A 72089-nucleotide genomic window follows, 5' to 3' on the forward strand; every position below is an offset into this window, starting at 1 on the left:
ATTATATCAATGTTGTGTATGTGGTCTCTGTATCTCTGTCTCGTTCCACTTCAGCTCCCTAAACACTTCAGTTACATTACAACAGGAACGTAGATGTCGTAGAGGCTAATCTGGGATATTACAACAGGAAGAAGGGCCTACGTAGATGTCGTAGAGGCTAATCTGGGATATTACAACAGTAGGAAGGGATCTACGTAGATGTCGTAGAGGCTAATCTGGGATATTACAACAGTAAGAAGGGCCTGTGTAGATGTCGTAGAGGCTAATCTGGGATATTACAACAGGAAGAATGGATCTATGTAGATGTCGTAGAGGCTAATCTGGGATATTACAACAGGAAGAATGGATCTATGTAGATGTCGTAGAGGCTAATCTGGGATATTACAACAGGAAGAATGGATCTATGTAGATGTCGTAGAGGCTAATCTGGGATATTACAACAGGAAGAAGGGATCTACATAGATGTCGTAGAGGCTAATCTGGGATATTACAACAGGAAGAAGGGATCTACGCAGATGTCGTAGAGGCTAATCTGGGATATTACAACAGTAAGAAGGGCCTGTGTAGATGTCGTAGAGGCTAATCTGGGATATTACAACAGGAAGAAGGGATCTACGTAGATGTCGTAGAGGCTAATCTGGGATATTACAACAGGAAGAAGGGATCTACGTAGATGTTGTAGAGGCTAATCTGGGATATTACAACGGAAGAAGGGCCTATGTAGATGTCGTAGAGGCTAATCTGGGATATTACAACAGTAGGAAGGGCCTACGTAGATGTCGTAGAGGCTAATCTGGGATATTACAACAGTACGAAGGGCCTACGCAGATGTCGTAGAGGCTAATCTGGGATATTACAACAGTAGGAAGGGCCTATGTAGATGTTGTAGAGGCGAATCTGGTATATTACAACAGTAGGAAGGGCCTATGTAGATGTCGTAGAGGCTAATCTGGGATATTACAACAGGAAGAAGGGATCTACGTAGATGTCGTAGAGGCTAATCTGGGATATTACAACAGGAAGAAGGGATCTACGTAGATGTTGTAGAGGCTAATCTGGGATATCACAACAGTAGGAAGGGCCTATGTAGATGTTGTAGAGGCTAATCTGGGATATTACAACAGTAGGAAGGGATCTACGTAGATGTCGTAGAGGCTAATCTGGGATATTACAACAGTAGGAAGGGATCTACGTAGATGTCGTAGAGGCTAATCTGGGATATTACAACAGTAGGAAGGGCCTACGTAGATGTTGTAGAGGCTAATCTGGGATATCACAACAGGAAGAAGGGATCTACGTAGATGTCGTAGAGGCTAATCTGGGATATTACAACAGTAGGAAGGGCCTACGTAGATGTCGTAGAGGCTAATCTGGGATATTACAACAGGAAGAATGGATCTATGTAGATGTCGTAGAGGCTAATCTGGGATATTACAACAGGAAGAAGGGATCTACATAGATGTCGTAGAGGCTAATCTGGGATATCACAACAGCAAGAAGACCATGTAGATTTTGAACAGGCTAATCTGGGAATACCTAAATTCATGGTGTTCTGTCACAATACATAATGCTACACAGTTACCATGGTTCTTATCCATGCTCATAGTATTTTATAGTATATGATAGGGGAAAAGGACTATGATGACATACTAACTCAGAATCATTTAATGCAGCACACCAGCAGCCACCAAGAGAACATCAATGCAGATAGCAGCTAACAAGCAAACACAAGTCTGTCAGGCAGACCTCTGGGCTTTCTGAGCCCCTTCAGCCATCCCACTGGTGTCTATAAGAGATACTCTTTTCTGCATCTTAAATGGAACCCTATTTCCTAAATAGTGCACTACCTTTGGCCACGACTCATAGGTTTCTGGTCAAAAGCAGTGCACTATATAGGGAATAGAGAGTGTCATTTGAGACGCAGCTCTCTCCATCTCACAAGATGAATGTATTCATGACTGAAATCTGTCATTCACACAGCCAGCTAGTGAGGACAAACTATATTGATTCTAGAGTTAAACATCCACTGGCTTTATTTACATTTCAAGAACTATGGAGTAAATTTTTTAAGAACAATGACCCGGACAATTGTGCACCACCCTATGGGACTCCCAATCACAGCCTGTTGTGATAAAGGCTGGATTCCAACCAGGGTGTCTGTAGTGACGCCTCTAGCACTGAGATGCCTTAGACCACTGTGCCACTCCGGGAGTCGAAAGATAGCCTCAGGCAATCTTAGAGTATTGCTGTATCTATTTTAATAACTAATTTTGTCATGAGAACATAGCCAGACAGTAGCTACACATCATCTTGGGGATACTGACTTATGGAAATCTGATTTGATGTAGCCTACATATTGCGCAGCTATACACATGTAAATGAAGGAGGAGAATTATTGGAATGATCATAATTGAGTGATTTACAGCCATGCATAGACTGCCATCTGTAGGACTAAAGAGGGGGAGTTTTAATGTCCAGCATTTTCACCTGTAGTAATCTACCATAACACCAGGTTGCAGTACAACACAGGTCAGATATGGACAGGTCAGGAATCACTGATGTAGCCTGGCTGACAGCAACCCACAGCACTGGGAAAGCTGTGACACACTGGTCTGGAATGGAGGCCATTTGTTAAATGCAATCATCGCTCAGATATTGATCGACGGGTTTGATTGATTCTCTCAAATGTTTTCTTTCCCTCAGGGGTTGAGCCTTGGTGTTTCAAATCAAATATATTTTTGGGGGGGGATTTAAAAAAAATCCAACCGTTGTTATGGAAGCGGGGGCTGTGTTTGGCTGTGCTTGTGGGTGTTTGAGTGAGAATAGACACAGAGAGCCAAGCAGTAAAATCACATCCCCCTTCATTATAGATGCATTGTGCCTACAACGTCAAAGAGCCATTCCTTCCAGACTCTGACGTCAGGAGGATTTGGAGAGTTAAGTGTTAGCCAGACTATCACTGATAGGCTCACAGCCACAGCACAACCCCCCCCCCCCCCATAAATAAATGTAAAGTTGTTAATTGCTGTACATTTTGTCTTATTCAGTATTGCTTATTTTTTGTTTTAGTGTAGCAGTTGTACAAGGTTTACATGTCATTAAAAAAAAGTCAAATTTTAAACTGTCAAATAAAAAATGCAAGAATTGAGTGTGCCTCTTACTTGGTACGTATGTAACGTTATTTATGTTGTACAAATAGCTAAATCGTTTTCAGAGGGTGTGTTCATCATTCACCATTGTTATGTTTGGTCTTTGTACTGCACCAGGAAAAAGAAGTATAGCAGTGCTGTTCACGAATAATTCCACTGCAGGTCGCTCTAGAAAAAATTTAGCTAGATGGGTTTCCTCAGCTCAGTTCATATGACAGCGAGGGTTGTTGTCAACAAGAAAGGTCAAATGCAAAACAACCAAATGCTATGAACGGGAGAAATCGACTATATATCATCAACAAAACAACAATTATTTGCATTTAGCTTTCAACTATATGTTTAGTTACGGAGAGTAACGTTGTACGTTGAACCGCAGATGAATGTATATTTAGTTTACACATCCAAAGTGCTTTTGGATCTGTTGTTAGCTAGTAAGCTAACTCCAGCTAACTAGCTAGCCGGCGATGTATTTGTGATTTGGCTGGCTGGCTAGCTAGCTAGTTAGCTGATTTCCCCCCCAAGTTCTTTTATGGAGATAGCTAGCTTGTGTGTTACACAAGTAGTAGTTAGTTTGTCATTGCCGTGATTGTAGGTTAGCTAACAAGCTAACTAACCAGTGGCGTCTACATTGTTAGCTAGCTAGCTAGCCTCGACGTTTACAGGATGAGCAACGTTAGCAGTCAAAAACGCCAGCATTTTAAAGGAGCCGAAGTGAGCTGCAGTGTCAAATACTTCTTGTTTGGATTTAACATCATATTTTGGGTAAGTAGCTAACATTTTTTATTTCACACCTGCATGTATATAATTTAAAGCAGTGTTTTTCTAGTGCTGCCCAAAAGAGACAAAGGAACTAAACAAGTTAAAACTGCTCGATCGCCTAGCCCTAAAACTATATTCCGATGTTCTTTATCGAACAAATCCTAAAATACTGTACAGTCGGTTAGTCCCATAGATAGTGATCATTTCCTGTTATTGATTTGGTGATCCTAGCTACCTTTCTTGACAGTGATCATCTGCCAGGTGAATGTGTCAGACGTATGCATCCCACCATTATGAGTGATTTGTTGATTGGAAACGGTCAATTTTCCCATTTCCTCTCTAGATATATATATATTTTAAATAAACTGTTGTTTGATGATCCATCTGCTAATATTTGACTCATTGGGCAATATTGTGCGTATTTGTGTGGAGTCTATTGTGTGGTTCCCAGCAGCCCTAACATGTTAGTAATGTGGGACAGCAGAATGCCAACAATAGTAGGTAGTAAATTACACTGTGGGTGTGTGCTCCCCATAGTTCTGATGAATAGCTGTTTGTTGGGTAGGCTTGGGTGTGTGTAGGCCTATTTGTGTTGGTATGCATGGTTGGGCTGTTGAAGTAAGACAACTAGCTAACTGTCTCTGTACTCTACTGCCTTAATGCCTGTCCTATCCTTGACTGTTAACCTCGTACAATAGCCACTCTCACTCTAAGCTAACCTACTCCGCCCATACACACCTCTTAAAGCATGGCTTAGACAGTGAGCTAGTGTAACAGTACACAGTAGCCACTGAGTCCGTGTCAGCAACACTGTCATGGTCACACACACACAAAGAGCTGATAGGATACTAGTCAGGGACAGGGTTATTTCATGTTGTAAGCCTAAGTAGTAATTATAAAACTGGTTGTTTTAGTGCTGATTTGGTGATAGCAGGGAGTTATAGCGCATTTCTTCAGGTAATACCTGTGAACAGTTCTGTTAGATTTAATTATTTGCTTCCACTGTCCCACATCCCTGGCCAGTCAATTTATAAACTTAATCTCCCATAGTAAAAAGTGTCTAGACAATATTTCCCCATGCTATTAGACTAGCATTTGGTTTGCAACATTTGGAGTTTGTCTAAACTTTGCCGTCTGCCTCTCTGACCTGTGGAAAATGTTTAGTTTTTTGTGTGATCTCCACCGTGCAAATATGAACGTGAAGAGGTAGACGGCTTCTCTGATCCAGGCAAATTCATTTATCAGGATCATTATAATAGATATATACAAATAAATGACAATAGAAACCAAGGTAAACAAACAAAAGTGTACATAGTTTGCTGTCATTTGAGCTGCTTGATGTGATTGTGTGTTAGCTTTAGTTGGCTAGCTAGCAAATGAGAAGTAGCTAGCCTGCATTTGCTACATGCCAATGATTTGCTTAGCATAGCAACAATTGCAAATAGAATGGCTAGAAGGAACAAACTGCCGATTTGGCTAGCAACTTCAGAATCTTAGAACTAATGACTGGCTTTTTCCCAGACTATTTTGTATGGTGGAAAGATGAAATAAAACTAATTTACTCAATATAATAAAGTTTGTAATAAAGATTCTCTGGTCTGATTAAATCATGATTAAACTTTTTGGCCTTAATGCCAAGTGTCACGTCTGGAGGAACCAGCCACCATCCCTGCGGTGAAGCATGGTGGTGGCAGCATTATACTGTGGGGATGTTTTTCAGCGGCAGGGACTGGAAGACTAGTCAGGATCGAAGTAAAGATTAACAGAGCAAAGTACAGAGAGATCCTTGATAAAAGCCTGCTCCAGAGTGCTCAGGACCTCAGATTGGGGCGAAGGTTCATCTTCCAACAGGACATCGACCCTACGCACACAGCCAAGACAACGCAGGAGTGGCTTCGGGACAAGTCTCTAAATGTTCTTGAGTGGCCCAGCCAGAGCCCAGATTTGAACCCAATCAAACATCTCTTGAGAGAGATCTGAAAATAGCTGTGCAGCAACACTCCACATCCAACCTGACGGCGCTTGAGAGGATCTGTAGAGATGAATGGAAGAAACCCCCAAATAAAGGTGTGCCAAGCTTGTAGCGTCATACCCAAGAAGACTCAACGGTGTAATCGCTGCCAAAGGTGCTTCAACAAAGTACTGAGTCACATTCCCAGTGGGTCAGAAGTTTACATTCTCAATTAGTATTTGGGTGCGTTGCCTTTAAATTGTTTAACTTGGGTCAAATGTTTCGGGTAGCCTTCCACAAGCTTCCCACAATAAGTTGGGTGAATGTTGGCCCATTCCTCCTGACATAGCTGGTGTAACTGAGTCAGGTTTGTAGGCCTCCTTGCTCACACACTTTTTCACTTCTGCCCACCAATTTTCTATAGGATTAAGGTCAGGGCTTTGTGATGGCCACTCCAATACCTTGACTTTGTTGTCATGAAGCCAATTTGCCACAACTTTGGAAGTATGCTTGGGGTCATTGTCCATTTGGAAGACCCGTTTGTGACCAAGCTTTAACTTCCTGACTGATGTCTTGAGATTTTGCTTCACTATATCCACATAATTTTCCAACCTCATGATGCCATCTATTTTGTGAAGTGCACCAGTCCCTCCTGCAGCAAAGCACCCCCACAGCATGATGCTGCCACCCCCGTGCTTCACAGTTAGGATGATGTTCTTCGGTTTGCAAGCCTCCCCTTTTTTCCTCCAAACATAATGATGGTCATTATGGCCAAACAGCTTTATTTTTGTTTCATCAGACCGGAAGACATTTCTCCAAAATGTACGATCTTTGTCCCCATGTGCAGTTGCAAACCGTTGTCTGGCTTTTTTATGGCGGTTTTGGAGCAGTGACTTCTTCCTTGCTGAGCGGCCTTTCAGGTTATGTCAATATAGGACTCGTTTTACTGTGGATATAGATACTTTTGTACCTGTTTCCTCCAGCATCTTCTCAAGGTCCTTTGCTGTTGTTCTGGGATTGACTTACACTTTTCGCACCAAAGTACGTTCATCTCTCGGAGACAGAACGTGTCTTCTTCCTGAGTGGTATGACGACTGCGTGGTCCCATGGTGTTTATACCTGCGTACTATTGTTTGTACAGATGAATGTGATACCTTCAGGTGTTTAGAAATTGCTCTCAAGGATGAACCAGACTTATGGAGGTCTACAATTTGTTTTCTGAGGTCTTGGCTGATTTCTTTTGAGTTTCCCATGACGTCAAGTAAAGAGGCACTGAGTTTGAAGGTCGGCCTTGAAATACATCCACAGGTACACCTCCAATTGACTCAAATGATGTCAATTAGCCTATCAGAAGCTTCTAAAGCCATGACATAATTTTCTGTAATTTTCCAAGCTGTTTAAAAGGCACAGTCCACTTAGTGTATGTAAACTTCTGACCCACTGGAATTGTGATACAGTTAATTATAAGTAAAATATTCTGTCTGTAAACAATTGTTGGAAAAATGACTTGTGTCATTCACAAAGTAGTTGTACTAACCGACTTGCCAAAACTATAGTTTGTTAACAAGAAATGTGTGGAGTGGTTGAAAAACGACTTTTAATTGTTTGGACGGCTCATAATAATGTCTAGAACGAAACAAATGGAATGGCGTCAAATACATGGAAACCATGTTAAAAAAATCAATACATGTATTTGATACCATTCCACTAATTCCTCTCCAGCCTTTACCACGAGCCCGTCCTCCCTAATTAAGGTGCCACCAACCTCCTGTGACACAAACACACTACATACGCTCACACACATGCATCTTGATGACACACACACTACATACGCTCACACACATGCATCTTAATGACACACACACTCACACATAGACAGTCTTTCATACTCTGCACATACGCTGCTGCTACTCTGTTTATTATCTATACTGATTGCCTAGTCACTTTTACTCCTACCCAGATGTACCCCTGAACATTGCCTAGGTAGTGGTACTCCTTGTATACAACCATGTTACTACCTGGTACCCCTGCATATTGACTAGGTACTGGTACTTCCTGTATATAGCCATGTTATTACCCGGTAATACCTGGTAACCCTGCTTATTGACTAGGTACTGGTACTTCCTGTATATAGCCATGCTACTACCTGGTACCACTGCATATTGACTAGGTTCTGGTACTTCCTGTTTATAGCCATGTTATTACCTGGTACTCCCTGTATATAACCATGTTATTACCTGGTACTCCCTGTATATAGCCATGTTATTACCTGGTACTCCCTGTATATAACCATGTTTTTACCTGGTACCTCCTCTATATAGCCATGTTATTACCTGGTACTTCCTGTATATAGCCATGTTATTACCTGGTACTCCCTGTATATAGCCATGTTATTACCAGGTACTCCCTGTATATAACCATGTTATTACCTGGTACTCCCTGTATATAGCCATGTTATTACCTGGTACTCCCTGTATATAGCCATGTTATTACCTGGTACTCCCTGTATATAGCCATGTTATTACCTGGTACTCCCTGTATATAGCCATGTTATTACCTGGTACTCCCTGTATATAACCATGTTTTTACCTGGTACTCCCTGTATATAGCCATGTTATTACCTGGTACTCCCTGTATATAGCCATGTTATTACCTGGTACCTCCTGTATATAGCCATGTTATTACCTGGTACTCCCTGTATATAACCATGTTTTTACCTGGTACTCCCTGTATATAGCCATGTTATTACCTGGTACTCCCTGTATACAGCCATGTTATTACCTGGTACTCCCTGTATATAACCATGTTATTACCTGGTACTCCCTGTATATAGCCATGTTATTACCTGGTACTCCCTGTATATAGCCATGTTATTACCTGGTACTCCCTGTATATAGCCATGTTATTACCTGGTACTCCCTGTATATAGCCATGTTATTACCTGGTACTCCCTGTATATAGCCATGTTATTACCTGGTACTCCCTGTATATAGCCATGTTATTACCTGGTACTCCCTGTATATAACCATGTTATTACCTGGTACTCCCTGTATATAGCCATGTTATTACCTGGTACTCCCTGTATATAACCATGTTTTTACCTGGTACTCCATCAAGAATATGGGCAACATTTTATTATTGACAATGAAATAGGTGAGAATGTTGTTCCCTTGTTATGTAATTGCTACATTTACTACTATCAATTTAGCGTAAAAAATAAAGCGTTTTCTCCAGATTGTAATTTGGGTCCCGAGGATAAACCAGTTAAGAACCACTAATCTAGCTTGTAAACATAATTAGCTGACTCTGTCTCTTATCCACGTCGTAATTAATCACGTTTTTCACTCCAGAACCTTACAGGGTTGTAACTAACAGAGTTTCTGAGCAGCCTGGATGCCATCATCTGTATGAACCTTATGGTCTCCACTGTAACATACAACTCTGTTAATATCAGGTCTCCACTGTAACATACAACTCTGTTAATATCAGGTCTCCACTGTAACATACAACTCTGTTAATATCAGGTCTCCACTGTAACATACAACTCTGTTAATATCAGGTCTCCACTGTAACATTATACAACTCTGTTAATATCAGGTCTCTACTATAACATTATACAACTCTGTTAATATCAGGTCTCCACTATAACATTATACAACTCTGTTAATATCAGGTCTCCACTGTAACATACAACTCTGTTAATATCAGGTCTCCACTGTAACATTATACAACTCTGTTAATATCAGGTCTCCACTATAACATTATACAACTCTGTTAATATCAGGTCTCCACTGTAACATACAACTCTGTTAATATCAGGTCTCCACTATAACATTATACAACTCTGTTAATATCAGGTCTCCACTGTAACATTATACAACTCTGTTAATATCAGGTCTCCACTGTAACATACAACTCTGTTAATATCAGGTCTCCACTGTAACATACAACTCTGTTAATATCAGGTCTCCACTGTAACATTATACAACTCTGTTAATATCAGGTCTCTACTATAACATTATACAACTCTGTTAATATCAGGTCTCCACTATAACATTATACAACTCTGTTAATATCAGGTCTCCACTATAACATTATACAACTCTGTTAATATCAGGTCTCCACTATAACATTATACAACTCTGTTAATATCAGGTCTCCACTGTAACATTATACAACTCTGTTAATATCAGGTCTCCACTGTAACATTATACAACTCTGTTAATATCAGGTCTCCACTATAACATTATACAACTCTGTTAATATCAGGTCTCCACTGTAACATACAACTCTGTTAATATCAGGTCTCCACTATAACATTATACAACTCTGTTAATATCAGGTCTCCACTATAACATTATACAACTCTGTTAATATCAGGTCTCCACTGTAACATTATACAACTCTGTTAATATCAGGTCTCCACTATAACATTATACAACTCTGTTAATATCAGGTCTCCACTGTAACATACAACTCTGTTAATATCAGGTCTCCACTATAACATTATACAACTCTGTTAATATCAGGTCTCCACTGTAACATTATACAGCTCTGTTAATATCAGGTCTCTACTATAACATTATACAACTCTGTTAATATCAGGTCTCCACTGTAACATTATACAACTCTGTTAATATCAGGTCTCCACTATAACATTATACAACTCTGTTAATATCAGGTCTCCACTGTAACATTATACAACTCTGTTAATATCAGGTCTCCACTATAACATTATACAACTCTGTTAATATCAGGTCTCCACTGTAACATTATACAACTCTGTTAATATCAGGTCTCCACTGTAACATTATACAACTCTGTTAATATCAGGTCTCCACTGTAGCATACAACTCTGTTAATATCAGGTCTCCACTATAACATTATACAACTCTGTTAATATCAGGTCTCCACTGTAACATTATACAACTCTGTTAATATCAGGTCTCCACTATAACAGTATACAACTCTGTTAATATCTTAATATAGTCTAGTCCCTGAGAAAGACAGTTGTGTGGTTTGTTGCACCCCAGATAACACATCCTCTCGTCTGATAGGACATACGTTGATTACACAGTATGAGATGTGGTGAATTGGGAATGTTTGAATCTTTTTTTTGTGTGTCATATCATCAGCAGAGTATGTAACCAATGAATATGGTTGGCTTTGATAGGTCATTCATTCATCTGTTGATGAAAGTGTCTAGTATGTAGGCCCTTCCCTAGTTTATTTAAAGCGCTGAGCATGGGACTGGCTGTGTAGCCGTGGGGTTAAGGTTGGGTAAACTGAGGCTAACACACATTCACACTCTGAGGCTAAGGTTAGCAGGATCACATGGATTAAGGAGAGCTTCTCCCCCAACTGTCTATAATCCTACTGTCCGCATGGAGAAAGGATGGAATCCCTAGCCGCAGTGTGATTATGATACATACACCCAAACATGAGAGAGATGGAGGGAGAGAGAGATGGAGGGAGAGAGAGATGGAGGGAGAGAGAGATGGAGGGAGAGAGAGATGGAGGGAGAGAGAGATGGAGGGAGAGAGAGATGGAGGGAGATGAGGAGGGAGATGAGGAGGGAGAGAGAGAGAGAGAGAGAGAGAGATGTAGAAAGGGAGGTAGAGAGGGAGGTAGAGAGGGAGGTAGAGAGGGAGGTAGAGAGGGAGGTAGAGAGGGAGGTAGAGAGGGAGCGATGTAGAGAGGGAGCGATGTAGAGAGCGAGGTAGAGAGGGAGCGATGTAGAGAGCGAGGTAGAGAGGGAGCGATGTAGAGAGCGAGGTAGAGAGGGAGCGATGTAGAGAGCGAGGTAGAGAGGGAGCGATGTAGAGAGCGAGGTAGAGAGGGAGGTAGAGAGGGAGCGATGTAGAGAGCGAGGTAGAGAGCGAGGTAGAGAGCGAGGTAGAGAGCGAGGTAGAGAGCGAGGTAGAGAGCGAGGTAGAGAGCGAGGTAGAGAGCGAGGTAGAAAGGGAGGTAGAGAGCGATGTAGAAAGGGAGGTAGAGAGAGAGCGATGTAGAGAGAGAGCGATGTAGAGAGAGAGCGATGTAGAGAGAGAGCGATGTAGAGAGAGAGCGATGTAGAGAGAGAGGGAGGTAGAGAGAGAGCGATGTAGAAAGGGAGGTAGAGAGAGAGCGATGTAGAAAGGGAGGGAGAGAGAGAGCGAGGTAGAGAGCGAGGTAGAGAGCGAGGTAGAGAGCGAGGTAGAGAGCGAGGTAGAGAGCGAGGTAGAGAGCGAGGTAGAGAGCGAGGTAGAAAGGGAGGTAGAGAGCGATGTAGAAAGGGAGGTAGAGAGAGAGCGATGTAGAGAGAGAGCGATGTAGAGAGAGAGCGATGTAGAGAGAGAGCGATGTAGAGAGAGAGCGATGTAGAGAGAGAGGGAGGTAGAGAGAGAGCGATGTAGAAAGGGAGGTAGAGAGAGAGCGATGTAGAAAGGGAGGGAGAGAGAGAGCGATGTAGAAAGGGAGGGAGAGAGAGAGCGATGTAGAAAGGGAGGGAGAGAGAGAGCGATGTAGAAAGGGAGGGAGAGAGCGATGTAGAAAGGGAGGGAGAGAGCGATGTAGAAAGGGAGGTAGAGAGCGATGTAGAGAGCGATGTAGAGAGAGATGTAGAGAGCGATGTAGAGAGAGATGTAGAAAGGGAGGTAGAGAGAGATGTAGAAAGGGAGGTAGAGAGCGATGTAGAAAGGGAGTTAGAGAGGTAGAGAGAGAGGTAGAAAGCGATGTAGAAAGGGAGGTAGAGAGAGAGCGATGTAGAAAGGGAGGTAGAGAGAGAGCGATGTAGAAAGGGAGGTAGAGAGAGAGCGATGTAGAAAGGGAGGTAGAGAGCGATGTAGAAAGGGAGGTAGAGAGCGATGTAGAAAGGGAGGTAGAGAGCGATGTAGAGAGCGATGTAGAGAGCGATGTAGAGAGAGATGTAGAGAGAGAGAGATGTAGAGAGAGAGAGATGTAGAGAGAGAGAGATGTAGAGAGAGAGAGATGTAGATAGAGAGAGAGAGATGTAGATAGAGAGAGAGAGATGTAGATAGAGAGAGAGAGATGTAGATAGAGAGAGAGAGATGTAGAGAGAGAGAGATGTAGATAGAGAGAGAGAGATGTAGAGAGAGAGAGATGTAGAGAGAGAGAGATGTAGAGAGAGAGAGATGTAGAGAGAGAGAGATGTAGAGAGAGAGAGATGTAGAGAGAGAGAGAGATGTAGAGAGAGAGAGAGATGTAGAGAGAGAGCGATGTAGAAAGGGAGGTAGAGAGCGATGTAGAAAGGGAGGTAGAGAGCGATGTAGAGAGCGATGTAGAGAGAGAGGTAGAGAGCGATGTAGAGAGCGATGTAGAGAGAGAGGTAGAGAGAGATGTAGAGAGAGAGGTAGAGAGAGAGCGATGTAGAAAGGGAGGTAGAGAGAGAGCGATGTAGAAAGGGAGGTAGAGAGAGAGCGATGTAGAAAGGGAGGTAGAGAGCGATGTAGAGAGAGAGGTAGAGAGCGATGTAGAGAGAGAGGTAGAGAGCGATCTAGAGAGAGAGGTAGAGAGAGAGGTAGAGAGAGATGTAGAGAGAGAGGTAGAGAGAGAGAGATGTAGAGAGAGAGGTAGAGAGAGAGCGATGTAGAAAGGGAGGTAGAGAGAGAGCGATGTAGAAATGGAGGTAGAGAGAGAGCGATGTAGAAAGGGAGGTAGAGAGAGATGTAGAAAGGGAGGTAGAGAGCGATGTAGAAAGGGAGGGAGAGAGAGAGCATTTGAGTGAGCGTTTCTATCTCGCTAATCCCACTGGATTAGTTTGATGGGACTACACTAACCTCTGATCTCCAACTAATACTTTACCTGGACTCACTCTGGTGTCCTCCCCAGTCACAGCCAGGTCCCAGGGCCACCCTGACCTTCAATATAGGCCCAACAGAAAGGACTGGAAAATAGCTTACCTTTTTAAATGATCAATATATACAATAGACAATCATCCTAATTATTTCAAATAAAATAGGGGTCATCGCTGCCTGCTCACTTTACAGATGAAACCTAATTTAATCTAGTCCATTATTTAGTAAATGTTTACAACAATGATGTATTGTTCAGTGTTGTGTTTTTAGAGTTGGCTCATACTTCCTTCATACTGCAAACAGAGACATAGAAATGGTATCCACGAGTTCATCTGACTCTATATAACGTGCCACTTTCCCAAATGATCCCTTTAAAACAGTTTGTCTGAACAACCTCTCGCTCGCTCTGTCTCGCACTCTCTCTCTCTCTCGCTCTCGTTAATGTCACCTCTCCCAGCTCTTACTGGCACCTACCCATGAGCACCCTCTCTTTCCATTCAATGTAACCAGCATCCTCACCCACTGGGCACCGACACCGGACGTCCATGGACGTTGACAGACCGGACTGGAACAAATCTGAACCTATTGTAGACGTACAGTACCAGTCAAAAGTGTGGACACACCTACTCATTCCAGGGTTTTTCTTTGTTTTTACTATTTTCTACATTGTAGAATAATACTGAAGACATCAAAACTATGAAATAACACATATGGAATCATGTAGTAACCAAAAATGTTTTCACTTGAGATTCTTCAAAGTAGCCACCCTTTGCCTAGATGACAGCTTTGTACACTCTTGGCATTCTCTCAACTGGAATGGTTGGTCTCCCCGCTCACCCAGTATCTCTCCTGGAGGATGGTTGGCCTCCCCGCTCACCCAGTATCTCTCCTGGAGGATGGTTGGCCACCCTGCACACCCAGTATCTCTCCTGGAGCATGGTTGACCTCCCTGCTCACCCAGTATCTCTCCTGGAGGATGGTTGGCCACCCTGCACACCCAGTATCTCTCCTGGAGGATGGTTGGCCTCCCCGCTCACCCAGTATCTCTCCTGGAGGATGGTTGGCCACCCTGCACACCCAGTATCTCTCCTGGAGGATGGTTGGCCTCCCCGCTCACCCAGTATCTCTCCTGGAGGATGGTTGGCCTCCCCGCTCACCCAGTATCTCTCCTGGAGGATGGTTGGCCACCCTGCACACCCAGTATCTCTCCTGGAGCATGGTTGACCTCCCTGCTCACCCAGTATCTCTCCTGGAGGATGGTTGGCCACCCTGCACACCCAGTATCTCTCCTGGAGGATGGTTGGCCTCCCCGCTCACCCAGTATCTCTCCTGGAGGATGGTTGGCCACCCTGCACACCCAGTATCTCTCCTGGAGGATGGTTGGCCTCCCCGCTCACCCAGTATCTCTCCTGGAGGATGGTTGGCCTCCCCGCTCACCCAGTATATCTCCTGGGGGATGGTTGGCCTCCCTGCTGACCCAGTATTTACATTTACATTTAAAGTTCAATACAGTATCTCTCCTGGAGGATGGTTGGCCACCCTGCTCACCCAGTATCTCTCTTGGAGGATGGTTGACCTCCCTGCTCACCCAGTATCTCTCCTGGAGGATGGTTGGCCTCCCCGCTCACCCAGTATCTCTCCTGGAGGATGGTTGACCTCCCTGCTCACCCAGTATCTCTCCTGGAGGATGGTTGACCTCCCTGCTCACCCAGTATCTCTCCTGGAGGATGGTTGGCCTCCCCGCTCACCCAGTATCTCTCCTGGAGGATGGTTGGCCTCCCCGCTCACCCAGTATCTCTCCTGGAGGATGGTCGGCCTCCCCGCTCACCCTGTATCTCTCCTCAAGGATGGTTGGCCTCCCTGCTCACCCAGTATCTCTCCTGGAGGATGGTTGGCCTCCCTGCTCACCCAGTATCTCTCCTGGAGGATGGTTGGTCTCCCTGCTCACCCAGTATCTCTCCTGGAGGATGGTTGGCCTCCCTGCTCACCCAGTATCTCTCCTGGAGGATGGTTGGCCTCCCTGCTCACCCAGTATCTCTCCTGGAGGATGGTTGGCCAACCCTCACCCAGTATCTCTCCTGGAGAATGTTTGGCCTCCCTGCTCACCCAGTATCTCTCCTGGAGGATGGTTGGACATCCTGCACACCCAGTATATCTCCTGGAGGGTGGTTGGCCACCCTGCTCACCCAGTATATCTCCTGGAGGATGGTTGGCCATCCTGCACACCCAGTATATCTCCTGGACTCTCCTGGAGGATGGTTGGCCATCCTGCACCATGACAACCAAATGCTTAATATGTTTTTTTAAATAATTCCTCGTTCAGTGAACCAGGATGAAATGGCTGAGGTGGGCGAGATGACCAACTGAGATGTTTATCTATATGAAAATATTCCGTGTTCAGGGGACATCTTGACAGCATTAGAGTTACTTATCTATTAGGCTATTTTTTTTTTAAATATATTTTTTATTTCCCCTTTATTTAACCACGTAGGCCAGTTTAGAACAAGTTCTCATTTACAACTGTGACCTGGCCAAGATAAAGCATCTATTCTTAGAATATAATTGTTTTTACTCTGTCAGAATTACATGGCCAGTACTGAATAGAGGAGAATCCTGGCCAATTGTGAGCGCTTCAGAGATTGTTTTACAACCGGTGTATGCAGCATTGGTTTCATCAACTGAACACCTGAGTGAACTGCTTCTCAGGCAATTGAACTATACTCTACTGAACTCTACTGTACTGTATTGTACTCTACTGTACTGTATTGAACTCTACTCTACTGTACTGTATTGAACTGTACCCTACTGTATTGAGCTGTACTCTACTGTACTGAACTATACTCTACTGTATTGAACTCTACTCTACTGAACTATACTCTACTGTATTGAACTCTACTCTACTGTACTGAACTATACTCTACTGTATTGAACTCTACTCTACTGTACTGTATTGAACTCTACTCTACTCTACTGTACTGAACTATACTCTACTGTACTGAACTATACTCTACTGTACTGAACTATACTCTACTGTACTGAACTATACTCTACTGTACTGAACTATACTCTACTGTACTGAACTATACTCTACTCTACTGTATTGAACTCTACTCTACTCTACTGTATTGAACTCTACTCTACTGTACTGAACTATACTCTACTGTATTGAACTCTACTCTACTGTATTGAACTCTACTCTACTGTACTGAACTATACTCTACTGTATTGAACTCTACTCTACTGTACTGAACTATACTCTACTGTATTGAACTCTACTCTACTGTACTGTATTGAACTCTACTCTACTGTACTGAACTATACTCTACTGTACTGAACTATACTCTACTGTACTGAACTATACTCTACTGTACTGAACTATACTCTACTGTACTGAACTCTACTCTACTCTACTGTATTGAACTCTACTCTACTGTACTGAACTATACTCTACTGTACTGAACTCTACTCTACTGTATTGAACTCTACTCTACTGTACTGAACTATACTCTACTGTATTGAACTCTACTGTACTGAACTCTACTCTACTGTATTGAACTCTACTCTACTGTATTGAACTCTACTCTACTCTACTGTACTGAACTCTACTCTACTGTACTGAACTATACTCTACTGTATTGAACTCTACTCTACTGTACTGAACTATACTCTACTGTATTGAACTCTACTCTAATGTATTGAACTCTACTCTACAGTACTGAACTATACTCTACTGTATTGAACTCTACTCTACAGTACTGAACTATACTCTACTGTACTGAACTATACTCTACTGTATTGAACTCTACTCTACTGTACTGTTCTTTGAATAAACCTATTTTTCTCCCCCTGATTTTCTTTGGGGTCTGTGTTACTGAAGACACCCCTTCAAATTAGTGTATTTGTCTATTTCAGCCACACCCGTTGCTGACAAGTGTATAAAATCGAGCACACAGCCATGCCATCTCCATAGACAAACATTTGCAGTAGAGTGGCTTTACTAAATAGCTCAGTAACTTTCAACATTGCATCATCATAGGATGCCACCTTTCCAACAAGTCAGTTCATAACATTTCTGCCCTGTTAGACCTGCCCCGGTCAACTGTAAGTGCTGTTATTGTGAAGTGCAAACATTTAGGAGCAACAACGGCTCAGCCGCGAAGTGGTAGGCCACATAACCTAACATAACAGGACCGCTGAAGCGTGTAGCGCGTAAAAATAGTCTGTCCTCGGTTGCAACACTCACTACAGAGTTCCAAACTGCCTCTGGAAGCAACGTCAGCACAAACTGTTTGTCTGGAGCTTCATGAAATGGGTTTCCATGGCTGAGCAGCCGCATACAAGCCTAAGATCACCATGCGCAATGCCAAGTGTCGGCTAGAGTGGTGTAAAACTCGCCGCCATTGGACTATGGAGTGATGAATCACGCCTCAACATCTGACAATCCGACGGACGAATTTGAGTTTGGCAGATTCCAGGAGAACGTTACCTGCCGAACATACACTGACATTCTAGACTGCTTTGTGGCAACTGTTTGTGCAAGGCCCTTTCCTGTTTCAGCATAATAATGCCTCCGTGCACAAAGCGAGGTCCGTACAGAAATGTTTTTGTGGAAGAACTTGACTGGCCTGCACAGAGCCCTGGCCTCAACCCCATCGAACACCTTTGGGATGAATTGGAAAGCCGACTGCGAAGGCCGGCCTAATCGCCCAACATCAGTGTCTGACCTCACTAATGCTCTTGTGGCTGAATGGAAGCAAGTCCCCACAGCAATGTTCCAGCATCTAGTGGAAAGCCTTCCCAGATGAGTGAAGGCTGTTATAGCAGCAAAGTGGGGCCATTAATAACTCCATATTAATGGCCATGATTTTGTAATGAAATGTTTGACGAGCAGTTGTCCACATACTCTTGCTAATGTAGTGTATGTGTGTACAGTCAGTTTACTTTGATGGAATACGCCTAGTGTTTGTATGTCATGTGACCTTCTGTTTGTGTGTTTTATTCCACAGTTACTGGGAGCAGCCTTCCTGGGCATAGGACTGTGGGCATGGGCCGAGAAGGTATGAAACATTTATTATTCAAATATTTTCGTGACGTTTTTTTCTGGTATTCGGATAGTCCGAATTCTAAACAAAAGAACTATGAAAAATAGCGAACATGCTGCTTTTCTCTGGTTTGGCTAACAGTAAAAGAGAAGTCAGATTTTTTTTCAGAATATTTCTGGTGAATATTTTGCATTGATCTGTGTCAGGTATTGTTGAAACTCTCTTATGTGAGCACCTGTAAATGCTATTTGCATTGGGGGAATAGCATGCTGATGTCAGGGTAGCCTGGAGGGATAAATACATACTGTGTCAGGGTAGCCTGGAGGGATAATTACATACTGATGTCAGGGTAGCCTGGATGTCAGGGTAGCCTGGAGGGATACATACATACTGATGTCAGGGTAGCCTGGATGTCAGGGTAGCCTGGAGGGATACATACATACTGATGTCAGGGTAGCCTGGAGGGATAAATACATACTGATGTCAGGGTAGCCTGGAGGGATAAATACATACTGTGTCAGGGTAGCCTGGATGTCAGGGTAGCTTGGAGGGATAAATACATACTGATGTCAGGGTAGCCTGGAGGGATAAATACATGCTGATGTCAGGGTAGCCTGGATGTCAGGGTAGCCTGGATGTCAGGGTAGCCTGGAGGGATAAATACATACTGATGTCAGGGTAGCCTGGAGGGATAAATACATACTGATGTCAGGGTAGCCTGGAGGGATAAATACATACTGATGTCAGGGTAGCCTGGAGGGATTAATACATACTGATGTCAGGGTAGCCTGGAGGGATAAATACATACTGATGGCAGGGTAGCCTGGAGGGATAAATACATACTGATGTCAGGTAGCCTGGAGGGATAAATACATACTGATGTCAGGGTAGCCTGGAGGGATAAATACATGCTGATGTCAGGGTAGCCTGGAGGGATTAATACATACTGCGTCAGGGTAGCCTGGAGGGATAAATACATACTGTGTCAGGGTAGCCTGGATGTCAGGGTAGCCTGGAGGGATAAATACATACTGAAGTCAGGGTAGCCTGGATGTCAGGGTAGCCTGGAGGGATACATACATACTGATGTCAGGGTAGTCTGGAGGGATAAATACATACTGTGTCAGGGTAGCCTGGAGGGATAAATACATACTGAAGTCAGGGTAGCCTGGAGGAATAAAGACATACTGTGTCAGGGTAGTCTGGAGGGATAAATACATACTGCGTCAGGGTAGCCTGGAGGGATAAATACATACTGATGTCAGGGTAGCCTGGAGGGATACATACATACTGATGTCAGGGTAGCCTGGAGGGATAAATACATACTGATGTCAGGGTAGCCTGGAGGGATAAATACATACTGTGTCAGGGTAGCCTGGAGGGATAAATACATACTGTGTCAGGGTAGCCTGGATGTCAGGGTAGCCTGGAGGGATTAATACATACTGATGTCAGGGTAGCCTGGAGGGATACATACATACTGTGTCAGGGTAGCCTGGAGGGATAAATACATACTGTGTCAGGGTAGCCTGGGTGTCATGGTAGCCTGGAGGGATAAATACATACTGATGTCAGGGTAGCCTGGAGGGATAAATACATACTGATGTCAGGGTAGCCTGGAGGGATAAATACATACTGATGTCAGGGTAGCCTGGAGGGATAAATACATACTGATGTCAGGGTAGCCTGGATGTCAGGGTAGCCTGGAGGGATACATACATACTGATGTCAGGGTAGCCTGGAGGGATACATACATACTGTGTCAGGGTAGCCTGGAGGGATAAATACATACTGTGTCAGGTTAGCCTGGGTGTCATGGTAGCCTGGAGGGATAAATACATACTGATGTCAGGGTAGCCTGGAGGGATAAATACATACTGATGTCAGGGTAGCCTGGAGGGATAAATACATACTGATGTCAGGGTAGCCTGGAGGGATAAATACATACTGATGTCAGGGTAGCCTGGAGGGATAAATACATACTGATGTCAGGGTAGACTGGAGGGATAAATACATACTGATGTCAGGGTAGCCTGGATGTCAGGGTAGCCTGGAGGGATACATACATACTGTGTCAGGGTAGCCTGGAGGGATACATACATACTATGTCAGGGTAGCCTGGATGTCAGGGTAGCCTGGAGGGATAAATACATGCTGATGTCAGGGTAGCCTGGATGTCAGGGTAGCCTGGAGGGATAAATACATACTGATGTCAGGGTAGCCTGGAGGGATAAATACATACTGATGTCAGGGTAGCCTGGAGGGATAAATACATACTGATGTCAGGGTAGCCTGGAGGGATAAATACATACTGATGTCAGGGTAGCCTGGAGGGATAAATACATACTGATGTCAGGGTAGCCTGGAGGGATAAATACATACTGATGTCAGGGTAGCCTGGAGGGATAAATACATACTGATGTCAGGGTAGCCTGGAGGGATAAATACATACTGATGTCAGGGTAGCCTGGAGGGATACATACATACTGATGTCAGGGTAGCCTGGAGGGATAAATACATACTGATGTCAGGGTAGCCTGGAGGGATAAATACATACTGATGGCAGGGTAGCCTGGAGGGATAAATACATACTGAAGTCAGGGTAGCCTGGATGTCAGGGTAGCCTGGAGGGATAAATACATACTGATGGCAGGGTAGCCTGGAGGGATAAATACATACTGCGTCAGGGTAGCCTGGAGGGATAAATACATACTGATGTCAGGGTAGCCTGGAGGGATAAATACATACTGATGTCAGGGTAGCCTGGAGGGATAAATACATACTGCGTCAGGGTAGCCTGGAGGGATAAATACATACTGATGTCAGGGTAGCCTGGATGTCAGGGTAGCCTGGAGGGATACATACATACTGATGTCAGGGTAGCCTGGAGGGATAAATACATACTGATGTCAGGGTAGCCTGGAGGGATAAATACATACTGATGTCAGGGTAGCCTGGAGGGATAAATACATACTGATGTCAGGGTAGCCTGGAGGGATAAATACATACTGATGTCAGGGTAGCCTGGATGTCAGGGTAGCCTGGAGGGATACATACATACTGTGTCAGGGTAGCCTGGAGGGATACATACATACTATGTCAGGGTAGCCTGGATGTCAGGGTAGCCTGGAGGGATAAATACATGATGATGTCAGGGTAGCCTGGATGTCAGGGTAGCCTGGAGGGATAAATACATACTGATGTCAGGGTAGCCTGGAGGGATAAATACATACTGATGTCAGGGTAGCCTGGAGGGATAAATACATACTGATGTCAGGGTAGCCTGGAGGGATAAATACATACTGATGTCAGGGTAGCCTGGAGGGATAAATACATACTGATGTCAGGGTAGCCTGGAGGGATACATACATACTGATGTCAGGGTAGCCTGGAGGGATAAATACATACTGATGTCAGGGTAGCCTGGAGGGATAATTACATACTGATGTCAGGGTAGCCTGGAGGGATAATTACATACTGATGTCAGGGTAGCCTGGAGGGATAAATACATACTGATGTCAGGGTAGCCTGGAGGGATAATTACATACTGATGTCAGGGTAGCCTGGAGGGATAAATACATACTGATGTCAGGGTAGCCTGGAGGGATAAATACATACTGATGTCAGGGTAGCCTGGAGGGATAAATACATACTGATGTCAGGGTAGCCTGGAGGGATACATACATACTGATGTCAGGGTAGCCTGGAGGGATAAATACATACTGAAGTCAGGGTAGCCTGGATGTCAGGGTAGCCTGGATGTCAGGGTAGCCTGGAGGGATAAATACATGATGATGTCAGGGTAGCCTGGATGTCAGGGTAGCCTGGAGGGATAAATACATACTGATGTCAGGGTAGCCTGGAGGGATAAATACATACTGATGTCAGGGTAGCCTGGAGGGATAATTACATACTGATGTCAGGGTAGCCTGGAGGGATAAATACATACTGATGTCAGGGTAGCCTGGAGGGATAAATACATACTGATGTCAGGGTAGCCTGGAGGGATAAATACATACTGATGTCAGGGTAGCCTGGAGGGATAAATACATACTGATGTCAGGGTAGCCTGGAGGGATAAATACATACTGCGTCAGGGTAGCCTGGAGGGATAAATACATACTGATGTCAGGGTAGCCTGGATGTCAGGGTAGCCTGGAGGGATACATACATACTGATGTCAGGGTAGCCTGGAGGGATAAATACATACTGCGTCAGGGTAGCCTGGAGGGATAAATACATACTGATGTCAGGGTAGCCTGGATGTCAGGGTAGCCTGGAGGGATAAATACATACTGATGTCAGGGTAGCCTGGAGGGATAAATACATACTGATGTCAGGGTAGCCTGGAGGGATAAATACATACTGATGTCAGGGTAGCCTGGAGGGATAAATACATACTGATGTCAGGGTAGCCTGGAGGGATAAATACATACTGATGTCAGGGTAGCCTGGAGGGATAAATACATACTGATGTCAGGGTAGCCTGGAGGGATACATACATACTGATGTCAGGGTAGCCTGGAGGGATAAATACATACTGAAGTCAGGGTAGCCTGGATGTCAGGGTAGCCTGGATGTCAGGGTAGCCTGGAGGGATAAATACATGATGATGTCAGGGTAGCCTGGATGTCAGGGTAGCCTGGAGGGATAAATACATACTGATGTCAGGGTAGCCTGGAGGGATAAATACATACTGATGTCAGGGTAGCCTGGAGGGATAAATACATACTGATGTCAGGGTAGCCTGGAGGGATAAATACATACTGATGTCAGGGTAGCCTGGAGGGATAAATACATACTGATGTCAGGGTAGCCTGGAGGGATACATACATACTGATGTCAGGGTAGCCTGGAGGGATAAATACATACTGATGTCAGGGTAGCCTGGAGGGATAATTACATACTGATGTCAGGGTAGCCTGGAGGGATAATTACATACTGATGTCAGGGTAGCCTGGAGGGATAAATACATACTGATGTCAGGGTAGCCTGGAGGGATAATTACATACTGATGTCAGGGTAGCCTGGAGGGATAAATACATACTGATGTCAGGGTAGCCTGGAGGGATAAATACATACTGATGTCAGGGTAGCCTGGAGGGATACATACATACTGATGTCAGGGTAGCCTGGAGGGATAAATAGGCAGCAGTAGCTCAAGACTTGAGCCCAGCACTGTGACTCTCTTCTCCCTCTCTCTTCACCCCCCTCTCTCTTCACCCCCCTCTTTCTACACCCCCATCTCTTCACCCCCCTCTCTCTACACCCCCCCTCTCTCTTCTCCCTCTCTCTACACCCCCCCTCTCTCTACACCCCCCTCTCTCTATACCCCCCCTCTCTCTACACCCCCCCTCTCTCTACACCCCCCCTCTCTCTACACCCCCCTCTCTCTATACCCCCCCTCTCTCTACACCCCCTCTCTCTTCTTTTTATTTTTTATTTATTTCACCTTTATTTAACCAGGTAGGCCAGTTGAGAACAAGTTCTCATTTACAATTGCGACCTGGCCAAGATAAAGCATAGCAATTCGACACATACAACAACACAGAGTTACACATGGAATAAACAAACATACAGTCAATAATACAGTAGAAAAATAAGTCTATATACAATATGAGCAAATGAGGTGAGATAAGGGAGGTGAAGGCAAAAAAAAGGTCTTGGTGGCGAAGTAAATACAATATAGCAAGTAAAACACTGGAATGGTAGATTTGCAGTGGAAGAATGTGCAAAGTAGAAATAGAAATAATGGGGTGCAAAGGAACAAAATAAATAAATAAATACAATAGGGGAAGAGGTAGTTGTTTGGGCTAAATTATAGATGGGCTATGTACAGGTGCAGTAATCTGTGAGCTGCTCTGCCAGCTGGTGCTTAAAGCTAGTGAGGGAGATAAGTGTGTCCAGCTTCAGAGATGTTTGCAGTTCGTTCCAGTCATTGGCAGCAGAGAACTGGAAGGAAAGGCGGCCAAACGAGGAATTGGCTTTGGGGGTGACCAGAGAGATATACCTGCTGGAGATTAAAACAGAACATTTCCAATATGTTCAAACGTTCGTAGATGACCAGCAGGGTCAAATAATAATAATTGCAGCGGTTGTAGAGGGTGCAACAGGTCAGCACCTCAGGAGTAAATGTCAGTTGGCTTTTCATAGCCGATCATTCAGGGTTAGAGACAGCAGGTGCGGTAGAGAGAGAGAGTCGAAACAGCAGGTCCGGGACAAGGTAGCATGTCCGGTGAACAGGTCATGGTTCCATAGCCGCAGGCAGAACAGTTGAAACTGGAGCAGCAGCACTACCAGGTGGACTGGGGACAGCAAGGAGTCGTCAGGCCAGGTAGTCCTGAGGCATGGTCCTAGGGCTCAGGTCCCCCAAAAAAGAGCAAGAGAGAATGAGAAAGAGAGGGAGCATACTTAAATTCCCACAAGACACCGGATAAGACAGGAGAAATACTCCAGAAATAACCGACTGACCCTTGCCCTGTGACACAAACTATTGCAGCATAAATTCAGGGGAAAGGGAAAGGATGTCTTCAGGGGTGAATGTGAATTGGGCTGCTAGAGACTGAGTGAGAGAGGAAGTCACCTGAAGTTGACCAGTACCCAGCCACAGGGGGAGGCAGGGTGCTAGAGACTGAGTGAGAGAGGAAGTCACCTGAAGTTGACCAGTACCCAGCCACAGGGGGATGCAGGGTGCTAGAGGGGGAGGCAGGGTGCTAGAGACTGAGTGAGAGAGGAAGTCACCTGAAGTTGACCAGTACCCAGCCACAGGGGGAGGCAGGGTACTAGAGGGGGAGGCAGGGTACTAGAGGGGGAGGCAGGGTACTAGAGGGGGAGGCAGGGTACTAGAGGGGGAGGCAGGGTACTAGAGGGGGAGGCAGGGTGCTAGAGGGGGAGGCAGGGTGTTAGAGGGGGAGGCAGGGTGTTAGAGGGGGAGGCAGGGTGTTAGAGGGGGAAGTGTTAGAGGGGGAAGTGTTAGAGGGGGAAGTGTTAGAGGGGGAAGTGTTAGAGGGGGAAGTGTTAGAGGGGGAAGTGTTAGAGGGGGAAGTGTTAGAGGGGGAAGTGTTAGAGGGGGAGGCAGGGTACTAGAGGGGGAGGCAGGGTACTAGAGGGGGAGGCAGGGTACTAGAGGGGGAGGCAGGGTGCTAGAGGGGGAGGCAGGGTGCTAGAGGGGGAGGCAGGGTGTTAGAGGGGGAGGCAGGGCGTTAGAGGGGGAGGCAGGGCGTTAGAGGGGGAGGCAGGGCGTTAGAGGGGGAGGCAGGGCGTTAGAGGGGGAGGCAGGGCGTTAGAGGGGGAGGCAGGGCGTTAGAGGGGGAGGCAGGGCGTTAGAGGGGGAGGCAGGGCGTTAGAGGGGGAGGCAGGGCGTTAGAGGGGGAGGCAGGGCGTTAGAGGGGGAGGCAGGGCGTTAGAGGGGGAGGCAGGGCGTTAGAGGGGGGAGGCAGGGCACTAGAGGGGGGAGGCAGGGCACTAGAGGGGGAGGCAGGGTACTAGAGGGGGAGGCAGGGTACTAGAGGGGGAGGCAGGGCGTTAGAGGGGGAAGTGTTAGAGGGGGAAGTGTTAGAGGGGGAAGTGTTAGAGGGGGAAGTGTTAGAGGGGGAGGCAGGGTACTAGAGGGGGAGGCAGGGTACTAGAGGGGGAGGCAGGGTACTAGAGGGGGAGGCAGGGTACTAGAGGGGGAAGTGTTAGAGGGGGAAGTGTTAGAGGGGGAAGTGTTAGAGGGGGAAGTGTTAGAGGGGGAGGCAGGGTACTAGAGGGGGAGGCAGGGTACTAGAGGGGGAGGCAGGGTACTAGAGGGGGAGGCAGGGTACTAGAGGGGGAGGCAGGGTACAGGAGGGGGAGGCAGGGTACAGGAGGGGGAGGCAGGGCGCTGGAGGGGGAGGCAGGGCGCTGGAGGGGGAGGCAGGGCGCTGGAGGGGGAGGCAGGGCGCTGGAGGGGGAGGCAGGGCGCTGGAGGGGGAGGCAGGGCGCTGGAGGGGGAGGCAGGGCGTTGGAGGGGGAGGCAGGGCGCTGGAGGGGGAGGTGTTGGAGGGGGAAGTGTTGGAGGGGGAAGTGTTGGAGGCAGGGTGTTGGAGGGGGAGGCAGGGTGTTGGAGGGGGAGGCAGGGTGCTGGAGGGGGAGGTAGGGTGCTGGAGGGGGAGGCAGGGTGTTAGAGGGGGAGGCAGGGTGTTAGAGGGGGAGGCAGGGTGAGGGCTGTCTGTCTGTGTTTATTGTCCTGGAAGGGAAAGGCAGTGGAATGCCTGGCGTCTCTCTGACAGTAAGGTCTGTTGTTGTGTTGGCTTTTTATATCATGCCAAAGATGACGTTGCACAACACTGCTTTCTTACAGAACTATCACCGCCATTTCTTACTTTTTACTTTCGGGGTCTTACGCTTTCAGTGGTCAAAAAACACCTCTATATATATGTAATGACCCCGTGGTCCTCCTGTCCTCCAGGGTGTCCTGTCCAACATGGTGTCCAACATGGCGTCCATAACAGACCTGGGAGGTTAGCGTGCTGTCTGTCTATACATCTGTAATAACACCTTGGTCCTCCTGTCCTCCAGGGGGTGCTGTCCAACATGGTGTCCATAACAGACCTGGGAGGTTAGCGTGCTGTCTGTCTATACATCTGTAATAACACCTTGGTCCTCCTGTCCTCCAGGGGGTGCTGTCCAACATGGCGTCCATAACAGACCTGGGAGGCTTCGACCCCGTGTGGCTGTTCATCGTAGTGGGAGGAGTCATGTTCATCCTGGGATTCGCTGGCTGCATCGGAGCACTACGGGAAAACACCTCGTTGCTCAAATTTGTGAGTTTGAATTAAATATGTTTCATTCCTGCTTAGAGTTCAACTCTTTCTTTCTCACGTAGTTGTACTTAGTTGAATGTCTCTGTGGGGTGGTAAGACTGTGTGCCTTGGACGATAACATATTGGACCTCGTATGGTTCATTTCTACCTTCTGCTCTGCTATCCACACCTTTTGGGTTTGCAGTTTAGTAATTCACACCTTTTAGGTCTTCATTTAGGTATTATTTAGAGGAGGGAAGAGGAGAGGGAGGGAGGGACATGCTAGTTTGATTCACAAAAATAACTCTGTCTTCGTTTAATCTGAAAGTTGAGGTCATTCATAGCAGTTGGCTACTTACCGTAAATGAACACCTAGGTTTTGGTATTGATCTAGATGGGAAATCATAAACCACTCGTTTTATAAAAGCCTGAAATATCCATTATTGAGTACACAAAACTAAGCATGTTCTCTAAATATCTGGGGGAGGGGAACTATGACATAATTCGAAGAAGTTACGTCACGTTCAACTTTGACAATGGAGTCTGAGTGACAGAGACAAACTGGGCCTCATAGCCAGCTGGCTATTACCTCCACTACTCTGTCCGTTAGCTCCTGGCTGGCCAGCCTACAGAGGAGAGAGAGCTCCTGGCTGACCAGCCTACAGAGGAGAGAGCTCCTACAGAAGAGGGGAAAGGGGAGTGATGGCTCCTGGCTGGCCAGCCTACAGAAGAGGGGAAAGGGAAGTGATGGCTCCTGGCTGGCCAGCCTACAGAGGAGAGAGCTCCTACAGAAGAGGGGAAAGGGGAGTGATGGCTCCTGGCTGGCCAGCCTACAGAGGAGAGAGCTCCTACAGAAGAGGGGAAAGGGGAGTGATGGCTCCTGGCTGGCCAGCCTACAGAAGAGGGGAAAGGGAAGTGATGGCTCCTGGCTGGCCAGCCTACAGAGGAGAGAGCTCCTACAGAAGAGGGGAAAGGGGAGTGATGGCTCCTGGCTGGCCAGCCTACAGAGGAGAGAGCTCCTACAGAAGAGGGGAAAGGGGAGTGATGGCTCCTGGCTGGCCAGCCTACAGAAGAGGGGAAAGGGGAGTGATGGCTCCTGGCTGGCCAGCCTACAGAAGAGGGGAAAGGGAAGTGATGGCTCCTGGCTGGCCAGCCTACAGAGGAGAGAGCTCCTACAGAAGAGGGGAAAGGGAAGTGATGGCTCCTGGCTGGCCAGCCTACAGAGGAGAGAGCTCCTACAGAAGAGGGGAAAGGGGAGTGATGGCTCCTGGCTGGCCAGCCTACAGAAGAGGGGAAAGGGAAGTGATGGCTCCTGGCTGGCCAGCCTACAGAAGAGGAGAAAGGGAAGTGATGGCTCCTGGCTGGCCAGCCTACAGAAGAGGGGAAAGGGAAGTGATGGCTCCTGGCTGGCCAGCCTACAGAAGAGGGGAAAGGGAAGTGATGGCTCCTGGCTGGCCAGCCTGCAGAAGAGGGGAAAGGGAAGTGATGGCTCCTGGCTGGCCAGCCTACAGAAGAGGGGAAAGGGAAGTGATGGCTCCTGGCTGGCCAGCCTACAGAAGAGGGGAAAGGGAAGTGATGGCTCCTGGCTGGCCAGCCTACAGAAGAGGGGAAAGGGAAGTGATGGCTCCTGGCTGGATCTACAGTACTACAGAGCTGATGTGGCTTTTTGGTCTGTGAGAGACTTTATGACCCTCTATGCATTAACGTAACCTGCTGTTTCCTCAACTTTTACAGTAAGTGGATGAAACACAAGTGGCCTGGGGCATCTCAACACTGCTTCCAGTCAGTCAGGCCTGGGGCATCTCAACACTGCTTCCAGTCAGTCAGGCCTGGGGCATCTCAACACTGCTTCCAGTCAGTCAGGCCTGGGGCATCTCAACACTGCTTCCAGTCAGTCAGGCCTGGGGCATCTCAATGCTGCTTCCAGTCAGTCAGGCCTGGGGCATCTCAACACTGCTTCCAGTCAGTCAGGCCTGGGGCATCTCAACACTGCTTCCAGTCAGTCAGTCAGTCAGGCCTGGGGCATCTCAATGCTGCTTCCAGTCAGTCAGTCAGTCAGGCCTGGGGCATCTCAACACTGCTTCCAGTCAGTCAGGCCTGGGGCATCTCAACACTGCTTCCAGTCAGTCAGGCCTGGGGCATCTCAACACTGCTTCCAGTCAGTCAGGCCTGGGGCATCTCAACACTGCTTCCAGTCAGTCAGGCCTGGGGCATCTCAATGCTGCTTCCAGTCAGTCAGGCCTGGGGCATCTCAACACTGCTTCCAGTCAGTCAGGCCTGGGGCATCTCAACGCTGCTTCCAGTCAGCCAGTCAGTCAGTCAGTCAGGCCTGGAGTATCTCAACACTGCTCCCAGCCAGTCAGTCAGTCAGTCAGTCAGTCAGACCTGGGGCATCTCAACGCTGCTTCCAGTCAGTCAGTCAGTCAGGCCTGGGGCTTCTCAACACTGCTTCCAACCAGTCAGCCAGCCAGTCAGTCAGTCAGGCCTGGGGCATCTCAACACTGCTTCCAGCCAGCCAGTCAGTCAGTCAGGCCTGGGGCATCTCAACACTGCTTCCAGCCAGTCAGCCAGTCAGTCAGGCCTGGGGCTTCTCAATGCTGCTTCCAGTCAGCCAGTCAGTCAGTCAGTCAGTCAGGCCTGGGGCATCTCAACGCTGCTTCCAGTCAGTCAGTCAGCCAGGCCTGGGGCATCTCAACGCTGCTTCCAGTCAGTCAGTCAGTCAGTCCTGGGGCATCTCAACACTGCTTCCAGTCAGTCAGTCAGGCCTGGGGCTTCTCAACGCTGCTTCCAGTCAGCCAGTCAGTCAGTCAGTCAGGCCTGGAGTATCTCAACACTGCTCCCAGCCAGTCAGTCGGCCCTTGGGTCAGCCAGTCAGTCAGTCTACAAATGTACCTATTTCCGGGAGAACATAGCTAATACAGTATTATAGATGTGCTGTTTAAGTTTACAGACATAGCCAGAACAGCACTGTAGAGGTGAAATGTATGTATGTTATATTTTATCACCTGTTCTAATGTTCTCTCTCTATATTCTAGTTCTGTTTTTCTGGGTCTGATCTTCTTCTTGGAGCTGACAGCAGGCATCCTGTTCTAATGTTCTCTCTCTGTGTTCCAGTTCTCTGTGTTCCTGGGTCTGATCTTCTTCTTGGAGCTGACAGCAGGCATCCTGTTCTGATGTTCTCTCTCTGTGTTCTAGTTCTCAGTGTTCCTGGGTCTGATCTTCTTCTTGGAGCTGACAGCAGGCATCCTGTTCTGATGTTCTCTCTCTGTGTTCCAGTTCTCAGTGTTCCTGGGTCTGATCTTCTTCTTGGAGCTGACAGCAGGCATCCTGTTCTGATGTTCTCTCTCTGTGTTCCAGTTCTCAGTGTTCCTGGGCCTGATCTTCTTCTTGGAGCTGACAGCAGGCATCCTGGCCTTTGTGTTTAAAGACTGGATCAAAGACCAGCTCAACTTCTTCATCAACACCAACGTCAAGGCTTACCGCGACGACATCGACCTGCAGAACCTCATAGACTTCACACAGGGATATGTCAGTAGTACTAGATGTTATATAGTGAACACAGGGATATGTCAGTAGTACTAGATGTTATAGAGTCAACACAGGGATATGTCAGTAGTACTAGATGTTATAGACTTCACACAGGGATATGCCAGTAGTACTAGATGTTATATAGTGAACACAGGGATATGCCAGTAGTACTAGATGTTATAGAGTCAACACAGGGATATGTCAGTAGTACTAGATGTTATAGAGTCAACACAGGGATATGTCAGTAGTACTAGATGTTATATAGTCAACACAGGGATATGTCAGTAGTACTAGATGTTATATAGTCAACACAGGGATATGTCAGTAGTACTAGATGTTATATAGTCAACACAGGGATATGTCAGTAGTACTAGATGTTATAGAGTCAACACAGGGATATGCGAGTAGTACTAGATGTTATAGAGTCAACACAGGAATATGTCAGTAGTACTAGATGTTATATAGTGAACACAGGGATATGTCAGTAGTACTAGATGTTATAGAGTCAACACAGGGATATGTCAGTAGTACTAGATGTTATAGAGTCAACACAGGGATATGTCAGTAGTACTAGATGTTATAGAGTCAACACAGGGATATGTCAGTAGTACTAGATGTTATAGAGTCAACACAGGGATATGCCAGTAGTACTAGATGTTATAGAGTCAACACAGGGATATGTGATAGGAAAAGTGATAGGTGAAACCCAGTCAATTAAACAATTGGATCAGTGGGTGTCCGTTGTGTGGTGATGTCTTTAATGGGACAGCGGCCGTCTAATCTATTCTGCCATTTATCTTTTTGCGTATATTTTTTGATAACTGTATTGTACAGGAAACATGTCAAATCAAACTGTATTTGTCACCTGCGCCGAATACAACAAGTGTAGACCTTACTGTAAAACGCCGAATACAACAAGTGTAGACCTTACTGTAAAACGCTGAATACAACAAGTGTAGACCTTACTGTAAAACGCTGAATACAACAAATGTAGACCTTACTGTGAAACTCTGAATACAACAAGTGTAGACCTTACTGTAAAACGCAGAATACAACAAGTGTAGACCTTACTGTAAAACGCTGAATACAACAAGTGTAGACCTTACTGTAAAACGCTGAATACAACAAGTGTAGACCTTACTGTGAAACGCCGAATACAACAAGTGTAGACCTTACTGTAAAACGCCGAATACAACAAGTGTAGACCTTACTGTAAAACGCTGAATACAACAAGTGTAGACCTTACTGTAAAACGCTGAATAAAACAAGTGTAGACCTTACTGTGAAACGCCGAATACAACAAGTGTAGACCTTACTGTAAAACGCCGATTACAACAAGTGTAGACCTTACTGTGAAACGCCGAATACAACAAGTGTAGACCTTACTGTAAAACGCTGAATACAACAAGTGTAGACCTTACTGTGAAACGCCGAATACAACAAGTGTAGACCTTACTGTGAAACGCCGAATACAACAAGTGTAGACCTTACTGTAAAACGCTGAATACAACAAGTGTAGACCTTACTGTGAAACGCTTACTTACAAGCCCTTAACCAACAGTGCAGTTCAAGAAGAGTTAAAAAAAGATTTATTAAAGTAAAAAAAATTGGTCTACACAATAATTAGGCTACGTATATGCAGGGGGTATCTGTAACGAGTCAGTGTGTGGGGGGGGTTAGTTGAGATAATTTGTACATGTAGGTGGGGGTGAAGTGACTATGCATGAATAATAAACCAGATGGGGGGGGGGGGGGGGGGGGGGGGGGGGGGGGTTCAGTCAATGTAAATAGTCCGGAGGTCATTTGAATAATTGTTCAGCAGTCTTATTGGCTTGGGGGTTGAAGCTGTCTTGCACCTTTTAGCTGGACTGTACAGGAAACAAAAAAATATATATATTTTTAACTAGGCAAGTCAGTTAAGAACAAATTCTTATTTGCAATGACGGCCTTCCCCGGCCAAACCCGGACGATGCTGGGCCAATTGTGCGCCGCCCTATGGGACTCCCAATCACAGCCGGATGTGATACAGCCTGGATTTGAACCAGCTGCTGCGGTGACGCGTCTTGCACTGAGATGCAGTGTCTTAGACCACTGCGCTACTCGGGAGCCCAACATGTCTCGTACCTTTAACTGTACTGTACAGGCGACATGTCTCGTACCTTTAACTGTACTGTACAGGCAACATGTCTCGTACCTTTAACTGTACTGTACAGGCAACATGTCTCGTACCTTTAACTGTACTGTACAGGCAACATGTCTCGTACCTTTAACTGTACTGTACAGGCAACATGTCTCGTACCTTTAACTGTACTGTACAGGCGACATGTCTCGTACTTTTAACTGTACTGTACAGGCGACATGTCTCGTACCTTTAACTGTACTGTACAGGCAACATGTCTCGTACTTTTTTTATTTTTTTTATTTAAATTTTATCCCCTTTTCACCCCAATTTTCGTGGTATCCAATTGCTAGTAATTACTATCTTGTCTCATCGCTACAACTCCCGTACGGGCTCGGGAGAGACGAAGGTCGAAAGCTATGCATCCTCCGAAGCACAACCCAACCAAGCCGCACTGCTTCTTAACACAGCACGCCTCCAACCCGGAAGCCAGCCGCACCAATGTGTCGGAGGAAACACCATGCACCTGGCCCCCCTTGGTTAGCGCGCACTGCGCCCAGCCCGCCACAGGAGTCGCTAGAGCGCGATGAGAAAAGGAAATCCCTACCGGCCAAACCCTCCCTAACCCGGACGGCGCTGGCCCAATTGCGCGTCGCCCCACGGACCTCCCGGTCGCGGCCGGCTGCGACAGAGCCTGGGGGCGAACCCAGAGACTCTGGTGGCGCAGTTAGCACTGCGATGCAGTGCCCTAGACCACTGCGCCACCCGGGAGGCATGTCTCGTACTTTTAACTGTACTGTACAGGCAACATGTCTCGTACTTTTAACTGTACTGTACAGGCAACATGTCTCGTACCTTTAACTGTACTGTACAGGCAACGTGTCTCGTACCTTTAAATGTACTGTACAGGCAACATGTCTTTAACTGTACTGTACTGGCAGCTAGTGCCTTAACCCTGATTGGATAACTGGACAAATTCTGAAGCCAACCACAGCCAGCCTCTTTATCATAGCAGACTTGGTTGTAGTAAGACTTTATAAAGGCTCAAAGATGCTTATAACATGTAATAAAGCCTTATACCTGTGTGTGTGTGTGTGTGTGTGTTCTAGTGGTCGTGCTGTGGAGCCCACGGTCCTAATGACTGGAACCTGAATATCTACTTCAACTGCACGGAGTTTAACCCCAGTAGAGAGCGCTGTGGCGTCCCCTTCTCCTGCTGCGTCAAAGACCCTGCCGTAAGATACCTTACTGGGCTATAGAACTGCACAAACCTCAGACTTAATTCAGTTTAACACATGAACATATTCTACAGACCCTAATGGAAGACCCACATTCTTCTATTCTCATAATAGTTTTGCTTTCATTCGTTTCAGGAAGACGTCCTTAACACACAGTGTGGCTACGACGTCAGACTTCAAGGGGTTGGTATTTCTCTTGTGTATTTCCAATCAGACACAATCAGTCTTTAAAACCGTGCTGGCCGTTATCCAGAGAGAGAGAGAGAGAGAGAGGCGGCGGACATTTCAACCTTTCCTCTGAACATCTAGCCAGGCATGGTAGTTAGGGGTTAAGTAGCTAGCTAGCGTTCAGGCTCCTCTCCTCTGTCCTCTCTTCCTAGCTAGCTAGCGTTCAGGCTCCTCTCCTCTGTCCTCTCTTCCTAGCTAGCTAGTGTTCAGGCTCCTCTCCTCTGTCGTCCTCTCTTCCTAGCTAGCTAACGTTCAGGCTCCTCTCCTCTGTACTCCTCTCTTCCTAGCTAGCTAGCGTTCAGGCTCCTCTCCTCTGTCCTCTCTTCCTAGCTAGCTAACGTTCAGGCTCCTCTCCTCTGTCCTCCTCTCTTCCTAGCTAGCTAGCTAGCGTTCAGGCTCCTCTCCTCTGTCCTCTCTTCCTAGCTAGCTAGTGTTCAGGCTCCTCTACTCTGTCCTCCTCTCTTCCTAGCTAGCTAGTGTTCAGGCGCCTCTCCTCTGTCCTCCTCTCTTCCTAGCTAGCTAACGTTCAGGCTCCTCTCCTCTGTCCTCCTCTCTTCCTAGCTAGCTAGCGTTCAGGCTCCTCTCCTCTGTCCTCCTCTCTTCCTAGCTAGCTAGCGTTCAGGCTCCTCTCCTCTGTCCTCCTCTCTTCCTAGCTAGCTAGCTAGCGTTCAGGCTCCTCTCCTCTGCCCTCCTCTCTTCCTAGCTAGCTAGCTAGCGTTCAGGCTCCTCTCCTCTGTCCTCCTCTATTCCTAGCTAGCTAGCGTTCAGGCTCCTCTCCTCTGTCCTCCTCTATTCCTAGCTAGCTAGCGTTCAGGCTCCTCTCCTCTGTCCTCCTCTCCTCCTAGCTAGCTAGCGTTCAGGCTCCTCTCCTCTGTCCTCTCTTCCTAGCTAGCTAGTGTTCAGGCTCCTCTACTCTGTCCTCCTCTCTTCCTAGCTAGCTAGTGTTCAGGCGCCTCTCCTCTGTCCTCCTCTCTTCCTAGCTAGCTAGCGTTCAGGCTCCTCTCCTCTGTCCTCCTCTATTCCTAGCTAGCTAGCTAGCGTTCAGGCTCCTCTTCTCTGTCCTCCTCTATTCCTAGCTAGCTAGCGTTCAGGCTCCTCTCCTCTGTCCTCCTCTCCTCCTAGCTAGCTAGCGTTCAGGCTCCTCTCCTCTGTCCTCATCTCTTCCTAGCTAGCTAGCGTTCAGGCTCCTCTGCTCTGTACTCCTCTCTTCCTAGCTAGCTAGCGTTCAGGCTCCTCTCCTCCTCTCTTCCTAGCTAGCTAGCGTTCAGGCTCCTCTCCTGTCCTCCTCTCTTCCTAGCTAGCTAGCGTTCAGGCTCCTCTCCTCCTCTCTTCCTAGCTAGCTAGCGTTCAGGCTCCTCTCCTCTGTCCTCCTCTCTTCCCAGCTAGCTAGCGTTCAGGCTCCTCTCCTCTGTCCTCATCTCTTCCCAGCTAGCTAGCGTTCAGGCTCCTCTCCTCTGTCCTCCTCTCTTCCCAGCTAGCTAGCGTTCAGGCTCCTCTCCTCTGTCCTCCTCTCTTCCTAGCTAGCTAGCGTTCAGGCTCCTCTCCTCTGTCCTCCTCTCTTCCTAGCTAGCTAGCGTTCAGGCTCCTCTCCTCTGTCCTCCTCTCTTCCTTAATAACAGTGTGTTTCTCTAACAGTGCTGATTAGACTCCAGTTATAGCCCTGGGAAGCCTCACAGCACTACGCTCTCCTGGGATGCCTCACAGCACTACGCTCTCCTGGGAAGCCTCACAGCACTACGCTCTATAATTGGGGATTCAGTGGGTTATGCCTCCCTAGTGTGTGTGGGTGTGTGGGGGTGTGGGTAGGGTTGGGTGTGTGCACTCATACAGCTCTCAACCAGAGCACTGTTGCTATGCGTACTGTTGCTATGTGGACTGTTGCTATACGTACTGTTGCTATGCGTACTGTTATGTAGCGAATCCCCTCCCCATTTGATAGTTTTCCAAGGTTTGTAGGCTTTGCTGTGAAAATCTATTGAAACAAGCTGTGAGCTGTACTTTGTTTGTGGAGTGTTTCGGGGAGGGGGAGCAAGAGAATAGCAGAGATCAAGAAAGTAAACACAAACTGAAATGGAATTTGCTCTTGGGTAAGTTCACTTTCACCATCGGAAACATTTCATTGGACGCCCAGGAATTCCTTTACCTCCCATTGGTGGAGAGTTGGTTTCCAGGTTTTAGCTTTGGAACACACACACACACAGCTTCATCCACAGTGTAAACACACAAACACACAGCTTCATCCACAGTGTAAACACACACACACAGCTTCATCCACAGTGTAAACACACACACACACAGCTTCATCCACAGTGTAAACACACACACACACACAGCTTCATCCACAGTGTAAACACACACACACACACACAGCTTCATCCACAGTGTAAACACACACACACACACACAGCTTCATCCACAGTGTAAACACACACACACACACAGCTTCATCCACAGTGTAAACACACACACACACACAGCTTCATCCACAGTGTAAACACACACACACAGCTTCATCCACAGTGTAAACACACACACACAGCTTCATCCACAGTGTAAACACACACACACACAGCTTCATCCACAGTGTAAACACACACAGCTTCATCCACAGTGTAAACACACACAGCTTCATCCACAGTGTAAACCCACACAGCTTCATCCACAGTGTAAACACACACAGCTTCATCCACAGTGTAAACACACACACAGCTTCATCCACAGTGTAAACACACACACACCCCGCTTCATCCACAGTGTAAACACACACACACACAGCTTCATCCACAGTGTAAACACACACACACACACACACACACACACACACACAGCTTCATCCACAGTGTAAACACACACAGCTTCATCCACAGTGTAAACACACACAGCTTCATCCACAGTGTAAACACACACAGCTTCATCCACAGTGTAAACACACACACACAGCTTCATCCACAGTGTAAACACAGACACACAGCTTCATCCACAGTGTAAACACACACACACACACACACAACTTCATCCACAGTGTAAACACACACACACAGCTTCATCCACAGCGTAAACACACACACACACACAGCTTCATCCACAGTGTAAACACACACACACACACACACACAGCTTCATCCACAGTGTAAACACACACACACACACACACACAGCTTCATCCACAGTGTGAACACACACACACACAGCTTCATCCACAGTGTAAACACACACACACAGCTTCATCCACAGTGTAAACACACACACACAGCTTCATCCACAGTGTAAACACACACACACACAGCTTCATCCACAGTGTAAACACACACACACACAGCTTCATCCACAGTGTAAACACACACACACACACAGCTTCATCCACAGTGTAAACACACACACACACACAGCTTCATCCACAGTGTAAACACACACACACACACAGCATCATCCACAGTGTAAACACACACACACACACACAGCTTCATCCACAGTGTAAACACACACACACACACAGCTTCATCCACAGTGTAAACACACACACACACACAGCTTCATCCACAGTGTAAACACACACACACACACAGCTTCATCCACAGTGTAAACACACACACACACAGCTTCATCCACAGTGTAAACACACACACACACAGCTTCATCCACAGTGTAAACACACACACACACAGCTTCATCCACAGTGTAAACACACACACACAGCTTCATCCACAGTGTAAACACACACACACAGCTTCATCCACAGTGTAAACACACACACACAGCTTCATCCACAGTGTAAACACACACACACAGCTTCATCCACAGTGTAAACACACACAGCTTCATCCACAGTGTAAACACACACAGCTTCATCCACAGTGTAAACACACACACACACAGCTTCATCCACAGTGTAAACACACACACACACAGCTTCATCCACAGTGTAAACACACACACACACAGCTTCATCCACAGTGTAAACACACACACACACACAGCTTCATCCACAGTGTAAACACACACACACAGCTTCATCCACAGTGTAAACACACACACACAGCTTCATCCACAGTGTAAACACACACACACAGCTTCATCCACAGTGTAAACACACACACACAGCTTCATCCACAGTGTAAACACACACAGCTTCATCCACAGTGTAAACACACACAGCTTCATCCACAGTTTAAACACACACAGCTTCATCCACAGTGTAAACACACACACACAGCTTCATCCACAGTGTAAACACACACACACAGCTTCATCCACAGTGTAAACACACACACACAGCTTCATCCACAGTGTAAACACAGACACACAGCTTCATCCACAGCGTAAACACACACACACACACACAGCTTCATCCACAGTGTAAACACACACACACACACACACACAGCTTCATCCACAGTGTAAACACACACACACACACAGCTTCATCCACAGTGTAAACACACACACACACACACAGCTTCATCCACAGTGTAAACACACACACACACACAGCTTCATCCACAGTGTAAACACACACACACACACAGCTTCATCCACAGTGTAAACACACACACACACACAGCTTCATCCACAGTGTAAACACACACACACACACAGCTTCATCCACAGTGTAAACACACACACACACACAGCTTCATCCACAGTGTAAACACACACACACACACAGCTTCATCCACAGTGTAAACACACACACACAGCTTCATCCACAGTGTAAACACACACACACAGCTTCATCCACAGTGTAAACACACACACACAGCTTCATCCACAGTGTAAACACACACACACAGCTTCATCCACAGTGTAAACACACACACACAGCTTCATCCACAGTGTAAACACACACACACAGCTTCATCCACAGTGTAAACACACACACACAGCTTCATCCACAGTGTAAACACACACACACAGCTTCATCCACAGTGTAAACACACACACACAGCTTCATCCACAGTGTAAACACACACACACAGCTTCATCCACAGTGTAAACACACACACACAGCTTCATCCACAGTGTAAACACACACACACAGCTTCATCCACAGTGTAAACACACACACACAGCTTCATCCACAGTGTAAACACACACACACACAGCTTCATCCACGGTGTAAACACACACACACACACAGCTTCATCCACGGTGTAAACAAACACACACACACAGCTTCATCCACGGTGTAAACACACACACACACACAGCTTCATCCACGGTGTAAACACACACACACACACAGCTTCATCCACAGTGTAAACACACACACACACACAGCTTCATCCACAGTGTAAACACACACACACACACAGCTTCATCCACAGTGTAAACACACACACACACACAGCTTCATCCACAGTGTAAACACACACACACACACAGCTTCATCCACAGTGTAAACACACACACACACACAGCTTCATCCACAGTGTAAACACACACACACACACAGCTTCATCCACAGTGTAAACACACACACACACAGCTTCATCCACAGTGTAAACACACACACACACACACAGCTTCATCCACAGTGTAAACACACACACACACACACAGCTTCATCCACAGTGTAAACACACACACACACACAGCTTCATCCACAGTGTAAACACACACACACACACAGCTTCATCCACAGTGTAAACACACACACACACACAGCTTCATCCACAGTGTAAACACACACACACACAGCTTCATCCACAGTGTAAACACACACACACACACAGCTTCATCCACAGTGTAAACACACACACACACACAGCTTCATCCACAGTGTAAACACACACACACACACAGCTTCATCCACAGTGTAAACACACACACACACACAGCTTCATCCACAGTGTAAACACACACACACACACACACACACACAGCTTCATCCACAGTGTAAACACACACACACACACACACACACACACACACAGCTTCATCCACAGCGTAAACACACACACACACAGCTTCATCCACAGCGTAAACACACACACACACAGCTTCATCCACAGCGTAAACACACACACACACAGCTTCATCCACAGCGTAAACACACACACACACAGCTTCATCCACAGCGTAAACACACACACACACAGCTTCATCCACAGCGTAAACACACACACACACAGCTTCATCCACAGCGCAAACACACACACACAGCTTCATCCACAGCGTAAACACACACACACACAGCTTCATCCACAGCGTAAACACACACACACACAGCTTCATCCACAGTGTAAACACACACACACACAGCTTCATCCACAGTGTAAACACACACACACAGCTTCATCCACAGTGTAAACACACACACACAGCTTCATCCACAGTTTAAACACACACACACAGCTTCATCCACAGTGTAAACACACACACACAGCTTCATCCACAGTGTAAACACACACACACAGCTTCATCCAGTGTAAACACACACACACAGCTTCATCCAGTGTAAACACAGACACACAGCTTCATCCACAGTAAACACACACACACAGCTTCATCCACAGTAAACACACACACACAGCTTCATCCACAGTGTACACACACACACAGCTTCATCCACGGTGTACACACACACACACACACACACACACACACACACACACACACACAGCTTCATCCACAGTGTACACACACACACAGCTTCATCCACAGTGTACACACACACACAGCTTCATCCACAGTGTACACACACACACACACACAGCTTCATCCACAGTGTACACACACACACACACACACACACACACACACACACACACACACACACACACTAACACACACACACACACACACACATACACACACACACTTACACACACACACACACACAGAGCTTCATCCACAGTGTACACACACACACACACACACACAGAGCTTCATCCACAGTGCACACACACTAGTGCTGTCCCCGACCAACCAAAATCACGGTCGACCGAGAGTCGTCTGTTCTTTCTCCGTATATAGTCACAGCCATCTGATGCTTTAAGCGAACTGTTTGATGAAACAATTTAGACACACACATATGACTAGAGGGAGTCTGACCTCAATTGATTTGTACCAGGCCGGGCTCAGACTTGCTGCGCGTTGTTACAAAAATGACAGCGAGTGACTGTGACTAGCGGTATGGAAGTATGAAGGTAGTTTTGTGCCTGACCATAATATTTTTTTATACTTAAAATAGTTCCTTAGATAATTTAGCTATTTGCATTAGAATCTAAGTTAGTCTCTCGATTTAAACTGTCAACATGTCCTCCTCTTTCCAACTGTCGTTTGATGTTCCGCAAGCTAAACCGCGAGATGTTCCAGCAGCTAAACCGCTAGATGTTCCAGAGGCTAAACCGCGAGATGTTCCGGAAGCTAAAACGCTAGATGTTCCAGCAGCTAAACCGCTAGATGTTCCAGCAGCTAAACCGCTAGATGTTCCGGAGGCTAAACCGCTAGATGTTCCAGCAGCTAAACCGCTAGATGTTCCGGAGGCTAAACCGCTAGATGTTCCAGCAGCTAAACCGCTAGATGTTCCGGAAGCTAAACCGCTAGATGTTCCAGAGGCTAAACCGCTAGATGTTCCAGCAACTAAACCGCTAGATGTTCCAGCAGCTAAACCGCTAGATGTTCCAGCAGCTAAACCGCTAGATGTTCCGGAAGCTAAACCGCGAGATGTTCCGGAAGCTAAAACGCTAGATGTTCCAGCAGCTAAACCGCTAGATGTTCCGGAAGCTAAACCGCTAGATGTTCCGGAAGCTAAACCGCTAGATGTTCCGGAGGCTAAACCGCTAGATGTTCCGGAAGCTAAACCGCTAGATGTTCCGGAAGCTAAACCGCTAGATGTTCCGGAAGCTAAACCGCGAGATGTTCCGGAAGCTAAACCGCTAGATGTTCCAGAGGCTAAACCGCTAAATGTTCCAGCAGCTAAACCGCTAGATGTTCCAGAGGCTAAACCGCTAGATGTTCCAGAGGCTAAACCGCTAAATGTTCCAGAGGCTAAACCGCTAGATGTTCCAGCAGCTAAACCGCTAGATGTTCCAGAGGCTAAACCGCTAGATGTTCCAGAGGCTAAACCGCTAGATGTTCTAGCAGCACACACACAGACTGGAACTTTTGCAGGGGTTGTGGTGTGTGAGAGTTCGCTGATTCTCTTTATAGGCCCATTTGTCCATTCACAAGGTTTCCTAAAGTAGGCTGTCTGGACTCTCTCTAATAAGAATCATATGTTCATGTCATGATTTAATCTGGTTAAAAGGCCTGTTTTCAGTATCTTTTGGCTACAGTACTTCTCTCATTACGGCGTAAAAGCCAAAGGACAAGGACAAATTAGGCATATATCTTTACTCTGTTATGCGCTAATATTATGTCTGTAGAAAAATGCGATAGATCCTCTCCAACCTGGCATTTCTTAATTTGTTATAACCTGAGTAATAATAATGAAATGTCATGATAAAAACAAAGTGTAACAGCTTGTTTCAAATAGGTTTTATTAAGAAGCATATCCATGTAAACAAGTGTATTAACAGAATTGTAGCGTCCCCTTTTTGTTTTACACTGGGCTTTATAGGCCTAAGACAACAGTAACATACATTTATTTATTACACATTTTTTTACCCCCTTTTCTCCCCAATTTTCATCGTATCCAATCGGTAGTAGTTACTATCTTGTCTCATCGCTACAACTCCCGTACGGACTCTGGAGAGGCGAAGGTCGAGAGCCATGCGTCCTCCGAAACACAACCCAACCAAGCCGCACTGCTTCTTGACACAGCGCACATCCAACCCGGAAGCCAGCCGCACCAACGTGTCGGAGGAAGCGCCGTACACCTGGTCAACGGTGTCAGCGTGCACTGCGCCCAGCCCGCCACAGGAGTCGCTAGTGCGCGATGAGACAAGGATATCCCTGCCGGCCAAACCCTCCCTAACCCGGACGACGCTGGGCCAATTGTGCGTCGCCCCATGAGCCTCCCGCTCACGGCCGGCTGCGGCAGAGCCTGGGCTCGAACCCAGAAGCTTAGACCACTGCGCCACCCGGGGACAACAGTAACATACATTTAAACAAAATTGACACGTTTTTATTTAACCTTTTATTCAACTAAGCAAGTCAGTTAAGAACAAATTCTTATTTACAATGACGGCCTACCCCCTTGTTCAGGGGTAAAACGACAGAGTTTTACCTTGTCAGCTCGGGGATTCGATCCAGTAACCTTTTAGTTACTGGCCAAACGCTCTAACCACTAGGCTACCTGCCGCCCCATACCAAAAATACATGAAAAGGGAAGGAAAAGGAGAAACCAGTAACCAAATGGCACCCTATTCCCTTTTATAGTGCACTTCTTTCAACTAGGTCCCATAGGAAACAGGGTGCCAATTGGGAGACATCTGGTATTTGTTATCCTTCGTGTTCTATGAGTCGTAGTCAATGGCCAGTGGTCTTGTTTGGTTTGGCTTGGTTTGGTTTGGTTTGGCTTGGTTTGGTTTGGTCTGGTTTGGCTTGGTTTGTTCTGGTTTGGTCTGGTCTGGTTTGGCTTGGTTTGGTCTGGTTTGGCTTGGTTTGGTCTGGTCTGGTCTGGTTTGGCTTGGTTTGGTCTGGTTTGGCTAACTCAAAGTTAAAAAGGTTTTTCTCCAAACTGGTGGTTGGAGAAAACACTGTATTTAAAACATGTATCCAATTCCCCCTCCCAGGAGTTGGACCAGCAGAAGTACATCTACACAAAGGGCTGCGTGGGCCAGTTTGAGAGGTGGCTTCAGGACAACCTGATCATTGTAGCCGGGGTCTTTGTGGGCGTCGCACTTTTACAGGTAAGGAGGACTTCCAGAGACATTTATTTAACACATGTATATTTAAAGAGTCAGCTTTTGTGTGAATCAGATAAATAATGTCTGCATTTGAAGTCACCATCATGGCTGGAAGTCAGGGTTTCCGTTAGCCGCCATTTACCGACTTTTGGCCCCAAAAAATGATATGAAAAGCAGATGAATAAAACTGTTGCCGGCCAAAATGACCCGACAAAAGAAATCCCCAAAGAATGCTTTTTATTATTTGATGGAAATGCCAGTCGATGGAAATACATTTGACCATCATGTTTATTAGTCTATAGGTTAATATGCATAATTTATTGGAATTGGCCTGTGTGTATTTTTGTTATCTTGTATCTTATTTGTTGACTTGTCCTTTTACTGGGTGAGTTTGCTGATTCTCTCTATAGGTCAATACAGTGCATTCAGAAAGTACCCTTGACTTTTTCCACATTTTGTTACGTTACAGCTTTATTCTAAAATGGATTAAATAAAACATTGTCCTCATCGATCTACACATAATACCTCGTAATGACAAAGCGAAAGCAGGTTTTTGTGCTCTGACATGCACTGTCAACTTTGGGACCTTATGTAGACAGGTGTGTGCCTTTCCAAATCATGTCCAATCAATTGAATTTACCGCAGGAGGACTCCAATCAAGTTGTAGAAACATCTCAAGGATGATAAATTTTGAGTCTCATAGCGAAGGGTCTGAATACTTAAATGAGGTAAATAATGTAAATAAGGTATTTTTAATCAATTTGCAAAAACTTCTAGCCTATTTTCCATTATGGAGTATTGTGATGTCATTGGAGTATTGTAATGTCATTGTGGAGTATTATGATGTCATTATGGAGTATTGTGATGTCATTATGGAGTATTGTGTATAGCTTGATGAGGGGGAAAAAACAATTGAATAATTTTTAGAATAAGGGTGTAAAGTGAAGGGGTCTGAATACTTTCCGAATGTACAAGTACAGTACCAGTCAAAAGTTTGGACACACCTACTCATTCCAGGATTTTTATTTATATTTTCTACATTGTAGAATAATAGTAAAGACATCAAAACAATGAAATAACACATATGGAATCATGTAGTAACCAAAATAAGTGTTAAACAAATCAAAATATATTTTATATTTGAGATTCTTCATAGTAGCCACCCTTTGCCTTGATGACAGCGTTGCACACTCGTGCTGACCAATAGGGAGACGTCTATGAGCTTGTGATTTGAAACAATCCACAGCAACAACAAAAAATAAACTATCATGATCCTCGATTTATTTTTGTGGACAGAAGTGTTGTGAATGATTTAGTTTCTTTCTGTATAGACAGTAGTAATGATGTCATTCCATTTATCTTCCCTATTAGATCCACCGCTCTGCCATTTTCTCATGTTCTATTGGTTTTCATACCAACTTTCTTTCGTTGTCCAGAAGCCAAAGGCACAATCCTGGTCATATTAACAACCCGTCCTAGTTGTTGCCTGGTAACAACCCGTCCTAGTTGTTGCCTGGTAACAACCCAACCTAGTTGTTGCCTGGTAACAACCCAACCTAGTTGTTGCCTGGTAACAACCCAACCTAGTTGTTGCCTGGTAACAACCCAACCTAGTTGTTGCCTGGTAACAACCCAACCTAGTTGTTGCCTGGTAGCAACCCAACCTAGTTGTTGCCTGGTAACAACCCAACCTAGTTGTTGCCTGGTAACAACCCAACCTAGTTGTTGCCCGGTAACAACCCGTCTTAATTGTTGCCCGGTAACAACCCGTCTTAATTGTTGCCCGGTAACAACCCGTCTTAGTTGTTGCCCGGTAACAACCCGTCTTAGTTGTTGCCCGGTAACAACCCGTCCTAGTTGTTGCCCGGTAACAACCCGTCCTAGTTGTTGCCCGGTAACAACCCGTCCTAGTTGTTGCCCGGTAACAACCCGACCTAGTTGCTGCCCGGTAACAACCCGTCCTAGTTGTTGCCCGGTAACAACCCGTCCTAGTTGTTGCCCGGTAACAACCCGTCCAATTACCATAATCGAAATGTGATTTTTCTGGCATTGTGGTTGGACGCCCTAATGGGTTATGCACCCAATGCATATGGGTCCGGTAAATTTCTCAAATGGCCGTTAAATGAAATTCTTCGTCATGTTGTCCTGCACCACATTTTCCTAACGGAAACCCTGCTTGGAGTTTAGACTGTTTAGACTGCCATCTGCTGGCGGGAATCATGATTACATCCTTTTCCTCGTGTGTCATTCAAAATCAGAGAACCGATGCTTCAGATGTCAGTTAGCTTTATGTCAGAGTCTAGCAGAGAGGAAATGTTTAGTTAGCTAACCTGTGATGTCATTTCCCGTTTAGATATTTGGGATCTGCCTGGCTCAGAACCTGGTGAGTGACGTCAAGGCCGTGAAGGCCAACTGGTGACCCTAGGACCCTGAGGGGGGAGGGAGTACTCTGACCTTTGACCCCCAACATCCAGCTCACCTCCCACTGAACCACTAAGAGATGAAAACACAAAGAGCTGTTTACCTCTGGACCTGCCAGGCTGAGAGATGAAAACACAAAGAGCTGTTTACCTCTGGACCTGTCAGGCTGAGAGGTGAAAACACAAAGAGCTGTTTACCTCTGGACCTGCCAGGCTGAGAGATGAAAACACAAAGAGCTGTTTACCTCTGGACCTGCCAGGCTGAGAGATGAAAACACAAAGAGCTGTTTACCTCTGGACCTGCCAGGCTGAGAGATGAAAACACAAAGAGCTGTTTACCTCTGGACCTGCCAGGCTGAGAGGTGAAAACACAAAGAGCTGTTTACCTCTGGACCTGCCAGGCTGAGAGATGAAAACACAAAGAGCTGTTTACCTCTGGACCTGCCAGGCTGAGAGATGAAAACACAAAGAGCTGTTTACCTCTGGACCTGCCAGGCTCGGGAGCTACAACACAAAACATTGTTTACTGTCCCAAACACACACACACACACACACACACACACACACACACACACACACACGCACACACTGTTTATTAGCACGCTGGCCTGGGGACTTACACACACACAGAAGTACACATGGACACACAGAGGACTCGTGTGGATGTCTAGCTCAACTGATCTGACTTGAGAAACTGGACTCTTTGTTGTTTACCCTTTGATTCCACCGGGTGTATTTACCTGCTCCGGGAAGATGCACCCATTGGCTGGTGGAGATGAATAGAAAGACTAAATAAACAGATAGAGGACCTGGGGTGAAAGCTGAGAAGAGGAGAGATACAACTCTCTTCTTTTTATTCAGTCACGTATCAGTCTATTTCACCTGTTGTCACCTCAACCCTCCTACCACTATGATTTCAGAACAGCTCTTCAGAAAAGGCCTTCCAGAGCTGCTTGTTAGATACCTACTAATCCCACGTGTACAGCCTTTCTGTTTCCTGTACAGTATAGAGTGGGCTGCCGACTGACCTACTGGCTGCCTGACAGGATGGTATTGCTCCCGTTATACTATGACATTAAGCTCTCTTCGTGTTATGGTAAAATTCATCAAATTCACAAGAGGGCAAGTCTGGAGTTAGCAAGGCCTTGCTACGGATGTGTGTCTTTAACCAGCTGTTTTTGAACTGTATGTTCTAACATAAATATACACTTTTTTTTCTTCTGTCTGTCGATGTTTTGAGTTTAATCAAACAGACAGACATATGGAGAGAGGATTTTTCTCTCCCAGAATCCCTGAAGCACAGGGGATAGTAGGCCTTTTTACTTGATCTGACCTTTAACCTTATACTAACGTTAAATCTACGTTGTACCGACGTCGGTTTGATGTGTTTATTCTGTCTCTCTTCTGGTCTCCCACCACTAGCTTTTGGAAGCTTGAATTACATGACACACAAGCTGTTATTCTGATCTGTTTTATGGATTTGTACTTTTCTCCTTTCTTGTTTTTTTTTTCTCCTAGTGTTTGTTGTGTGTTTCTGTCTGTCTGTCTTAGTTGGACTGGTTTTTAACTTGTTTGTATAGAATAACAAATACTTGTTTAATATCTTCATATATAAATAGTATAAACAGATTTTCTCAATATAACATGAATGCTGCTGTATCATTGTAACTTCTTTAGAGGATTGATATTAGTAAGTAGACTTTCCGGTACATTTCCCATGTTTCCCAGAAATCCTGGTTGTAGGATTCCGTATTTCCCTGTTTATTCCTTCATGATTTCTGGGAACTCTTCCACAGCCAGGATGTCTGGAAATCTGGGAATTCTGGGGAAAAGTGAACAAAATGTTTCAACTCTATTGGTCTGTTATTTGTAACCAGGTCTAAAGCTTACATGGTGAAATGGAAATGCCATATATTACCTATTCTGATCTTTATTATAACAGATAAAGTGGTGGTCGTGCCATATTAGTGTTTGTTTACTTGCGTATTACCTTGTCAATACAGAGTTTACACTTTCAGCATACCAGTACATTTTAAGCACATTATCAGATTTGTAGCAGTAGATTGAATTGAATTGTCTTTATTGGGATTTGGGGATTTTACTTTTTTTTTGTTTGGCATGAAGACATTCCCCTGCAGCTTCTGTCTGGCCGCCCCAAAATGTCAGCTCTTTTACACAGTTATTGCTCCACTTAAGGTCCCTTTAGATATACCTTACCACTGTCTCGGTCTTCCTGCGGTGTGTACAAGGCCTATGTGTCGGAGCTGCAGTGTTACTCCTCCTGGGGGAATCCTTCCTGGTTGGGCTGCTGTTGTCATAACAACTTCTAGCTGTATTATCATTTACTTCCTGTTTGTCAGAGGACTCTATGTCCCACTCTTTAATGCTGTAGTTCAGCACTATGGGCTCCGGGTGTTTGTAACGACCGCTTTACTGTCGTTCGTCAAGTAGCCTTGAACGATGGTTTGCCTGAATATGAGAGATACCACTTAGTGTCAGGCCAGGTTTTTATGCAAAAAAAATAATAATAAAAAAAATAAAAGATTATTCTGACGTTAGAACAGGATATTTGTTTTGAAGGTCCAATTCAGCTGTTTTTATCTCTTGTCAAATAAGTTCTGGGTATCAATTAAATACCTTACTGTGATTTGTTTTTCATTAAAATTGTAAAAAAAAAAATATATATATATATTATATATATATTTAAAAAAAATGCTTCTTAGCAAAGAGCAATTTCTCAAGCAAGAATTTTGCTAGGACTGTCTGGGAATGGTCTGAGTGGGGAGGGGGAAACCGAAAACTAGCTGTTTATTGGCAGAGAGGTTTGGAACTCCTTCTTATTGGTCACCAGGCAGGCCAAAACGCCATCCCACCAAAACAGGCTCTTTTACTGCACTGGGCCTTTCATTTCATTTGAAATTATGCTTTTTTGGGGGGGGGGGGTTTAACAGCCATAGGTTGCTGAATTAGTTTTGTTTTGCTTTGTCATTTTGATCATGATGGCCTTGCCACATGATACCTTGTGATGTTTCATATTTTCTCCTAGGTTTGTGTCCCAAAATCACACTATTCAATATTACAGTTTGCCTGACCACTCCTCCTGAATTGAATTCGGCTGTTCTATCGATGGCTCCATACAACAGTCTGAACCTGCACCAGTCGTTTGTACTGATGTCAACATTTCTGTGATTTATTATTCGTGTAGGCCAACTCTGGTCCAACCCATCGATTTCTTGGACCAATCAGAATGGTTTGAAGTTAAGAAGTCGTCGGGGAGGAAGCAAATCCAGACTCTTGGTGGAGAAGAAACCTTAGTGGGCCTGGCATCTGTCCGGAGCCATGTGTAGCCTCTAGTCAAAAATAGTGCACTATATAGGGATTAGGGTGCTATTTCGGACACCCCCTTCTCTCCCTAAGATAGATGACATCATTCCAGAGGGGGGGGGAAGAGCCTCCTGCATATCATGAATGTATACCTATGGATGAATCTCAATTGTATTTCCTTCCATACTCTCCTTGCCTCCTTCTCCAGTCAGAAACACATTGAAGGAGGGGTTCCAAGGGGAAGATTGAGATTCACCCTGTCTGTTACCATCTGTTACTAAGATCTGTTCCAATGCATTTCACCCTACCATGTCATCACTACCCTTTAGCAGTGCAATGAAAACACATCTGATGTGAAAATAAGAAATGTGAAAAAAAATACAACTAAGATCTGTTATGTTACATCATTAAAAACTTTAGCATTATTTTGTACATGAAATCAAATAGTTACATTCCATTTTCAGGTGTTTGGTTTACTTCCTGTTTTACTTCCTGTGTACTTCCTGTGTATGTGCATTGTCATCTCAGAAAAAAAGGAATCTGCAGAATATATATATATTTTTTTACATTGACACATCGCTTCATTAGTGATTGGCTAGATTTCAAAGCACATCTGTACTGTAGGTCTACCCAAGTTCCTGCTGTCAGCTACAATCTTCTTCTCATCGATAATACTGATCTATTATAGAGACACGACGTTGTCTCCGTGTTTTAGGTTCACATCATACATGTGCTTTTTATCAATGATTTCTAATACATACTGGTGTCTGGTGTTTCACAGAACATGACTGAAGTATTTCTCTGTTTTATCAAATCAAAAGTATGTCTGTGGTTACTTACTGTTGTCATTAACTAACCTGTTTTGGTGGGGTATAAACAATAAAAAAAGTTTATTTGAATTTTTTATCTCAAAGCCTTTAAGATATTTTCTTTGCGTTCCCCACATAGCTTGTACATTTCCAGAGTCTACCTAATTTTTTTTTAGAGAGGTGTCCTTTAAAAAGCTAGTGGTTGGATTTGTTCCGTCGCCTGTCAGAGAGACGCTGAGAGGTGTAGAGAATCTCGACTGTTAACACCTATAAGAGCGTGGTGACAGGAAGTTGACAGTAGGTCCATACGTGACAACATACAGGTGTTTTTATAGGGTTATTTGTACTATCTGAGGAAGTGGCAGAGGTTTCTACTCTGATGACGAGCTACACTACAGAACGGTGATTTAAGGTTTGTTGGTCAAAATGTTTGTTCCTGATCTTGAAAGGGTGTTGTGTAATTTTCACCACCGCAGTACCATGCCTGTCACAGCCGTTCCCTTTTTAAGACGATTCCAAATGATTATTTCTCTTATTATTTTGAAAATGTAACATTCATGGTTTTTTTTTTTGTTGAGAGAAATTTTGAAAATGTTATTTCTCTCAATTTCTTGAATTCCATTTTTGTTATTAATACAGCTGGAATGTAAAAAAAAAAAAAAAGCATAAATAAAAAAATGATATTAGCCCTTACATACCTCTAAAATTGATTCATTTTGTTATTTTAAATGTTTTGATTGTCATTACGTTAACGTCTTAAAGAATAGTATTGCAAAGAAATGCTGAAAAACGAGTTAGATGCCTTTTTGATTGGGGGACATGGTCTGTTACACACTGTACATTGTGTTACAAATATACTCATTTTTCAGATTAAATAAAAAGGATTCATGAAAAACATCAGGCCTCCAATTGCTAGTTTGGATGCGTCAACAAAATGATGTCTGTCTGTATGCATGTACAGTATGTCTGTCTGTCTGTCTCTGTTTATTGGTTTGAAGAGAGAAAGGCTAGGTGGTCTTGACCAGACTGTTGGTTTATTTGAAATGAAATGTCATAGCTGTGCCACTAGAGGGCGACACTCATAAACAATAGCTCTACTCATCTGATTGTCATACTGTATGTGTCATGTCTCTTGAGTTGGAGTGCAGATCTAGGACCATGTCCTCCCTTCCCCGGTCATGTAATCTGGTCAGGTGAAACTGTTCCTGAATCAGGATGTGGAGGCTGATGTTAAGGGTTTTATAAAGGTGAAACTGTTTCTGAATCAGGATGTGGAGGCTGATGTTAGTAAAGGGTTTTATAAAGGTGAAACTGTTCCTGAATGAGGATGTGGAGGCTGATGTTAGTAAAGGGTTTTATAAAGGTGAAACTGTTCCTGAATCAGGATGTGGAGGCTGATGTAAGTAAAGGGTTTTATAAAGGTGAAACTGTTCCTGAATCAGGATGTGGAGGCTGATGTAAGTAAAGGGTTTTATAAAGGTGAAACTGTTCCTGAATCAGGATGTGGAGGCTGATGTTAAGGGTTTTATAAAGGTGAAACTGTTCCTGAATCAGGATGTGGAGGCTGATGTTAAGGGTTTTATAAAGGTGAAACTGTGAAAGATGATACTTGCAGACTTTGTTTCTGTACTGGTGAAATGACCAGGTTGATGGATTAAATGCTGTGACAGGATGTGTTTAGCTGTTACCAAATAGGACCTCCAAAGACTACCAAACAGGACCTCCAAAGACTACCAAACAGGACCTCCAAAGACTACCAAACAGGACCTCCAAAGACTACCAAACAGGACCTCCAAAGACTACCAAACAGGACCTCCAAAGACTACCAAACAGGACCTCCAAAGACTACCAAACAGGACCTCCAAAGACTACCAAACAGGACCTCCAAAGACTACCAAACAGGACCTCTAAAGACTACCAAACAGGACCTCCAAAGAATACCAAACAGGACCTCCAAAGACTACCAAACAGGACCTCCAAAGACTACCAAACAGGACCCCCAAAGACTACCAAACAGGACCTCAAAAGACTACCAAACAGGACCTCCAAAGACTACCAAACAGGACCTCCAAAGACTACCAAACAGGACCTCCAAAGACTACCAAACAGGACCTCCAAAGACTACCAAATAGGACCTCCAAAGACTACCAAATAGTACCTCCAAAGACTACCAAATAGGATCTCCAAAGACTACCAAACAGTACCTGTGGGGTGGTTGTCTTTGGAGGTTACATTGTGTTTTGCACACATCCAACAGAAAAGCCTCTATAGGGAAGAGTCCGATCACGGTTTGTTTCTAAGGGGCCTTTAAATTAAACCAAGGCAGAAATATAAACAATGTTTTTGACAGACACAGTCTTTATTTGGTCACGTAGGTTTGTTTGTGTGAAAATGCTTTATTAAAGAGGGACTTTGAGTTTGAGGTTAAAGAAAAAAAACTTCAGAGATAACCGTCTTTTCAATCATATATTCAAAGCAAATAAAATTGTATTTCTCACATACGCCGAATACAACCAATCATGCCAAATCTTTTCAGTCTCCTGAGGTGGAATAGGTGTTGTTTCGTGCCCTCTTCACAACTGTCTTGGTGTGTTTGGACCATGTTAGTTTGTTGGTGATGTGGACACCAAGGAACTTGAAGCTCTCAACCTGCTCCACTACAGCCCCGTCGATGAGAATGGGGACGTGCTCGGTCCACCTTTATCTGTAGTCTATAATCATCTCCTTTGTCTTGGTTACGTTGAGGGAGAGGTTGTTGTCCTTGCACCACACGGTCAGGTCTCTGACCTCCTCCCTATAGGCTGTCTCATCGTTGCCAGTGATCAGGCCTACCACTGTTGTGTCATTGACAAACTTAATCATGGTGTTGGAGTCGTGCCTGGACGTGCAGTCATGAGTGAACAGGGAGTACAGGAGGGGACTGAGCACTCACCTCTTAGGGGCCCCTGTGTTGAGGATCTGCTTGGCGGATGTGTTGTTACCTACCCTTACCACCTGGGGGTGGTCCGTCAGGAAGTCCAGGAACCAGTTGCAGAGGGAGGTGTTTAGTCCCAGGATCCTCAGCTTAGTGATGAGCAACACTATGGTGTTGAACACTGAGCTGTAGTCAATGAATAGCATTCTCACATAGGAGTTCCAGGTGTGAAAGGGCAGTGTGGAGTGCATTAGAGATTGCGTCATCTGTGGATCTGTTGATGCAGTATGCAAATTGGAGTGGGTCTAGGGGTTCTGGGATATTGGTGTTGATGTGAGCCATGACCAGCCTTTCAAAGCACTTCATGGCTACAGACGTGAGTGCTACGGGTCGGTAGTCATTTAGCCAGGTTACCTTAGTGTTCTTGGGCACAGGGACTATGGTGGTCTGCTTGAAACATGTTAGTATTACAGACTCAGACAGGGAGAGGTTGAAAATGTCAGTGAAGACACTTGTCAGCGCATTAAGAGCAAAATAAAATGGCAGCCATCCTCTCCATTGCAGATCTGAACCCGAGTGAACACCATTTGGAAGTGTGACAAACGAGGAAATTAAAGAAAAGTTGATATGTTTTAGATGTATTTGAGTAGATGAATGTTATTGTTTGTTGCTAGGTGTAACAGGGTTAGTTATGCTTCCACATGCCAATTCAGAAATATGTATTCATATTGTTAACTGTGAGACAGTCTCTTTAATCTTTTCCAATAATCTTACAGGTACCAGAAATATAATTCGCAATTTCCTTTCCGCAAGCGTGGCCAATGGCATTCATTCACGTCATGTAAATAAACAAAGCAATGGAAATGCATATTTCTGCAGAGGGCAAGTGGAATCATAACCAACCCTGTTACATCGATACCCCTGTTTGATATGCCTCTCTTTAACTAACACATCCACAGTATTATTACGGTTTATGTACAAGATGTCCTGCCCTTTGACTAAAGTATACAGGCGGGAGGCACTGCAACAATTATCTTACATCAACAATTATCTTACATCAACAATTATCTTACATCAACATGAGATAATTTCATAATTGGAACGACCAGATTGATATTATTCACGAGATACACTTTCATTTCCTGTAGGCCAACCAGTCCAGAACAGATCATTTCCTGTAGGCCAACCAGTCCAGAACAGAGCATTTCCTATAGGCCACATATGTCAGAGTCAAGGCCCGCGGGCCACATCCGGCCCGCGAGAAGGTTTTTTACGGCCCCTGGGATGATCTTGATTTATTATTAGAACCGGCCCGCAGACCGCAGCAAGCCGGCAGCCCGCAGATCTTTTACACGCACCAATACTACATTTCCCACAATGCAACGGTGACGCACCGAGCAGTAGGCTGCTTCATTTCAATATTTATTGGCACAGCAGTCGTCAGCATCACAGTAAAATTAACTTTCAGATACCCATCAAAAATGGCAAAACGGAAGGTGGACACTGAGAACCGGGGGTTTCAAACAAGGTGGGAGTCGGAGTATATGTTCACGGAGGTAGCTGGAAAACATGTGTGTCTTCTGTGTGGAGAAAGTGTGGCGGTACTGAAAGAGTATAATCTGAGACGACATTATGAAACGAAACACGCGGACAAAAACAAGAATATGGACATGGAACAAAGGCTACAAAAGGCAGAGGAATTAAAACGAGGCCTCAAATCTCGACAGGCTCTGTTCAAAAAAGCCAAATCACAAGGCCAGGCTGCTGTCAAGGCCAGTTTTATTTTGGCAGAAGAGATCGCTAAATCAGCCCGGCCATTTACGGAGGGGGATTTCATCAAAAACTGCATGATTAAAGTTTGTGACGAAGTTTGCCCAGAAAAAAGGCAACTCTTTTTAAATGTGAGTCTGAGCAGAAACACCATTGCCGAGAGAGTAGACCAGTTGTCCATCAATCTAAAAGAGCAGCTTGTGAAAAAGGGAAAAGATTTCATTGCATATTCCTTGGCTGTGGATGAGAGCACCGACATTTCTGACATTGCCCAGTTGTCAATTTTCATCCGCGGAGTGGACTCCAGCCTAAGCGTGACAGAGGAGTTTTTGGCTTTACGTCCTATGCATGGCACAACTACGGGGCATGATTTGTATGAAGAGGTGTCAAGATGTGTAAATGAGATGGAGCTGCCTTGGGAAAAACTCGTGGGTTTGACAACCGACGGAGCACCTGCGATGTGTGGACACAGGAGCGGACTGGTGGCGAAGATACGGGAAAAGATGCAAGAGGAAAACGCGACAGGTGAGCTGACAGCTTATCATTGTATCATACACCAGGAAGCGTTGTGCGGTAAAGCCTTGAAAATGGAGCATGTAATGAGCATCATCACGCGCACAGTTAACTTTATCAGAGCCAAAGGTTTGAATCACCGCCAGTTCAAGGCATTTCTGACGGAGTTAGAAACGGAGCATGGTGATTTGCCTTATCACACAGAGGTGCGATGGCTAAGCCAGGGAAAGGTGCTTCAAAGATGTTTCGAGCTTCGTGAGGAGATTTGTCTGTTCTTGGACAGCAAAGGGAAAGACACAACACAACTCCGAGACGAAATGTTTCTGTGTGAAATGGCTTTTCTGTGTGACATTACGAGTCATCTGAATGCAATGAACTTGCAGCTGCAGGGTCGGGATCATGTCATCTCTGATATGTACAGTACAGTGAAGGCATTTAAAACCAAACTGACTCTGTGGGAGACGCAGATGCGGAAAGAAAATTTGAGCCACTTTCCCAGCTGCCAGACCATGAAAGAGAAGCTCTCTACCAGTGCGTTCCCGAGCGCACAGTTGGCTGATAAAATAGGTATGCTTGCCGCTGACTTTCGACGCCGATTTGCTGACTTTGAAGCACAAAAAAGCAGGTTGGAACTGCTCGGTAACCCATTTGCTGTTGACGTGGAAAGCTCACCACCAAACCTCCAAATGGAGTTGATTGACCTCCAATGCAATGATGCACTGAGGGCAAAATATGCGGCAGTGGGTGCTGCGGAGTTCGCCCGTTTCCTCCCCGACACAATGCCCCAGCTGCGCATCCAGGCTGCTCAAACGTTGTCTATGTTTGGCAGCACATACCTGTGTGAACAACTGTTTTCTTTGATGAACCTGAACAAAACATCACACAGAAGTCGACTTACTGCTGAACACCTCCACTCAATTCTGAGGATTTCCTCAGCTCAGAGCCTTACCCCGAACATTGATGAACTTGTGGAAAAGATGGGACACCACCAAGTATCACCCTCAACCTCAAACAAGTGAACATTACTGTGCAATCACATATTTAGAGTTTTTACTCAGTTCAAGTTTAAAAGTTAAAGTTTAATATTTGTTTTCACTGCATGTTACTTCTCCTTAAACAAAGTGTTGTTTTTGATTAATAGATTTTTGCACTTTATTTTATTGTATTTCAATCCAATTATATTTTAAAAATATTTCAGTTGAGTGGATGATAGAAAATTGCTATTATTGTTTTTTTCTTTGAAGTAAATTTAGCCCACTTTTGCTAAAATAGAAAATATAGGCTACTGATGGTGCCTTGAATACCGGTTTCTTTCATTTAATGTTCATGTTATGGGGATTTTTATATAAAGGAAATTTGTCTTTTGTGTCTGTTGAAAATTAAAGATTACTGACAGAGCCATAAGAAAATATTGCTTTATTTATCTGATCATATTGGAATATATTTGTTAGGTTTTCAGTAGGTTCAATTAGGTTCACTAGACTATATGCGTCATTTAAAAAATTTTCAATGAACATTCGAACAGTCCGGCCCTCGGCTTGTAGCAAATTTTTTTATTTGGCCCTCCGTCCATTTGACTTTGACACCCCTGCTATAGGCCAACCAGTCCAGAACAGATCATTTTCTGTAGGCCAACCAGTCCAGAACATATCATTTCCTGTTGGCCAACCAGTCCAGAACATATCATTTCCTGTTGGCCAACCAGTCCAGAACATATCATTTCCTGTTGGCCAACCAGTCCAGAACAGATCATTTCCTGTAGGCCAACCAGTCCAGAACAGATCATTTCCTGTTGGCCAACCAGTCCAGAACATATCATTTCCTGTAGGCCAACCAGTCCAGAACAGATCATTTCCTGTTGGACAACCAGTCCAGAACATATCATTTCCTGTTGGCCAACCAGTCCAGAACATATCATTTCCTGTAGGCCAACCAGTCCAGAACATATCATTTCCTGTAGGCCAACCAGTCCAGAACAGATAATTTACTATAGGCCAACCAGTCCAGAACAGATCATTTCCTATAGGCCAACCAGTCCAGAACAGATCATTTCCTGTTGGTCAACCAGTCCAGAACATATCATTTCCTGTTGGCCAACCAGTCCAGAACATATCATTTCCTGTTGGCCAACCAGTCCAGAACATATCATTTCCTGTAGGCTAACCAGTCCAGAACATATCATTTCCTGTAGGCCAACCAGTCCAGAACAGATAATTTACTATAGGCCAACCAGTCCAGAACAGATCATTTCCTATAGGCCAACTAGTCCAGAACATATCATTTCCTATAGGCCAACTAGTCCAGAACATATCATTTCCTATAGGCCAACTAGTCCAGAACAGATCATTTCCTATAGACCAACTAGTCCAGAACAGATCATTTCCTATAGGCCAACCAGTCCAGAACAGATCATTTCCTATAGGCCAACTAGTCCAGAACAGATCATTTCCTATAGGCCAACTAGTCCAGAACAGATCATTTCCTATAGGCCAACTAGTCCAGAACAGATCATTTCCTATAGGCCAACTAGTCCAGAACAGATCATTTCCTATAGGCCAACTAGTCCAGAACAGATCATTTCCTATAGGCCAACCAGTCCAGAACAGATCATTTCCTATAGGCCAACTAGTCCAGAACAGATCATTTCCTATAGGCCAACTAGTCCAGAACAGATCATTTCCTATAGGCCAACTAGTCCAGAACAGATCATTTCCTATAGGCCAACTAGTCCAGAACAGATCATTTCCTGTAGGCCAACTAGTCCAGAACAGATCATTTCCTATAGGCCAACCAGTCCAGAACATATCATTTCCTATAGGGCAACCAGTCCAGAACAGATCATTTCCTATAGGCCAACTAGTCCAGAACATATAATTTCCTATAGGCCAACCAGTCCAGAACATATAATTTCCTGTTGGCCAACCAGTCCAGAACAGATCATTTCCTATAGGCCAACTAGTCCAGAACATATCATTTCCTATAGGCCAAATCAGCTGGGTTAGACAATCTGGACCCGCCCGTCGAGCATCACTACTCTGGACGGCTCTGACTTAGAATATGTGGACAACTACAAATACCTAGGTGTCTGGCTAGACTGTAATCCAAAGTTAAATCTAGAATCGGCTTTCAATTTTGCAACAAAGCCTCCTTCACTCATGCTGCCAAACATACCCTCGTAAAACTGACTATCCTACCGATCCTTGACTTTGGCGATGTCATTTACAAAATAGCCTCCAACACTCTACTCAACAAAATTGGATGCAGTCTATCACAGTGCCATCCATTTTGTCACCAAAGCCCCATATACTACCCACCACTGCGACCTGTATGCTCTCGTTGGCTGGTTCTCGCTACATATTTGTCGCCAAACCCACTGGCTCCAGGTCATCTATAAGTCTTTGCTAGGTAAATCTCCGCCTTATCTCAGCTCACTAGTCACCATAGCAGCACTCACCCGTTGCACGCGCTCCAGCAGGTATATTTCACTGGTCACCCTCAAAGCCAACACTTCCTTTGGCCGCCTTTCCTTCAAGTTCTCTGCTGCCAATGACTAGAACGAATTGCAGAAATCACTGAAGTTGGAGACTTATATCTCCCTCACTAACATTAAGAGTCAGCTGTCAGAGCAGCTTACTGATTGCTGCAGCTGTACACAGCCCATCTGTAAATAGCCCATATAACCAACTACCTCATCCCCATATTTGTTTTTTGTTTTTCTGCTCTTTTAAACACCAGTATTTCTACTTGCACATCCTCATCTGCACATATATCACTCCAGTGTAAATTGCTAAACTGTAATTACTTCGCCACTATTGGCCTATTTATTGCCTCACCTCCTTACTTCATTTGCACACAATGTATACAGATTTTTCTATTGTGTTATTGACTGTATGTTTGTTTATTCCATGTGTATCTCTGTGTTGTTGTTTTTGTCGCACTGCTTTGCTTTATCTTGGCCAGGTCGCAGCTGTAAACTTGTTCTCAACTGGCCTACCAGGTTAAATAACTGTGAAATAAAAAATAAAAAAATAAGAAAATGTGACGAGAACATGTGGCCAAATGCTGAAGATTGTATAGATCAGAAAATAACTGTGCATTTTGTGTTTTTTCCCTTCTGTGCCTTTTTTAATGTAATTGTGTTTTATTTTTACACATTTGGAACCAAAGGCCATGTATGTTGGATTTTTTTGTTGATCACTGGCAGCAGTTTCATGTTGCTAATAAAGCTTTTACTGCAGCAATTCTGTCACTTACAAATTGTTTTTATACTGTACGTTGTACTCATTCACTTTTAGATAGCGCGTTTCCAAATACGTTTGACACTCAACCAGAAAAATGTTGATTAGTTTACAGTTAAAGGAAACTGAATTACAAAAAACTATAGATTTCATGTTGTCTATTGTCTGCAGGTAGAACTGAAACATGAAAAGTAATGTGGTTTTCTGTAATGCCATCAACTGATAGTATTTTGAAAGTCGTTGTGCTATAATTGACCATATGTTCCTCTTGGATAGAAAACACGTGCTAATGTTTTGACAGAGTGATTAGATATTGAGTCGGGTTTTCCGTGTTTTGACAGAGTTAGAGTACGTAGAGAAAGTTCTTTAGCATTTTTAAATATAGAGTTGGTATTTAATGAACAATTTGTGGTTTTGAGCAGAAAACTATTTTATAGAAAACTATAAATTATAGAAAACTATTTAGCTAAATTGTGTGATGTAGGTGTGTTGCTGTATTAAGAGTTTAGTGTAATTATCTTAAGTATAGGTAAATGCTTCTTAGCAATTGTAAAAAAAAACTGTAATGTAAAAGTCCATTACTCAAGTTAGAAATTGGTTGTAAATGACTGGCATTTTCTCAGAATTCTTCTCAAAAATAAATTGTCGAACTTCACATGGCATTCTATGGGGTGTATAGATCATATGGATTCATTTAAATCAAATGAGTAAATTGGCTTTATCTCTGTCAGCTGTCCGTATTGTCCTCTGTAATCTCATGATATAGATTTTCAAACGTTTTATCCTCTCAACAGCATCAAGCTGTTTTTATGGGGGGGGGGGGGATCTGCTCTATGTGCACTATCTCTATGTTTCCCATGAAGTTTTGTTTTTGAGTCTTCTACTGTGGGTTTTGTTACACCAGCTTCAAACAGCTGAACACACCATATTTTTGGTTATTGAAAATATATTTCACAGTGGTTAGATGGAACAGTGCTTCTCTACATTGCTTGTTTTGTCACATAAACGGAAATTAGCCAAACTGTTAGAATTTTAACAACCGGGAAATTGCCGAGCGATTTCTGCATATTGGACATTTCAGAAAAACAGACTCCATGCTAAACTAAACTATAAACTACCAAGCCAACAAAGTTAAGCTGAATTACACAGTTATGACTATACTACAGCCTGTCTTTGTTGTGATTTTATGGTTCCTATTTTTAGCAAAAAGTAGTGTGCTGCAATCATCTCAGGAAGACACCCCCATCAGGAATGCTGCAACTGTACTCCAGTGTTCAGTATGACCTTCCTGTAACTTCAGTTTGACCTTCCTGTAACTTCAGTATGACCTTCCTGTAACTTCAGTTTGACCTTCCTGTAACTTCAGTATGACCTTCCTGTAACTCCAGTATGACCTTCCTGTAACTTCAGTATGACCTTCCTGTAACTTCAGTATGACCTTCCTGTAACTTCAGTATGACCTTCCTGTAACTCCAGTATGACCTTCCTGTAACTTCAGTATGACCTTCCTGTAACTTCAGTATGACCTTCCTGTAACTTCAGTATGACCTTCCTGTAACTTCAGTATGACCTTCCTGTAACTTCAGTTTGACCTTCCTGTAACTTCAGTATGACCTTCCTGTAACTTCAGTATGACCTTCCTGTAACTTCAGTATGAGCTTCCTGTAACTTCAGTATGACCTTCCTGTAACTTCAGTATGAGCTTCCTGTAACTTCAGTATGAGCTTCCTGTAACTTCAGTATGAGCTTCCTGTAACTTCAGTATGAGCTTCCTGTAACTTCAGTATGAGCTTCCTGTAACTTCAGTATGACCTTCCTGTAACTTCAGTATGAGCTTCCTGTAACTTCAGTATGAGCTTCCTGTAACTTCAGTATGAGCTTCCTGTAACTTCAGTATGAGCTTCCTGTAACTTCAGTATGAGCTTCCTGTAACTTCAGTATGACCTTCCTGTAACTTCAGTATGACCTTCCTGTAACTTCAGTATGACCTTCCTGTAACTTCAGTATGACCTTCCTGTGCATTTAAAGAACACAGATGCTTTCCTGGAATCATTCTCCAAAATCCAAAGTTTAACATCCCATGGTTCAAATGCATTGTAACCAAGATTTCAACCCTAATCCGTCAACTGAAAGCACTCTTACCAAACTAATGCACTCTCACCAAAACTTAAAATATTGTCTGGACCTCTGAAGGGTTGCTCAGTCCTAGGAATGTAAAACTGCAATTATGAAAGAAGGTTCTGGATAGCAGCTTAAATCTCTTCAAGATTTAAGCAGACGACACAACAGTAGTAGGCTTAATAGTAGGCGCCTCTTCAACCTCAGGAGACTGAAGAAATGTGGCTTGTCACCTAAAACCTCAGAGACTTTTACAGACGCATAATTGACAGCATCCTGTCGGGCTGTAGCACCGCCTGATATGACAACTGCACCACCCTCAACCGCAAGGCTCTCCAGAGGGTGGTGCGGTCTGCACAACGCATCACCGGGGGCAAACTACCTACCCTCCATGACACCTACAGCACCCGATGTCACAGGAAGGCCATAAAGATCATCAAGGACAACAACCACCCGAGCCACTGCCTGTTCACCCCGCTATCATCCAGAAGGCGAGGTCAGTACAGGTGCATCAAAGCTGGGACCGAGAGACTGAAAAACAGCTTCTATCTCAAGGCCATCAGACTGTTAAACAACCACCACTAACATAGAGAAGCTGCCAACATACAGACTAAAATCTCTGGCCACTTTAATAAATGGATTTAATAGAGGTATCACTAGTCACTTTAAATAATGCCCCTTTTATATGTTTACATATCCTACATTACTCATCTCATATGTATATACTGTATTTTTTTTACTATCTACAGCATCTTGCCTATCCTGCTCGGCCATCGCACATCCATATATTTATATGTACATATTCTTATTCCATCCCTTTACATTTGTGTGTATAACTTCTTATGGCTGCAGGGGCAGTATTGAGTAGCTTGGATGAAAGGTGCACAGAGGTGCACAGAGTAAACGGCCTGCTCCTCAGTCATAGTTGCTAATATTTGCATATTATTATTAGTATTGGATAGAAAACACTCTGAAGTTTCTAAAACGGTTTGAATTATGTCTGTGAGTATAACAGAACTCATATGGCAGGCAAAAACCTGAGAAGTTCCACTTCCTGTTTGGATTTTTTCTGAGGGTGGCAGATTTTCAACCAAGCTCTCATTGAAATTTCAGTGAGATATTGATGAGTTTTCACTTCCTACGGCTTCCACTAGATGTCAACAGTCAATAGAACTTTGTCTGATGACGAAGAAGGGGGTACGAAGGAGACAGGAATTAGTCACCACTGCCACGAGCTGACCATGCTTTGACCACGCGCGTTCACATGAGAGGCAGCTCCGTTCCATCGCTCAACTGAATCTAATTCTCCGGTTGGAACGTTATTCAAGATGTATGTTAACAACATTCTAAAGATTGATTCAGTACATCGTTTGACATGTTTCTACTGACTGTTACTGAACATTTGGCCATTTCGTCTGCTTTTAGGGGACGCGCTTCGTGACTTTGGAATTGTTTACCAAACGCGCTAACAAAAGTAGCTAATTGGACATAAATAACGGACATTATTGAACAAATCAAGCATTTATTGTGGACCTGGGAGTCCTAGGACTGCATTCTGATGAAGACCATCAAAGGTAAGGAAACATTTATCATGTATTTTCTGGTTTCTGTTGACACCAACATGACGGCTAATTTGGCTATTGTTCTGAGCTCCGTCTCAGATTATTGCATGGTTTGCTTTTTCCGTAAAGTTTTTTTGAAATCTGACACATCGGTTGCATTAAGGAGAGGTATATCTGTAATTCAATGTGTATAACTTGTATTATCATCTACATTTAAGATGAGGATTTCTGTTGAAACGATGTGGCTCTCTGCAAAATCACTTGATGTTTTTGGAACTAGTGAATGTAACGCGCCAATGTAAACTCAGATTTTTTGATATAAATATGAACTTTATCAAACAAAACATAGATGTATTGTGCAATATGAAGTCCTATGAGTGTCATCTGATGAAGATCATCAAAGGTTAGTGATTCATTTTATCTCTATTTCTGCTTTTTGTGACTGCTATATTTCGCTGGAAAAATGGCTGTGCTTATTGTGGTTTGGTGTGACCTAACATAATCGTTTGTAGTGCTTTCGGTGAAAAGCATTTTTGAAATCGGACACTTTGGTGGGATTAACAACAAGATTACCTTTAAAATGGTATAAGACACATGTATGTTTGAGGAATTTTGATTTTGAGATTTCTGTTGTTTGAATTTGGCGCCCTGCACTTTCACTGGCTGTTGTCATATCGATCCCGTTAGCTGGATTGCAGCCATAAGAAGGTAGTTGTTGTTAATTTGATTAGATTACTTGTTAGATATTACTACACTCGCATTAACATCTTGCTAACCATGTGACCAATAAAATGTGGTTTGCTTTGCATCGGAACATCACGTTCATCAGTAAGAAGGACGCCAATCAGCTTTTCTGAATTGACCAAGAGGCACCAAAACAATACAGCCTGATGACTGAGGCTACTGAGGGCTAAATAAAGGGAGATTAATCAAGGTGATGATAAATGTCCAGATGTGCGTAACGATGGGGAGCAGGTGTTCGTAATGAGGATGCCAGGACCGGTTGTTAGTAAACCGGCGACGTCGAGCTGAGAATTAATCAAGGATTCTTATATTTTAGCAAGAAAGTTTAGAAATAGGCTGATAATTATTTAGGTCACAAAGGTCACTTTGTGAATGGGGAGTACATGGGCCACCTTCCAAACCTTGGGGATAGTTGCAGATATAATCGTCAGGTTACAAATACAAATATGGGTTAATGATTCAACCAATCAGTGGATTTTTTTAAAATTTTACTTACATCAATCTTAAGCATTGAGTACATCACAGATTGTAAATTGTTGAAGTATGAAAAAACAAAGATTCACTAGAAGTTAAAGTGTTAACCGTTGAGTCAGCTAGAGGCTGTCAGAGGGAAGAGCAGTCAATTGACTAACAAGGGTCAATTAAACCACAGTCTATTTCAAATAAAAAGCCTGCCGAGACAAAATTATGATTAAAAGCATCACTAATCCCATTCTTCTCAGTTGTGAGACAGAACTTGCTTAGGCGGGGAAGAAGAGGAATTTATACGCTTCAGTGCATTTACTGTTTTCCCAAAATTTAGAAGGATCACTAGAATTTAAAAAGTAGTTTGATTTATCTAGTCTGAAAGACTACCAGTCTAATACAGTAATTTTCCATTTCCTTTGCCCAGGCCTCATTTCCTCATCTGAATGAGCTCAGATAGCACCGAAGAAAACCAAGGATCTACACTAAACCAAAAAAATATAAAACAAAATATAAAATACAACTTGTAAAGTGTTGTTCACATGTTCACACTGAGCTGAAATAAAAGATCCCCCAAAAAACCTTTGCTCTGAGACTCAATTGATCTCAGGTGTTTCCTGTTTCCATTGTTCATCATTGAGATGTTTCTACAACTTGACTGGAGTCCACCTGTGGTAAATTCAATTGATTGGACATGATTTGAAAAGGAACAAAACTGTCTAAATAAGGTCCCACAGTTGACAGTGCAGGTCAGAGCAAAAACCAAGCCATGACGTTGAAGGAATTGTCCATAGCGTGCGGAGACAAGATTGTGTCGAGGCACAGAACTGGGAAAGGCAAAAAATAATTAATCTGCAGCATTGAAGGTCCCAAGAACACAGTGGCCTCCGGCATTTCTTTGTGGGGCCGCACAGCCCTCCTTGTGCTCGCCAGAGGTAGCCTGACTGCCATTAGGTACCGAGATGAGATCCTTAGACCCCTTGTGAGACCATATGCTGACACATGCACATTTGTGGCCTGCTGGAGGTCATTTTGCAGGGCGCTGGCAGTGCACCTCCTTGCACAAAGGCCGAGGTAGCGGTCCTGCTGCTGGGTTGTTGCCCTCCTACGGCCTCCTCCACGTCTCCTGATGTACTGGCCTGTCTCCTGGTAGCGCCTGCATGCTCTGGACACTACGCTGACAGACACAGCAAACCTTTTTGCCACAGTTCGCATTGATGTGCCATTCTGGATGAACTGCACTACCTGAGCCACTTGTGTGGGTTGTAGACTCCATCTCATGCTACCACTAGAGTGAGAGCACCGCCAGCATTCAAAAGTGACCAAAACATCAGCCAGGAAGCATAGGAACTGAGAAGTGGTCTGTGGTCACCACCTGCAGAATCACTCCTGTTTTGGGGGGTGTCTTGCTAATTGCCTATAATTTCCACCTTTTGTCTATTCCATTTGCACAACAGCATGTGAAATTTATTGTCAATCAGTGTTGCTTCCTAAGTGGACAGTTTGATTTCACAGAAGTGTGATTGACTTGGAGTTACATTGTGTTATTTAAGTGTTCCCTTTATTTTTTTGAGCAGTGTACTTTATATATATATTGTACATATTTGGCCACTCCTCCCCCTTTCTGTAATCTGTCACATCTAAATCGATTATAATAATTAACTTCTACATATTTATCAGATGCAGAAGCATATTTTTTTGCGAGAACTAGAATGTCAGGAAACGAGTCATGTACCCAAATGCCAATTGTGTCCATTTTTTTAAATCATACATTGAGGTGTATTAGCCCAAGTCCTCTATGAGATCTAAAATCAGAAGGGGGGTATTCAGTGCCCATAAGAGCTAACAGGCATAGGGTCATCTGAAGCTATTTGTTGAGTGAGCTGAGACTTTGCCAAGGTCCCGGGCCCCACGTGAGAGCAGATCAGACTGAACATTTGACAGACCCTCAAGTTGCTGGATGCAGGGCCTTGGAGAGCGGTTTTGGCAGAGCTCAGTCTACGCAAATGAAGCACCCGCCAAAGGAGAGGATCTGCTGCAGGGGACCAGAGCGGCTGCCAAGGCTCCATTCTGGGTGTGTTGGTGTGGCTCCTGTTGCAGGGTTGGGGCTGCCAATGGGGGGCAGGAGTGTTCTAGGCCTGTCCTGGGGATGGGAGTAGGGAGGGTAACCAAAACTAGTCTGTGAGGGAGGTTGTGGGGGGGGATTGAGGATAGTGGTGTGGAGGGTTGATGACGTGAATGATACGTGGACTGACTGCATCATGTGGTCCACTACCGTCAACAGTGTTTTGCCAGGCCCTAAGATAGTGGTCGGTGCTGTGTAGAGCTGGGCTGAGTTGAAGTGAACCGGGTCTGGCTGAGCTGTGCCGATGCAGGCCTGGTCTGGTAGAGCTGTGCTGTGATGGACCGGGTCTGGCTGAGCTGTGCTGACCAGGCTTATTGTGAGCTGGGCTGAGTTGCCTACAGTTGCCTACAATACCAGGCTTATTGCCTACAATAAGCCTGGTCTGGTAGAGCTGTGCTGAGGCGGGCTGGGTCTGGTAGAGCTGTGCTGAGGCGGGCTGGGTCTGGTAGCATGGGAGAGAGGTTGTGGTGGGAATATAAATGTAAAAAAGTGTTTCTATGTATGTATATATGTGTGTATATATCAATGTTTGTGTGGATATACAGTTGAAGTCGGAAGTTTACATACACTTAGGTTGGAGTCATTAAATTAGACTTTGGTACCATTGCCTTTAAATTGTTTAACTTGGGTCAAATGTTTCGGGTAGCCTTCCACAAACTTCCCACAATAAGTTGGGAGAATTTTGGCCCATTCCTCCTGACAGAGCTGAGTCAGGTAACTGAGTCAGGTTTGTAGGCATCCTTGCTCGCACACGCTTTTTCAGTTCTGCCCACAGATTTTATATGGGATTGAGGTCAGGGCTTTGTGATGACCACTCCAATACCTTGACTTTGTTGTCCTTAATCCATTTTGCCACAACTTTGGAAGTATGCTTGGGGTCATTGTCCATTTCGAAGACCAATTTGCGACCAAACTTTAACTTCCTGACTGATGTCTTGAGATGTTGCTTCAATATATCCACATAATTTTCCAACCTCATGATGCCATCTATTTTGTGAAGTGCACCAGTCCCCTCACAACATGATGCTGCCACCCCCGTGCTTCACAGTTGCGATGGTGTTCTTCAGCTTGAAAGCCTCCCCCTTTTTCCTCCAAACATAACGATTGTCATTATGGCCAAACAATCCTATTTTTGTTTCATCAGACCAGAGGACATTTCTCCAAAAAGTACAATCTTTGTCCCCATGTGCAGTTGCAAACCGTACTCTGGCTTTTTTTTAATGGTGGTTTTGGAGCAGTGGCTTCTTCCTTGATGAACAGCCTTTCAGATTATGTCGATATAGGACTCGTTTTACTGTGGATATAGATAATTGTGTACCTGTTTCCTCCAGCATCTTCACAAGGTCCTTTGCTGTTGTTCTGGGATTGATTTGCACTTTTCGCACCAAAGTACATTCATCTCTAGGAGACAGAACGCGTCTCCTTCCTGAGCGGTATGATGGCTGCATGGTCCCATGGTGTTTATACTTGCGTACTATTGTTTGTACAGATGAACGTGGTACCTTCAGGCATTTGGAAATTGCTCCCAAGGATGAACCAGACTTGTGGAGGTCTACTATTTTTTTCCCCATGACATCAAGCAAAGAGGCACTGAGTTTGAAGGTAGGCCTTGAAATACATTCACAGGTACACCTCCAATTGACTCAAATGATGTCAATTAGCTTCTAAAGCCATGACATAATTTTCTGGAATTTTCTAAGCTGTTTAAAGGCACAATGAACTTAGTATATGTAAACTTCTGACCCACTGGAATTGTGATGCAGTGAATTATAAGTGAAATAATTTGTAAACAATTGTTGGAAAAATTACTTGTGTCGTGCACAAAGTAGATGTCCTAACCGACTTGCCAAAACTATAGTTTGTTAACAAGAAATGTGTGGAGTGGTTGAAAAACGAGTTTTAATGACTCCAACATAATTGTATGTAAACTTCCGACTTCAACTGTATGTTTATGGATATTATTTTTTCCCCAAAAAATATATGGGGGATTGGAAATGATGCAGACAATTACGTTTTGAAGTAACAATCTATCCGCAGTATTACATTTTTTTATTAAAAATAAATAAATAAAGCAGGCACTAGGGATGGGGGTGTGAGTGTGGGTCTGGCCAGAGGAGATGTAGTAGTTGTTTATGTGAGGATGTGGGTCTGGCCAGAGGAGATGTAGTAGTTGTTTATGTGAGGATGTGGGTCTGGCCAGAGGAGATGTAGTAGTTGTTTGTGTGAGTGTGGGTCTGGCCAGAGGACATGAAGTCGTTGTTTGTGTGAGGATGTGGGTCTGGCCAGAGGAGATGTAGTAGTTGTTTATGTGAGGATGTGGGTCTGGCCAGAGGAGATGTAGTAGTTGTTTATGTGAGGATGTGGGTCTGGCCAGAGGAGATGTAGTAGTTGTTTATGTGAGGATGTGGGTCTGGCCAGAGGAGATGTAGTAGTTGTTTGTGTGAGGATGTGGGTCTGGCCAGAGGAGATGTAGTAGTTGTTTGTGTGAGGATGTGGGTCTGGCCAGAGGAGATGTAGTAGTTGTTTGTGTGAGGATGTGGGTCTGGGCAGAGGACATCGTTGTTTGTGTGAGGATGTGGGTCTGGGCAGAGGAGATGTAGTAGTTGTTTGTGTGAGGATGTGGGTCTGGCCAGAGGAGATGAAGTAGTTGTTTGTGTGAGGATGTGGGTCTGGACAGAGGAGATGAAGTAGTTGTTTGTGTGAGGATGTGGGTCTGGCCAGAGGAGATGAAGTAGTTGTTTGTGTGAGGATGTGGGTCTGGACAGAGGAGATGAAGTAGTTGTTTGTGTGAGGATGTGGGTCTGGCCAGAGGAGATGTAGTAGTTGTTTATGTGAGGATGTGGGTCTGGCCAGAGGAGATGTAGTAGTTGTTTGTGTGAGGATGTGGGTCTGGCCAGAGGAGATGTAGTAGTTGTTTATGTGAGGATGTAAGTTGTTGTTCCTATATATACGTTTGTATTGTTTGACCATGTCATTCCCAGTCACATCTTGAAGACTTGCTTACTTGCTGCTGTGCATTTTTTAAACGTTTTTTACTTTTTAATTATGGTTCATATTTTTTTGTTTTTCCCTTGCTCGACTTTTTTCATTCAACTTTTTCACCCCGGATGTTTTATCTGGACATGGTTCAGGACCTCCACCAGCCGAAGCTAAGTAGTAACATTAACATGATGCCTTCTAATTGCAGTCGCTGTACTCATAATATACAGGAGAACGATCGCCTTACGGCGAGGATAGCTGTGCTGCAAGCCCAGCTTCAGACGTAATCGTTAGTCAAGGGTAATTTAAGTGTAGGAAACAATGAAACAGCGTCTGTGCCACCGGTAAGTACAGATAGTAGTTTAAATCCCCTCGCACAGTCCCCACAGCCGAACAACTTTCTCATGGCTTCTGGAAGGAAATGCTGTAGGAATGTTCAACCGGTGTCGCTCATTCAGCAGACAGAAACTTTCAACAGGTTCTTCCCATCAAGCAACGGGTCGGAGTCAGAGGCCGAGCCTTCTCTGGTCTCTACACCTCCCGTTACGGGGTCTGAGACGCCGAAGCCCCCCACCATTAGCTCTGACAAATTGAAAACCCTAGTCATTGGTGACTCCATTACCCGCAGTATTAGACTTAAAACGACTCATCCAGCGATCATACACTGTTTACCAGGGGGCAGGGGTACCGACGTTAAGGCTAATCTGAAGATGGTGCTGGCTAAAGCTAAAACTGGCGAGTGTAGAGAGTATAGGGATATTGTTATCCACGTCGGCACCAACGATGTTAGGATGAAACAGTCAGAGGTCACCAAGCGCAGCAAAGCTTCAGTGTGTAAATTAGCTAGAAAGATGTGTTGGCATCGAGTATTTGTCTCTGGCCCCCTCCCAGTTAGGGGGAGTGATGAGCTCTACAGCAGAGTCTCACAACTCTTTTTTTTTCTTCCTTTTTAGTCTTTTGAGCTTCTCGTCATGAAATGACTAATCTTCCACAGTGTCACGCCTTGACCTGAGATATCTCTGTTTTCTTTATATTTTGGTTAGGTCAGGGTGTGACTAGGGTGTGTACGTTAGTTTTTGTATTGTCTAGGGGTTTTGTATATATATATTTTTTTTGTATGTATAGGGTGTTTGTAGGTCTAGGTGATTTGTATGTCTATGGTGGCCTGATATGGTTCCCAATCAGAGGCAGCTGTTTATCGTTGTCTCTGATTGGGGATCATATTTAGGTTGCCATTTTCCCGTTGGTGTTCGTGGGTACCTGTTCTATGTTTAGTTGCCTGTCTGCACTATCCATATAGCGTCACTGTTCGTTTTGTTATTTTGTTAGTTTGTTCAGTGTTCATTCGTTAAAATAAATAAGAATGTACGCATGCCGCACCTTGGTATCCTCCTTACAACGGATGTGACACACACTACAAAAAAAGGCTTTCGGAGCCATCATCGACTCAGTGGGTTTTGTCCAACATGTCTCCGGATCTACTCACTGCCACAGTCATACTCTGGACCTAGTTTTGTCCCTGGGAATAAATGTTGTGGATCTCAATGTTTTTCCTCATAATCCTGGACTATCGGACCACCATTTTATTATGTTTGCAATTGCAACAAACCATCTGCTCAGACCCCAACCAAGGATCATCAAAATACGTGCTATAAATACTCCTACAACCCAAAGAATACTAGATGCCCTTCCAGACTCCCTCTACCTACCCAAGGACGTCAGAGTACAAACATCAGTTA

General features: G+C 44.7%; 1 protein-coding gene across 1 annotated transcript; it reads left to right on the forward strand.

Annotated features, from left to right (window-relative positions):
- Positions 1–3320: 3320 nt before the first annotated feature.
- Positions 3321–51819, forward strand: LOC129827479 (tetraspanin-17). The gene is made up of 8 exons (XM_055888370.1): positions 3321–3911; positions 18662–18712; positions 27337–27483; positions 30820–30990; positions 34219–34344; positions 34483–34530; positions 44256–44372; positions 46723–51819. The coding sequence occupies exons 1-8, from the start codon at positions 3813–3815 to the stop codon at positions 46786–46788; spliced, it is 825 nt and encodes a 274-aa protein (XP_055744345.1). The 5' UTR covers positions 3321–3812; the 3' UTR covers positions 46789–51819.
- The last annotated feature ends 20270 nt before the right edge of the window (positions 51820–72089 follow it).

Source organism: Salvelinus fontinalis, chromosome 29 (genome assembly GCF_029448725.1).
Source record: "Salvelinus fontinalis isolate EN_2023a chromosome 29, ASM2944872v1, whole genome shotgun sequence".
NCBI classification, from domain to species: Eukaryota; Metazoa; Chordata; class Actinopteri; order Salmoniformes; family Salmonidae; genus Salvelinus; species Salvelinus fontinalis.

Excerpts from the sequence above, each read along its gene's own strand:
- LOC129827479 (XM_055888370.1), top strand. The coding sequence starts at position 3,813 with ATGAGCAACGTTAGCAGTCAAAAACGCCAGCATTTTAAAGGAGCCGAA. Across the intron at positions 18,713-27,336 it reads TGTGGGCATGGGCCGAGAAG|GGGGTGCTGTCCAACATGGC; the intron begins GTATGAAACATT and ends CCTGTCCTCCAG. Across the intron at positions 34,531-44,255 it reads ACGACGTCAGACTTCAAGGG|GAGTTGGACCAGCAGAAGTA; the intron begins GTTGGTATTTCT and ends TCCCCCTCCCAG.